We start from the raw sequence: 55457 nt of genomic DNA on the forward strand, positions 1-55457 counted from the left end.
AGGGCATCAAGTGGATAAATAAGAGATGGCAGTTCACGGGGAGGTCTGGGCTGGTGATTTAAACTTGAGGATCATCAGGGGAAAAGGTATTTAGGAGAGTGATAACAGTGAAAAGAAGAGATGTAGGGATTGAGATGGGGTGCCTCCAATATTTAGGGTTTGGGGAGAAACAGGAACCAGCAAAGAAAACCCTGAGGTAGAAGAGACTTGATCGATGTGGTATATTGCAAGCCAAGTGATGAAGCTAATTCAAGGAAAGTGTCTTAGTCAGTTCTGATTAATATAACAGAATACCACATATGGGTGGCTTATAAACAATACAAACTTATTCTCAAAGTTCTGGAGTCTAGAGGACCAAGATCAAGGAGCATCTTGGTCAGGTTCTGGTGAGAGCTCTTTTCTGGGGTACAGATTTCTCTTTGTAATCTCATGCGAGGAATCGACATGTATTCCTCATGTGAGGAAGCAGAGAAAGGAGGCAGGCTCTCTCATGACTCATTACAAGGACACTAATCCCATCCCTAAGGACATCATCCTCATGAGGGCATCTAATCCTAATTACTTCCTGAACGTCCCACCTCCTAATACCATCATATTGGGGATTAGAGTTTTAACATATAAATTTAGGGTAGGACATAAACATTCAGTCCCTAACAGTGAACATTTGCATTGATCAAAATATTATTGATAGGTCAAGTAAGATGAAGACTAAAAATAAAGAAAGAAGCCCAATAGTATTGCCCAAGGGACTTAGCAATATGGAGGTCTTTGGTGACGTTGAAAAAAAGAAGCCTAATTTGAGTAGCTTCTAGAGGTCATGGAGGAGAGAAACTGGAAAAAATGAATGTATCTCTGGTTTAGGCAGAGAAAGGGGACAGAAACATGGAATGGGATCTAAGAATGACCAATGGGATCAGGAGAGGAATATTTTTCTTAGGGGAAAAGCAATAACATGTTTATATGTTTTGGGGGATGATGCAGTCAATAGGGGAAAATTGACCATGCCAATGAGGTGAGAGTTGCCAACATCCTAAGGAAGGGGGAAGGAATTGAAGGTCGTGAATCTAATGGGATCTAATGTAAGGCTGGAGGGGCTGGCCTTGGGCAGGAGCATGGACACTTCCTCTCTAGGAGCAGCAAGATATACCTACTAACTAATTCTGCTTTTTCAGTGAAATAGAGAACAAAGCAATCAGCTGAGACGAATGATCAAGACTGATGTATTAGAGGGACACCTGGGTGGCTCAGTTGGTTAACCAACCCACTTTGGCTCAAGTCATGATCTCACGGTCCATGGGTTCAAGCCCTGTGTTGGGCTCTATGCTGATAGCCCAGAGCATGGAGCCTGCTTCAAATTCTGTGTCTTCCTCTGTCTTTGCCCCTCTTCTGCTTGCTCTCTCTCTCACTCTCTCTCAAAAATAATCAATAAACATTTAAAATTTTTAAAAAAGACTGATGTATTAGAGATTGGAGGAGGGAAGGAAGGCTATGGAGCAGTCATGTAGGTGGGTGGACCAGAGAAATGCAGTAGGATAGCAGGGCGGCCCCACCACCAGTTTAATATTAGCACTTAGGAATTTCAATGAGACCAAGCAGCTGGAAAAGATAGGGACAGAAGAGGCAAGAGTGAAGAGTTGGAAGATTTGTTAACAGTATAAAAACCCTATTAAGGATTTATCCTCCAACCTACAAGATAAAGGGAAGCTAATCCTGCTTGTCAAGCAGGGCAATGGCATAATTTAATTGGGCTTGCAAGAAAGAAAACTCTGGTCGGTAAGAACATGATGGGCTAAAAGTTTTTAGTGGAGATATGGGCTTTGTGGTATCTAAAACTCATGCTTATGACCAAAAAAATATATAGTTTGCTCTATAAACCTAACCAAGTAGGGGAGGAGCCAAGCTGGTGGAACAGCATGGAAGTTCTTTTCGTGTCTCGCATCCATGAAATACAGCCAGATCAACACTGAACCATCCTGAACACCTAGAAAACTTCTTTGAAGATTAACACAATGATCTGTATAACCTAAACAATAGAACTCTGCAGGTACACAGAGCAGATAGGTGAACGGGGAGAGAGAAGCCGCAGAGGGCTGGGAGCTGTTTTTGCTTGTGAAGAGAGGACAGAGATGGGGGGGGGGAGATTATGGGAAAAGCTGCCCTTTCAAAGCAGCCAGAGAGAAAGTTGAAAAGTGTCAACCATCACAGGGACTGTACTATAAAGGGAGAAAGGAGGAGGCTTAAATTCCATTAAGACTCTATAAACAGGGGGAGTGTAGAGTCTGAAACTCCACAGCTCAATAGCTGGTAACGTTCAGGAGGGAAGGGTGAATCCCCAGGAGCAGAGTGGGGTCTGGGAGGTCCTCAGGCCATCCATGGAGAAGCGGTTCCACTGCTGGAAGGACATTTGGTAGCGGCTGTGTGGCCACCTGGTCCCAGCAGACCCCAGTGAACAACCACATTCGCTGGTGCTGGAACAAGGTCATTGAGGGTGAAGTCTGGTGCCAGATGTGTGTTGTGATTTGCCATAATCCCTGAAATGCCACTGCTACAGGATCAGGTGAACATTTTCTGGGGCGGGCTGGCACCCAGCCACAGATCTGGGCATTGGCAGCAGCAAGGTCCTGGGTGCACCTGGAACCCAGCCATTGCTCAGTGAGACCCTCCCCCAGAGGATCTGGGCAGATAAAACCCACAGTGCCTCAGAAGTGAGGGGTCAGGAAACACAGCCACAACTGATGAAATTCAGGAGGAGTTGGTGCCTGGAAACTTACAGTCTTCATCATGGACAGTGTTAAAGTGGGGAGTAGAGAGAAACCAGAGACAAAGGATGGGTGTGCAATTGCTGGTCGGGGAGAACACAGAGTTCCGATACTAGAAACTGGGTAGCTGGGTGACACCATTTTCCCCATTCCCGTTCATGTGCATACACACCAACCAGCGCCACAACATTCCACCCCAGTAAGCTAAGCAGCACCATCTAGTGGAGAATAGATCCGTTACACTAAGCCCCGCTGGACTGGGCCAAACTCACTCTTCAGGAACACCTGAACAAATCTCTCCACCTGCTTAGTTTATGGACTACAAAGTGCTTCATCGTTTGACTTCTATGGGAAAGCAATGTAAATTCAATCGTATTTCAGTCTGTTCTCTGGTCCACCTATTCAATTTTCTTTTTTTTTAATTTCTTTTCTTTTTCTTGAATACAGAAAGAGAAAAATTTATTTCTATTGTCACTTTTTATTAAAAATATTTTTTCTGTATTTTTTCTGCTATACTTTTTAATTTTTTGTAGTTTTTCAAATTCTATTTTACATCCCTCATTTCATTTTATTTTATTTCAATGTATTCATTTTCTCGAATTTTCAAAGGTTTTCCTTTTTCCCCCCGTGTTTAATCTAATCTACCAAGTTACTTTTAATAGCCAGACAAAAACACACCTAGGATCTATTATCATCATTTATTTGATTTGTGTGTGTGTGTGTGTGTGTGTGTGTGTGTGTGTGTGTGCGTGCGTGGTGTTTTAAATTTTTTAATTTTAATTTTTTACCTTATTAATTCCTTTTCTTCTTTCAAAATGACAAAAAAGAATTCACCCCAAAAGAAACAGCAGGAACAAACGACAGTCAGGGACATAATCAACATAGAAACAAGCAAGATGTTTGACCCAGAATTTAGCAGCACGATAATAAGAATACTAGCTGGGGTCGAAAATAGGTTAGAATCCCTCTCTGCGGAGATAAAAGAAGTAAAATCTAGTTAGGATGAAATAAAAAATGCTATAACTGAGCTGCAATCTCGAATGGATGCCACTGCGGCAAGGATGGATAAGGCAGATCAGGAAATCAGTGTTAGAGAGGACAAACTTATGGAGAATACTGAAGCAGAAAAAAAGAGGGACACTAAGGCAAAAGAGCATGATTTAAGAATTAGAGAAATCAGTGACTCATTGAAAAGGAACAACATCAGAATCATAGGGGTCCCAGAAGATGAAGGGAGAGAAAAAGGGGTAGAAGGGTTACATCAGCAGATCATAGTGGATAACTTTCCTTACCTGGGGGAAGGCACAGACATCAAAATCCAGGAAGCACAGAGGACTCCTGTAAGATTCAACAAAAACTGACCATGAAAAGGCATATCATATTCAAATTCACAAAATACTCAGGCAAGGAAAGAATCAGGAAGGATGCAAGGGAAAAAAGTCCTTAACCTACAAGGAAAGACAGACCAGGTTTGCAGTGGACCTATCCACAGAAACTTGGCAGGCCAGAAAGGAGTGGCAAGATATATTCAATGTGCTGAATCAGAAAAATATGCAGCCAAGAATTCCTTATCCAGCAAAGTTGTCATTCAAAATAAAAGGAGAGATTAAAAGTTTCGCAGACAAACAAAACTTAAAGGAGTTCGTGACCACTAAACAAGCTCTCAAGAAATTTCGTGGGGACTCTCTGAGGGGTGAAAAAATGAAAAAAAGACAAAAAATACTAATAGCACCAAAGACTGGAAAGCACAAGAAAACACCACCACAAACTCCGACTCTATAAGAAACATAATGGCAATAAGCTCATATCTTTGAGTACTCACACTAAATGTCAATGAACTAAATGCTCCAATCAAAAGACACAGGTAACAGAGTGGGAAAAAAAAACAAGATCCATCTATATGCTGTTTACAAGAGACCCACATTAGACCTAAAGACACCTTCAGATTGAAAGTAAGGGGATGGAGAACCATCTATCATGCTAATGGTCACCAAAGAAAGTCAGAGTAGCCTTACTCATATCAGACAATCTAGACTTTAAAATAAAGACTGCAACAAGAGATGAAGAATGGTGTTGTATCATAATTAAGGGAGTCTATCCACCAAAATACTTAACATTTGTAAACATTTATGCTCCAAATGTGAAAACACCCAAATATATAAATGAACTAATCACAAATAATAGTATGGGACTCCAACACCCCACTTACAACAATGGAAAGATCATCTAAACAGAAAATCAACAAACAAACAATGGCTTTGAGTGAGACTCTGGACTTAACAGAGACCTACAGATCTACAGAATAGATCACATACTGGGACACAGATCAGCCTTCACCAAGTACAAAAGGGTCGAGATCATACTATGAATATTTTCAGACCACAACGCTATGAAACTTGAAATCAACCACAAGAAAAAATTTGGAAAGATAAATACTTGGAGAAAAAAGAACATCCTACTAAAGAATGAATGGTGGAAAGCAAGCTGGTGCAGCCTCTCTGGAAAAGTGTGGAGGTTCCTCAAAAAACTACAAAGAGAACTACCCACGACCCAGCAATTGCACTACTAGGCATTTATCCAAGGGATACAGCTGTGCTGTTTCAAAGGGACACATACACCCCCATGTTTATAGAAGTATTATCAACAATAGTCAAAGTATGGAAAGGGCCCAAATGACCATCGATGGATGAATGGATAAAGAAGATGTGGTGTATATATATATATATATATATATATATATATATACATATATATACATATATACACACATATATATATGTATATATATGTGTATATATGTATATATATATATATAATGAAATATTACTCAGCAATCAAAAAGAATGAAATCTTGCCATTTGCAACTACGTAGATGGAACTGGAGGGTATTATGCTAAGTGAAATTAGTCAGTCAGTGCAAGACAAAAATCATGTGACTTCACTCATATGAGAACTTTAAGAGACAAAACAGATAAACATAAGGGAAGAGAAACAAAAATAATATAAAAACAGGGAGGGGGACAAAACAGGAGAGACTCAAAAATATGGAAAACAAACAGAGAGTTACTGGAAGGGTTGTGGGAGGGGGGATGGGATAAATGGGTAACGGGTACTAAGGAATCTACTCCTGAAATCATTGTTGCACTATATGATAACTAATTTGGATATAAATTGCAAACAATTTTTTAAAAATTAAAAAAAAAATGAATGGGTGAACCAAGAAGTTAAAGAGTAAATTAAAAAGTACATGGAAGCCAATGAAAATGATAACACCATGGCCTAAAACCTCTGGGATCCAGCAAAGGTAGTCATAGGAGGAAGTGTATAGCAATCCAGGCCTTCCTAAAGAAGGAAGAAAGGTCTCAGATACACAACCTAAACTTATACCTTAAAGAGCTGGGAAAAGAACGACAAATAAAAACCAAAACCAGCAGAAGACAAGAAATGATAAAGATTAGAGCAAAAAACAATTCTATCAAAACTGAAACAAAAACAAGCAAACAAACAACAAAAAAACCCATATTAAACAACAACAGAAAAAAAACAGGAAAACAGATCGATGAAACCAGAAGCTGGTTCTTTGAAATAATTAATAAAGTTGATAAACCACTAGCAAGTTGGATCAAAATAAAAAGGAAAGGACCCAAATAAATAAAATCAAGAATGAAAGAGGAGAGATCACAACCAACACAGCAGAAATACAAACAATAATGAGACTATTATTAGCAAATATATGCCAATAAAATGGGCAATCTGGAAGAAATGGACAAATTTCTAGAAATATATAAACTACCAAAACTGAAAGAGGAAGAAATAGAAAATTTGAATAGACCCATAACCAGTAAAGAAATTGAATTAGTAATCAAAAATCTCCCAAAAAACAAGAGCCCAGGGCCAGATAGCTTTCAGGGGGAATTCTACCAAACATTTAAGGAAGAGTTAACACCTATTCTCTTGAAGCTGTCCCAAAAATAGAAATGGGAGGAAAACTTCCAAACTCTTCCTATAAAGCGAGCATTACCTTGATTCCAAAACCAGACAAATATCCCACTAAAAAGGAGAAGTATAGACCAATTTTCATGATGAACATGGACGCAAAAATCTTCCACAAGATATTAGCCAACCAGATCCAACAATACATTTAAACTTTATTTACCATGACCAAGTGGAATTTATACCTGGAATGCACGGCTGGGTCAATATCCACAAAAAAAAAAAAAAAAAAAAATCAATGTGATTCATCACATCAATAAAAGAATGGACAAGAACCACATGATCCTCTCAATAGATGCAGAGAAAGCATTTGACAAAATACAGCATACTTTCTTGATAAATGCCCTCAAGAAAGTAGGGATAGAAGGATCATACCTCGAGATCAAAAAAGCCATATATGAAAGACCTGACGCTAATATCATCCTCAATAGGGCAAAACTGAGGGCTTTCCTCCTAAGGTCAGGAACAAGACAAGGATGTCCACTCTCGCCACTGGTATTCAACATAATATTGGAAGTCTTAGCCTCAGCAATCAGACAACACAAAGACATAAAAGGGATCCAAATTAGCCAGGAGGAGCCCAAACTTTCACTCTTTGTAGATGGCATGAAACTCTATGTGGAAAACCAAAATAGTCCACGAAAAAACTGCTAGAAATGAACCATGAATTCAGCAAAGTGGCAGGATATAAAATCAATGCACAGAAATCAGTTGCATTCCTATACACCAAAAATGAAGCAACAGAAAGAAAAATCACGGAATCGATCCCATTTACAATTGCATCAAAATCCATAAAATACCGGGGCGCCTGGGTGGCTCAGTCGGTTAAGCGTCCGACTTCGGCTCAGGTCACGATCTCGCGGTCCGTGAGTTCGAGCCCCGCGTCAGGCTCTGGGCTGATGGCTCAGAGCCTGGAGCCTGTTTCTGATTCTGTGTCTCCCTCTCTCTCTGCCCCTCCCCCGCTCATGCTCTGTCTCTCTCTGTCTCAAAAATAAATAAACGTTAAAAAATTTTTTTTTAAAAATAATAAAAAAAACCCATAAAATACCTAGGAATAAATCTAACCAAAGAGGTGAAAAATCTATACACTTGAAAACTATAGAAAGCTTATGAAAATAATTGAAGATGACAAACACACAAAAAAGAAAAATATTCCATGCTCCTGAATACGAAGAACAAATATTGTTAAAATGTCAATAGTTCAAAGCAATCTACATATTGAATGCAATACCTATCAAATAACACCAGCATTCATCACAGAGCTACAACAAACAATCCTACAATTTGTATGGAACCAGAAAAGCCCCCAAATAGCCAAAGCAATCTTGAAAAAGAAAACCAAAGTAGGAGGCATCACAATCCCGGACTTCAAGCTATATTACAAAGCTGTAATCATCAAGACAGTATGGTACTGGCACACGAACAGACACTCAGATCAATGGAACAGAATAGGAACACAGAAATGGACCCACAGATGTATCACCAACTAACCTTTGACAAAGAAGGAGAGAATATCCAATGGAATAAAGACAGTCTCCTCAGCACGTGTGCTGGGAAAACTGGACAGTGATATGCAGAAGAATGAGCCTGGACCATTTTCTCACACAAAAATAAACTCAAAATGGATGAAACACCTAAATGTAAGATAGGAAGTCATCAAAATCCTCGAGGAGAAAGCAGGCAAAAACCTCTTTGATGTTGACCTGTACAACTTCTTACTCAACACGTCTCCGGAGGCAAGGGAAACAAAAGCAAAAATGAACTATTAGGACCTCATCAAAATAAAAAGCTTCTGCACAGCAAAGGAAACAAACAGCAAAACTAAAAGACAACCAACAGAAGTGGAGAAGAAATTTGCAAACGACACATCAGATAAAGGATTAGTACCCAAAATCTATAAAGAACTTATCCAACTAAACACACAAAAAACAAGTAATCCAGTGAAGAAATGGACAAAGACACGAGCAAACAGTTCTCCAAGGAAAACATCCAGATGGCCAACCGACACATCAAAAAATGCTCAACATCACTCATCATCAGAGAAATACAAATCAAAACCACAATGAGATACCCCCTCACCCCTGTGAGAATGCCTAACATTAACAACTCAGGCAAAAACAAATGTTGGCGAGGAGGTGGAGAGAGAGGAACTCTTGCACTGCTGGTAGGAACACAAACTGGTGCAGCCACTCGAAAACAGTAGGTAGGTTCCTCAAAAAATTAAAAAGAGGACTACCCTACAACCCAGAAGTTGCACTACTAGGTATTTATCCAAGGGATACGGATATGCTATTTTGAAGGGACACGTGAACCCCAAAGTTTATAGCAGCACTATCAACAGTAGCTCAAGTATGGAAAAATCCCAAATGTCCATCAATGGATGAATGGACAAAGAAGATGTGGTATATATACATACATACATATATATACATATATACATATATATACATGCATATATACATGGTATATATAAGTGTATGTATATATGTATGTGTATATATATGTGTGTGTGTGTGTGTGTACATATATATGTATGTATATATGCATCCACAATGGAGTATTACTCAGCAATCCAAAAAAATAAAATCTTGCCATTTGAAATTATGTGGATTGAACTAGAGGGTATTATGCTAAGCGAAATTAGTCAGAGAAAGACAAATATCATAGGACTTCACTCATATCAGGACTTTAAGATACAAAACAGATGAACATAAGAGAAGGGAAGCAAAAATAATATGAACACAGGGAGGGGAAAAACATAAGAAACTCTTAAATGTGGAGAATAAAAAGAGGGTTACTGGAGGGATTGTGGAAGGGATAATGTGCTAAATGGATAAGGGACATTAAGGAATCTACTCCTGAGATCATTCTTGCACATTATGCTAACTAAATTGGATGCGAATTTAAAAAATAAAAAAAGGAAAAATTAAAAAAAACTAACCCAGTAAATAAAAGACTTCCCAACAGAATATTTTTTGAAAACTCTGAGTCAATCATGCGTCCCCACTAACCTTGTAACTAAGTGGCTTTCTTAATTTCCCTAGTGTCTCATAAATATGGACAATGTGCTCTGACACAAATCTGCTCTTTCCCTGCCTCAATGTTAGCAGAAGGTAAATATTCTCCTATGACTTGGCTTGTTAAAAAGAAAAGAAAAGAGGAAAGAAGATTCATTGGAGATAAATCAACTATTTCTCATGATGGAAAATCTGCATGATTACTTTGGACATAATGTATTGCATTTGTTTCTGGCTGACTTTGCCTAAACTAGTGAAACTTTTTAAATGACCAAATATTGCACGTTTCACTTAGTCACACGCATACACACACGCACACACATAGCATGAAACAAAAGTGAAGAGGATATAACATAAATGCAATAAGGACATAAAAGATTAGTTTTCCTATAAAACGTAAAATAACTTCTTTGGGAACAGTTTTCCATTTGATAACTGCACAAGCAAATTTATGTTGACTTCCAATTTATTAACCAATTTTACAAATACTATTTTTAATGATAACTCTAAATACAAATGGTATTATGGTTCAGAAAGAGGGAAACTTTTTTTTCTTTTTAGTAAATTAATCATGTCAAAAACTGAAAGGATATCAGTTTTGCAAAAGACAATTCCAACAGACAACGTTGTTGGTATCTGAACCATTATGTCAGTAAAAGTACAGTCAGTGAGGCTGTATCCTTGACTCAAAATCATGTACCATTTGTGGAGGGAACCCCAGAAACTCTCCTCCAACATGATGATTGTCATCCGGGAGCTGTAATTTTTTTTTATTGACGAAATGGAATGTTCAAACTATCTTTATCATGACTCCAGTCTCTGGATTTTTAACTCCAGCTCATTTCTAAAATGGCCTTAATTTATTTGCCTCAGGTTACTTATCTTAATCCTGAATACCCAAATAAAAGAGACCTCAAATTAATTTTTTGATCATTAAAGAAAATAGGTCTACCACAATGATATATACCAAAACTTACTAGGTAAGATAGTATGCTTATCTTTTCCAAGTTACTAAAAGATTAATGATTTTATTAAGCTTAATGGTCAACCTGATATATGATGGTTTCCTAGGGAAACAAAAGTAATTTCTGCTTGGAGTTTCAGGCTATTTCTTTGTTTTAATCAGCAGTAATTATAAGGATGTTACTGTCTACAGATTTATTCTACACCCATTTTCTATGTTTCAATTTATATTTAAGAGAGAGAGAGAGAGAAAGAAAGAGCATGAGCCGGGGAGGGGAAGAGAGAGGGAGACACAGAATCTGAATCAGGCTTCAGGCTCCAGGTTCCCAGCCGCCAGCACAGAGACCAACACGGAGCTCCAAGTCATGAGCAGTGAGATCATGACCTGAGCCGAAGTCAGACACTTAACCAACTGTGCCACACAGATGCCCCTATTGTGTAAAAATGCAAATTTGGAATTCGCAAATTAATATCAGACTCCAAAAGTAGTGACTATTGTCTAAACCTTCAGCTCATTCACAAGGTGCATTTACTTTGAACAAAATTAATTTCGATAAGATGCGCTAGTCTTCTATTTTGTAGGAGCTACACAGACATAGAAGCAGAAAACCAGCAACTTCGTCATACACAACGTAAGAATCATCTCTATACCCCTGATATGAATTGAAAACAACAATTACATGGCCACTTGATCAACATCCATAAGCTCAGGGCAATGGTTTGGAAATGCCAAATGAAACCAGAGCTCACCACGTGTGAGGAGTCACACCATGACCTATAGTATTTCCATCTACATGTCCAAATGACAACTATTAACAGCTGCTTTCCTGTCAATTTAATGATTGCACAACTTGCATGAATGCAAATATAACATACCTTTTAAAACAAAGTTCATTCTGAAATATAAAATCTATGCAGAAAAATCCTAAGTTCTATTTTAAACAATCAGCTGCACCCAAAGAGAGAACAATACTCTCTTAATTATAAATAACTGACTTTCAAAGTCCACAACGGTTTTTAACCAATAGAGCTCAGGCATGTTATCAATAACACATGGTAAACTCTTACAACAAGGGCAATGACCTTTTCCTCTATATTTTAGGATAAAATAACAGCTATTGCCTTGACATTATGAATTCATTGTATAATTCCGACCTCTTACAAAGGAAACAAACTCTCTTAGTACTCTTAGTGGCTAAATTTTACCAAGGGAAGAATACATTTAGATAATCATTAAAGATAACAGAAATTGCAGCAGTGAAAAATAAAAGGATGTGAGATTCAAATTCAAACTGTGGGTATAATTACTCAGATTCTAAACTTAAACCCATTTTCTGAAATGTGACACCAGCTTTACACGTACCATTGCCTACAATATATCAGGCTGAAGTATGACTTTTCCCCGTTCATCTTGGGGACAGTGTGGTAGATGAAAGAAACTGGGCTTTGGAGCCCATTAGAATGAATTATCAAAAACACAGCACTTACTAGTACTATGACCTCAGAAACATGACCTACTCTCTTTGGAGCTTCAGATTGTTGATTTTAGAAATGAGAGTAATCATATTCACCTCACCTGGAGGTTATGATGCGCCTTCTAAGGATGTAATTCCAGTGCGAGCCAGGAACTTGGAGTATAGAGGTAGAGGGAAGATGCAAGCCTATACAAATAAATAAACAGATTTATAACTTGGGCTAAGGGCAAACTGGAATTAGCCCTGTGTGAGCAAATAATGGGGACAAGGGCATACAGGAAAAAAAAAACCCATGTAGGAGTGGCTAGGTACAACAGACAGAAACCTGTTATGGAATGGATTTGCTCCCAAAATCCATACGTTGAAGTCCTAACTACCACCATAAGTGGATACCAGATCTTGAAAGATAAAGTGGAGGTCAAATGAGCTGATTTGGGGGGTGGAACCCTACTCTGATAACTGGTGTCCTATAAAAAGAGAGTGGGCACCTACACACACAGAAGGAAGACCACATAAAGACAGTGGGAATGAGGTCTTCCACCAGTCACGGGGAGAGGAGACTGACCCTGGCCACACCTTGATCTAAAGTGTGAGAAAATAAATAAATCAATTTCTGTTGCTTAAGCCACCCAGTCTGTGGTAATTTGTGATGGCAGACCCAGAAAATTAATACGAAATCCCAACATTTACTCAGCGAATGGTGTTTCAGCCTTTGTAGGAGTTAGGCACTGTTCTAGGGCCCTAAGGAAACAGCCCTAAACAAAGCTAGTTTGGTCTTTGGACCCCATGGAGCCAACATTCTGGCAGGGACCAAAGCAGGTGACAGACAGCAAGCAAGTAAGAAAAACAGATGATGCCAAGGGCCGGGAAGAAAAAGAATGCAGGGAAGAGATATCGGGTCTTCAGGTCGGAGAAGGAGCAGTTTTCAGCTTTAGATAGAGAGCTAGCAGAGACTCCACTGAGCAGGTGATGTCAGAGCAAAGATATGATGGAAATGAGGGAGTATGTCATGTTGGCATGTGGGAGAACATTCCGGACAGAGAGAGGAAAAGTGAGTGCAAAGACCTGAAGCAGGAATATGTGCCTGACATGCTCAGGGAGCAGTGAGGGGTCAGTGTGACTGCAGCCTAGTAAACAACGGGAGGGAAAGAGGAGATGCCTTCAGGGAGGTAGCAGAGTCTGGGGAGGATAGCACCTGTGTGGTAGACAGTTGGAGTCAGGCGTCTGGAGACATGAAGAGCTGGAAGCAGGGCATAAAGGCTTGGAGGCCCCAGCTGCAGGTATATAGGAGCCTGAGGCTGGCTGATATCACCCCGGAGTAAGGACGGGCAGAAAGCAGATGGGGAGCAGGAAGAAGACGAGGACCAGCCAACACAGACACTGGTGAGCAGCGGCCCAGACGGTTGGAGGAGGAAGGAAGTAGTGTTTAAATAAAGGGAGTAATCAAATGTGTCTGTAAAATGGTGCCACGTAGTCCACATACTGGGGGTTGAGACTTCACTGTGAGCTTCAGCGATGTGAGTGTCGTTCATTAATGAGATGAGAACTAGGGACGAGTGGGAGAGGAAGCCCACTCAGACTCAGCTGACAGAGACAAGGGAAGGTCTGCAGGCGCTGGCACGTGCAATGCTAGGCATAGGAAGACAGAACAGGTGGTGCTGGATGGGAAGTGATTGCTCCCTGTGGGCTGGGAGAAACAGCTGCACGTGCACAGGATGGCCGGGTCCCGAGGAAACCCCCGGTGTGCAGGAGAGAGGGAAGCAGTGTGGGAGGTGTGTTAGCAAGAGATGGCTTCCTCCCTTAGGAACAGGACTCAACTGTGACAGCGGGACAACTGTGACAACGGGTCCCAGCCAGAGCCGTGGGGATAGATGTAGCAAAGTGGGCGGCTGTGAGATTGCTGGGACTGTGTGTGATTGGGAAACACAATAAAGATGCCCTATGTTCTCTCTGCCTGTAGAACGGGATCATGGCCAGCGTTTCAATACTGATGCACATGAGAAACAGAGCATCAAGCCCTCCATAGGGACTCCCAAGTTGTCTTCTTACAGGAGTCTAGGGAAGATGGCAGCGTAGGAGGACGCTGGGCTCACCGCGCGTCCTGCTGATCACTTAGATTCCACCTACACCTGCCTAAATAACCCAGAAAACCGCCAGAAGACTAGCAGAACGGAGTCTCCGGAGCCAAGTGCAGATGAGAGGCCCACGGAAGAGGGTAGAAAGGGCGGCGAGGCGGTGCGCACTCCACGGACTGGCGGGAGGGAGCCGGGGTGGTGGGGCAGCCTGCCGGCCAAGCAGAGCCCCCGAGTCTGGCTTGCAAAAGTGGAGGGGTCAGACGGAGTGTGTTCCGACAGCAAGCGGGACTTAGCATCTGGGAGGTCATAAGTTAACAGCTGTGCTCCGAAAGCGGGAAGGCTGGAGGACAACGGGAGGGAGAGTTGCTGAGTCCTGGGACCACAGAGCTCAGTTTGGCGGGGAACAAAGGCGCTCGCCAGCACCATCTCCCTCGCCCACCCCCTAGCCAAAATCCCAAATGGAACCAGTTCCTGCCAGGGAACTTGCTCACTCCGCGCAAACACCCAACGCTGTGCTTCTGCAGAGCCACCCCTCCGGCAGCATGTCTGACTCCCTCCCGCTGCCACAGGGCCCCTCCTGAAGTGGATCACCGAAGGAGAAGCGAGCTAAGCCTGCCCCTCCTGCCCCCGTGCACCTTGCCTACCCACCCCAGCTAATACGCCAGATCCCCAGCACCACAAGCCTGGCAGCGTGCAAGTAGCCCAGATGGGCCACGCCACCCCACAGTGAATCCCGCCCCTAGGAGAGGGGAAGAGAAGGCACACACCAGTCTGACTGTGGCCCCAGTGGTGGGCTGGGAGCAGACATCAGGTCTGACTGTGGCCCCGCCCACCAACTCCAGTTATACACCACAGCACAGGGGAAGTGCCCTGCAGGTCCTCACCACTCCAGGGACTATCCAAAATGACCAAACGGAAGAATTCCCCTCAGAAGAATCTCCAGGAAATAACAACAGCTAATGAACTGATCAAAAAGGATTTAAATAATATAACAGAAAGTGAATTTAGAATAATAGCCATAAAATTAATCGCTGGGCTTGAAAACAGTATAGAGGACAGCAGAGAATCTATTGCTACAGAGATCAAGGGACCAAGGAATAGTCAGGAGGAGCTGAAAAACGCTATAAACGATATGCAGAATAAAATGGAAACGACCATGGCTCGGATTGAAGAGGCAGAGAATAGGTGAACTAGAAGATAAAATTATGGAAAAAGAGGAAGCTGAGAAAAAGAGAGATAAAAAAATCCAGGAGTATGAGGGGAAATTTAGAGAACTAAGTGATACACTAAAAAGAAATAATATACGCATAATTGGTATCCCAGAGGAGGAAGAGAGAGGGAAAGGTGCTGAAGGTGTACTTGAAGAAATAATAGCTGAGAACTTCCCTGAACTGGGGAAGGAAAAAGGCATTGAAATCCAAGAGGCACAGAGAACTCCCTTCAGACGTAACTTGAATCGATCTTCTGCACGACATATCATAGTGAAACTGGCAAAATATAAGGATAAAGAGAAAATTCTGAAAGCAGCAAGGGATAAACATGCCCTAACATATAAAGGGAGACCTATAAGACTCGTGACTGATCTCTGTTCTGAAACTTGGCAGGCCAGAACGGATTGGCAGGAGATCTTCAATGTGATGAACAGAAAAAATATGCAGCCGAGAATCCTTTATCCAGCAAGTCTGTCATTCAGAATAGAAGGAGAGGTAAAGGTCTTCCCAAACAAAAACTGAAGGAATTCATCACCACTAAACCAGCCCTAAAAGAGATCCTAAGGGGGATCCTGTGAGACAAAGTACCAGAGACATCGCTACAAGCATGAAACCTACAGACATCACAATGACTCTAAACCTGTATCTTTCTATAATAACACTGAACGTAAATGGACTAAATGCACCAACCAAAAGACATAGGGTATCAGAATGGATAAAAAAAAACAAGACCCATCTATTTGCTGTCTACAAGAGACTCATTTTAGACCTGAGGACACCTTTAGATTGAGAGCGAGGGGATGGAGAACTATTTATCATGCTACTGGAAGCCAAAAGAAAGCTGGAGTAGCCATACTTATATCAGACAAACTAGAATTTAAATTAAAGGCTGTACCAAGTTGTCTTCTTACAGCATACATTCCCACCTCCTTCTTGCACCCATCACCTCTGTGATGCCAGGCAATCCCTGATCTGCTCTCCATTTTTATGATTTTGTCACATCAAGAATATTATACAAATGGAATAAAAAAGCATGTGACCTTTTTAGGATTCGCTTTTCCCCTCTGGGCATAATTCTCTGGAGACTCAGTCCTGCTGCAGTGTTTGTCAGCAGTGTGTGCCCTGGCACTGATCACCTGTGAGCACCCCACCACATGGGGATAGCAGGGTTTGGCTGTCTCCCTATGGAAGGACACGTTGTACTAGGCTGGGCAATGGCCCTCAAAGAAAGCAAATCCTAATAGCTGGAATCTAACTCCCATCGATGGGACCTAGTTAAGGATCTTGAGTCCTGGGTTGTCTGAGTGAGCCCTAGATGGCATCATGAGCATCCTTAGAGAGGCAAAGGGAGACTTGACAATAGAGGAAGCACTGTGTCCATAGAGACAGACTGGGGTGATGTGGTCCCAAGCCAAGGGAGGTTGGTGGCCACCGAGAGCTACCAGATTGAAGGGATACACTGTCCCCTGGAGCCCTGGGGTCTCCAGAGGGAGTACAGCCCTGCTGACACCTTAGTCTCAGTGAAGGAATTTTGGGTTCCTGGCCTCCAGAGCTGTGAGAGAACATGATTTTGGTCTCATAAGCCACCATGTTTGTGGTAACAGAGCAGGTGTGCACACAATAGGTCCCCATTCCCATCTCCCTCGGACTTTGGAGTCTTCTTTCCCTGAGAAAGTCAGGGAAGCTCTGGCATTTCAACCTAGTTGACTGCAGGCAGCTATTGAGTCATTATTATGACCATTCCCAGTTCTCCAGGCAACACATTAAATTACATTTCCTGCAGGAAGAACCGTGTATCCATGTCTGGCCTATCGTATGTCACCCTCTTTTGTGTAATACTCTTTGAACCCACTCCCATACTCGTCCCCCCATCTCCTACCAGTGCAAAGTAGTAATACCCTGAAATTTCCCTGCATTGGCACCTGACCATGCATGGACCTGATCCCACACCTCCGTTTGGAGTACATTGGAATCCCGCTATTTCCAGGAAGTAAACACGAATGGTAGACATGGAGCCTGAAGATCACTGCTCTCGGTGATGACAGTATTGTCTTAGGTGAAGCCATTGAAACCTTTTCTCTAGGGGTCCTGGGGGTGGTGTAAGACCATTGTCCTCAGACAGGGGGAGCAGCTTCTCCTGGCAACAAACGCAAGATACTCACCTCATGAGGCCATACGTTTTCTGATGTTTTTCCCTTGCTTTCGACTTATCTTATTTCCTGCATATACCCCAGACACCCAAAACTGACCCCGGGCAGGCTCTGTAACTGCCCCCCATGGCCACAGTGACAACTCCACCCACGATCCTCCAGCGTGCTGTCCTCCATCACCCCACACCAGCATTAGTGGTGACGTGAGCAAATGTGAAATCACCTCTTACCACCAATGACCAGTATCCACTCCTGCCATCAACGAAGCTACTTGTATGTCTTCTACTGGAAAAGCAGTCCAGTCCCAGAGTCCCTGTTCCAGGCGGTTTTCTGCAGCCACTCATGGTACAAATTACCATTGGTTCAGGACTGCGACAGGAGGCAGATAGCACACCCAAAAGCAGTGCGTGAAGAGCACTGCAAGGGTAAGGGAACTTCCAGGAGATGGTGGAGAGGGCAAAGCAGCCGTGCTAAGCAAAGGTAAGATGTTTCCACTGAGAAGAAAGTGCAAAGGAAAGTGGTTCCTGATCCTGTAACATTTATCTGGAGACAAGGGTCTTGTGGAGAGATGTAATGCAGAGGAACACAACTACAGAAGCTCCCCGTTTTCCATGGGGATATGTCTGGAGACCCCAGGTGGGTCCCTGAAACCACAGACAGTACAAATATTATAGTGGCCATGAAGGGGTGCTGGCGGCACACGCCTACAGGGCCCATGAAAGGTTGCAGGTGGCTCATGCCTACATAGCCCATGAAGGGGCACAGGTGGCTCGCCCCTACATGGCCCAGGAAGGGGCACAGGCGTGACATATCTACATGGCCATTGAAGGGGCACAGAAAGGCTGCAAGCGTCAGACCCCTGGTGTCAAGTGGAGTGGGGTGCATGTTTGAATGCCCTCCATTGCCAATGGGGATTCTGTGCATGCGTGAACACCCTTCCCCGCCAAGGTGAGTGGGGCCAAGTGCGAACTCTCCCTCGCTGAGGGAAGGTTGTGCGCCTGTACAAATGGTCTACCTCACAGAGCAGGGGTTGTAGGCATGCCTGACCACACTTACGCCAGGAGGGGAGGCTTTGCACATGCGTGAACACCATCCTGGCGAGGGGAGCGGGGAGTATATGTCAATGCCCTCCCTCGCCACACAGTTGTGGGGCGCATGTGTGAAAGCACCCACCTCACAGAGCGGGACTTGTTCTCATGTGTGAACACTCTGTTTTGACACAGGGGCAGGGTGCATATGAGAACCATCTCCCTTGCAGAGAGGGCTGGGTGCATGCACAAACACCATCGCACAATGAGAGGGTTTGTGCACACGTATGAACACCCTTCTGTCCCTAGGGACTGCAGTGCCCATGTGTGAATAGCCTCCCGCGATATGGGGGAGGGCGCATAGGTCAACACCCTCCTGTACCAAAGTGGGGTCCAGTGCATGGGTGAATACGCTCCCATGCCAAAGGGGGACATGCTAATGCTTGGAAATGCTTGCCCAGGGGGAGAGGAAGCTTGATCAAACCCTACCCCTACCCCTGATGGTAATGGTAACCCTAAACATTACCTTAAGAGACTCCTGTTTCTTCAGCTATGAAAGTGAAAAGAACCATTCATGAAACATCACATTTAATAGTGACATCACTACTTCCTCCCTGAGGGCTGGCACTGTGCATGGGTGACTGACTCACAAGCTGACAGGGGGCCAGGTGGAAGCCTGAACCACCTCCTGTGCTAAGCGGGGCAGGGCGCATGTGCAAAGGACCTCCCTTACGGAGGTGGGCGTTCTGCACATGCGTGAACCTCCTGCCACACCCAGGGGAGGGGGGCGCATGTGCAAATGCCTTCCCTCATTGAGGGGGCTGTGCGCATGTGTGTACAGCTTCCTGCAGTTGGGGGCAGGAAGCATGCATGAATGCGCTCCCTCGCTGAGGGGGTTTGTGCGCATGTAGAAAGGCGCTGCCTCTGGAGCGGGAGTTGTGTGGTGGGGGTGAAGAAGAAATGCTGCGCATCCCCGATGCTGGCTGGGGAAATGTCGTATATGCCGTCAGCTATGCCAAAGATAACAAAAGAACAATGGATGAGACAGACGCCTGCTTCTTCAGGAATGAAAGTGAAAAGAGGCATCCAGGAAATATCTGATTAAAAATGCTTTTAGGTACATTAATTTTTGAAAGAGACAAAGAACACAAGTGGGGCATGGGCAGAGAGAGAGAGAGACAGACAGTATCTGAAGCAGGCTCCAGATTCAGAGCCATCAGTACAGAGGCCACCCAGGGCTCAAAACCAGCAACCTAAAGACCACGACCCGAGACGAAATGGGACGCTTAACTCAATGAGCCACCCAGATGTCAAAGAAAACATCTGATTTAAAAGGAATATCACTGCTACATTGCAGATAAAGTGGAGCAGATGGGGCACATTAATGAAGCCCTTGCACACTAAGGGGGGATTGCGATCATGACCTAAACCTTACACGGACACCTATAATTAATTCTAACCATAACCCTTACCTTAATAGATGCCTGCTTCTTCAGCTGTGAAAGTGAAAAGAACCATTCAAGAAACATCAGTTTTAATACTGGCATCACTAATCCCAGTCTAAGGATTGGCGAGGACATGGGTGATGCCATCACATGCAGAAGGCTTGGAGGGTCACATGTGTGAACCCACCCCACGCACCAAAAAGGGATGGGGCAGTACATGAAATCCTACCATACCAAGAGAGGGCAGGGTGACGGTGTGAAACACTCCAGAACAAAGCTGGGATTGGGAGAGGTGAGAACGACCTCTGGTGCAGAGAGACTGGGACAATAGCAAGAACGCACTCCCTCACAGATAGAAAGCAGTGTCCACGCATGAACACCGTCCCACTCCAAGTGGGGGTGCAAGCATGACCTACTCCTTGCCCTATCCCTAACCCTATCACTAACCAAAATCACAACACCTAAACCTAACACCTAATCCTAACCATAAATAGGATATTTATGGGATAACCCCTAACACCAACCCTAACCATAACCCTAACCCCTAACACTAAACCCAATCCCAAACCCTAACCCAATGCCCACAACACACAGGAATGGTGTCACTTCGGCACTGGTGAAGTCCCAGGACAGAGCATTAACCCTAGTTAATGCTCTCTCTGGATAGGGACCCAATTCCTATCTCTAAGAACACCACAAAGGGCCCAAAGCGGTCCAGGATTACTTGGCACGGAGCGGGGAACATCATCATGACATTTCCAAGGTCTGCATGGAGCTTCACAAGGTGGTTGATGAGTCCCAACTGAAGATGGCACACACATGTGGCTGGCCCTGGCATGAAAAGGCTAAGCCTGAACAGCCCGCTCCGATGAGGCCTACACTCAATCCTCTGGGGAGACCACTACTGTGCTGAAGTTTCAGCACTTGGAGCTTCCTGGGACCTAACCCTAACCTTAACTGTGACACTCAACATACCGCTCAACCTAAACCTCACTCCAACTCTAAACCTAACCCTACACTTGACCCGCACTCGCTCACGGACCCTCATTCAGACCTCCAGGGTGATCACAGCACTGGTGTTGCTTCAGCCCTGGCAACGTCCTTGGACCAAACCATAACCTTGGCTAAAGCTCTCTCCCAATGGGGACCCAATTCCTAAGTCTGAGGACACGATGGACATGGGGCCCAGAAGCAGAGGAGGATTACTCGCCATGGAACCTGGAACATCACCATGTCATTTCCAAAGACCAGAAGGAGATTCACAGGGGACTTCTTGAGGACTAACCGAGGAGTGGCCCTGGCACCCAAAATTCAGCCTGACTGGGACTCTCCCTAGACCCCTCAACTCAGCCCTGCAGGGAGACCACTGCCCTACTGGGGGTATAGCGCCAGGAGCCTCCTGTGACCAAACCCTAATCTTAACAGTGACCCAGAGTATACACATGAACCTAAACCTCGCCTCATCTTTAACCCTCACCCTACACCTGACTCACACCGCACATGGGCCCTCACTTCATCGATCCAGGGAGATCACAGGACTGGTGTCACTTCAGCCCTTGAGATTTCCCTGGCCCAAACCCTAACTGTAGCTAAGGCTCTCCCTCACGAGACCCAATTCCAATGTCTGACAACAGCACGCACAAGGGTTCGAGAATAGGTGCAGAAATATTCAGCATGGAACATGGAACATGGAACATCACCATATCATTTCCAAATCATGGCTCCCGATGCACAAGAGGATTCCTGCAGCCTACCGAAGAGTGCCAGCCATAGATGTCTGGCCTTGGAATGCAAAGACTAATCCTGACCAGGAACCTCCCTTTTGCACTCCAGTCAGCCATTGGGAGGGAGACAACTGCACTGCTGTAGGTTCAGTGCCTGGAACGTCCTGGGACCTAATCCTAACCCTAACCAGAACCCTAACCCTAACACTAAACCTAAACCTAACCCTATCACTCACACTAACTCTACACCAGACCCACACCCGTGCATGTGCCCACATTTGAGCCCTCCATGGAATTCATGAGAATGGTGTCACTACGGCCCCATCACATCCTTGGACCGAACCCTCCCCTAGCTAAGCCTCTCTCCCCATGGGGGCCTAATTCCAAAGTCTGACAACATCACTCACATGGGGTCAAGAAGCGGTACAGGAACACTCGGGATAGACGTGGAACATCACCATGTCATTTCCAAGGCCTGGCTGCAGCTGCACGGGATATTCCTGAGGCCTATCTGATGAGTGAACCATGCATTTGTCTGCCTTGGAACACAAAGACTAATCCTGACCGGCACCCTCCCTTGTCCACTCCACAGCCTTTCGGGGAGACATTTGCACTTCTGTGGGTTCAGAGCCTGGAGCCTCCTGGGACCTAACCCTAACCCTAAAGGTACACCTAACCATATGTAAATCAACCAAATGTAACCAAATGTAAATCAACCAAACGCTACCCCTATCTCTAAATGTAACCCTACACTTCATCCACACCCTCTCATAGACCCTCATTACAGCCCTCGAGGAAGATCACAAGACTGGAGTTGTTTCAGCCCTGGTGACATCCCTGGACCAAACCCTAACCCTAGCTAAGGCTCTCTCCCCATGGGGACCGAATACCAAAGTCTGACAACACCACGCACATGGGGTCCAGAAGTGGTACAGTGTCACTCGGCATGGAACCTGGAAGCTCATCATGTCGTTTCCCAGGCCCGGCTGCAGCTGCCCGAGAGGATTCCAGAGGCCTCTTCGACTAGGGGCCGATCGACGTGTGTGGCCTTGGCAGCCAAAGACGGATCCTGACCGGCACCCTCCCTTGTGCCCTCAACTCAGGCCTTCGGGGAGACCACTGCCCTGCTGTGGGTTCGGCGCCTGGAGCCTCCTGGGACCTAACCCTAACCCTAACCCTAACCTAACCCTAACCCTAACCCTAACCCTAACCCTAACCCTAACCCTTGTGGCATGGGTCCTCACTTCAGCCCTCGAGGGAGATCACGAGACTGGAGTCGTTTTGGCCCTGGCGACATCCCTGGACCGAACCCTAACCTAGCTAAGGCTGTCTCCCCAAGGGGACCTAATTCCAATGTCTGACAACACCACGCGCCTGGGGTCGAGAAGCGGTGCAGGCTCACTAAGCATAGAACCTGGAAACTCACCATGTCATTTCCCAGGCCCGGCTGCCTCAGCCCAAGAGGATTCCTAAGGCCTACCCGACCAGTGGCCTATAGAGTTGTGTGGCCTTGGAACCCAAAGACTAATCCTGACCGGCACCCTCCCTTGTGCACTCCACTCAGCCCTTTGGGGAGACAACTGCACTCCTGTGGGTTCAGCGCTGGAACCTCCTGGGACCTAACACTAACTATAAACCTAACCATAACCCTCAACCAAAACTAACCCTATCTCTAACCCTAACCGTACACTTGAGCCGCACCCTTGCCTGGGCCCTCACTTCAGCCCTTGAGGGAGATAAGGAGACTGGAGTCACTTTGGTCTTGGCGACGTCCCTGGACCGAACACTAACCCGAGCTAAGGCTCTCTTCCCATAGGAACCCAATTTCAAAATTGGCCAACAAAACACACATGAGGTCCAGAAGCGGTGCAGAATCACTCAGCATAGAGCCTGGAAAATAACCATGTCATTTCCAAAGTCCACTGCAGCTGCACAAGAGGATTCCTGAGGCCTACCCTACTAGTGGCCCATACTCTTGTCTTGCTTTGGAAGAGAAAGAACAATCCTGACCGGCAACCCCCATGAGCACTCCACACCCATTGGGGAGACAACTGCACTGCTGTGAGTTCAGCGCCTGGAGCCCCCTTGAATCTAACCCTAACACTAAACATAACCTTCAACCAAACCCTAACCCGATCTCTAACCCTAACCCTACACATGACCCACAGCCTCTCATGCGCCCTGAATTCAGCCCTTAAAGGAGATCACGAGACTGAGGTCGCTTCACCCCTGGCGACGCACGGGAATCTAACCCTAAGCCAAGCTAACGCTCTCTCCCAATGGAGACCCATTTCCAAAGTCTGACAACACCACACACATGGGGTCGACTAGCTGAGCAGGATCACTTGGCATGGAATGTTGGACATCACCATGTCATTTGGAAAGCCCACTGCAGCTCCAGGAAAGGATTCCTGAGGTCAACCCAAAGAGTTGCCCATACAGTTTTCAGGCCTTGTAACCCAAACACTAATCCTGACAAGCACACTTCATTGTACACTCCAGTCAGCCCTTCACGGAGACAACTGCACTACTGTGGCTTCAGTGCCTCGAACTTCCTGCGACCTACCTAACCAAAACCCTAACCCTAACCCTAACCCTACACCTAAACAGAACCCTCAACCTAAACCTAACCGTATCTCGAAACCTAACCCTACACTTGACCCGCACCATCGCATGGGCCCTAACTTCAGCCATCGAGGGAGATCACAAGACTGGAGTCGCTTAAGCCCTGATGGTGACATCCCTGGACCGAACCCTAACCCTAGCTAAGGCTCTCTCCCTATGGGGAACCAATACAAAAGTCTGACAACACCACACGCCTGGGGTCCAGAAGCAATGCAGGATCACTTGGCATACAACATGCAACCTCACCATGTCGTTTCCCAGACCCGGGTACAGATGCCCAAGAGGATTCCTGAGGCTACCTGACCAGTGGCCCATTGAATTGTGTGCCTTTGGAAGCCAAAGACTAATCCTGGCCGGCACCCTCCCTTATGCCCTCAACACAGTCCTTTGGGGAGACCACTGCACTGCTGTGGGTTGAGCGCCTGGAGCCTCCTTGGACCTAACCCTAACCCTAACCCTACCCCTAACTAGAACCCTCAACCGAAACCTAACCCTATCTCGAACCCTAACCCTACACTTGACCCGCACTGTCGCATGGGCCCTCACTTCAGCCCTAGAGGGAGATCACGAGACTGGAGTCACTTTGGCCCTAGTGACGTCCCTGGACCGAACCCTAACCCTAGCTAAGGCTCTCTCCCCACAGAGACCCAATACCAAGTCTGACAACACCACGTGCCTGAGGTCCAGAAGCGGTGCAGATCACTCAACATAGAACATGGAACATCACCATAATATTTCGAAGTCCAGGATGTAGCTGCAGGAGAGCTTTCCTGAGGCCCACCCGAAGAGTGGCCCATAGAGTTGTCTCACCTTAGACCCCAAACACTAAGGCTGACCAGCACCCTCCCTAGTGAACTCCAATCAGCCCTCTGGGGAGACAACTGCATTGCTGTGGGTTCAGCGCCTGGAGCCTCCTAGGACCTAACCCTAACCATAACCATAACTCTAAAGATAACCCTCAAGTGAAACCTAATCCTATCTCTAACCCTAACCCTCCACTGGATCCACACCCTCACATGGGACCTCACTTCAGCCCTCGAGGGATATCACAAGACTGTCGTTGCTTCAGCCTTGGCGACGTCCCTGGACCAAACCCTAACATTAGATAAGACTCTCTCCCCATGGGGCCCCATTCCAAAGTCTGACAACACCACGCGCCTGGGGTCCAGAAGCAGTGCAGGATCACTCGACATAGAATGTGGAACATCACCATGTCATTTCCAAGGCCTGGTTACAGTTGCAAGAGAGGATTCCGGAAGCCACCCAAAGAGTGGCCCATACACATCTTTGACATTGAAATTCAAAGACTAATCCTGACCAGCACCCTTCCTTGTGGACTCCACTAAGCCCTTCAGGGAGACAACTTCACTGCTGTGTGTTCAGTGCCTGCAGCTTCCTGGGGCCTAACCATAACCCTAAACATAACCATCAACCAAAACCTAATCGTATCTCTAACCCTAACCCTACACTTAACCTGTGCCCTCGCATGAGCCCTCACTTCTTCCCTCGAGGAAGATCAGGAGACTGGAGACGCTTCGGCCCTGGCAATGTCCCTGGTCCAAAACCCTAACCCTAGCTAAGGCTCTATCCCCTTGGGGACCCAATTCCAAAGTCTGAAAATAGCACGTCGAAAGCACCACAACAGCTGCCTGATAGGATTCCTGAGGCCTACCTGAAGGGGGGCCCATACGTTTGTCAGACCTTGGAACCCAAAGACTAATCCTGACCGGCACCCTCCCTTGTGCACTCCACTCAGCCCTTCGGGAGACAACTACTCTGCTGTGGGGTCAGTGCCTGACGCCTCCTGGGACCTAACCCTAACCCTAATCATAACCCTAATCATAACCTTGACCCTACACCTAACACTAACTATCACACTAACTCTACACCCAACCCACACCCAAGCATGGGCCCTCACCTCAGGCATTGAGGGAGATCACGAGACTGGAGTCGCTTCAGCCCTGGCGACTTCCCTGATCTGAACCCTAACCCGAGCTAAGTCTCTCTCCCCTTGGGGACCCAATTCCAAAGTCTGACAACACCACGCATGGGGTCCAGAAGCAGTGCAGGAACTTCATCATGGAATGTGGAATAATACCATGTCATTTCCAAAGCGCGGCAGCAGCTGCACCAGAGAATTCCTGAGGCCTACCGGCAGGGTGGCCCATGCCTTTGTTTGCCTTGGAACCCAAAGACTAATCCTGATCAACACCCTCCCTTGTGTACTCCACTCAGCCCTTCAGGGAGACAACTGCTCTGCTGTGGGCCAGTGCCTGGAGATTCCTGGGACCTAACCCTAACGCTAACCCTAACCGTAAACCTAACCATAACCCTCAAACTAAAACTAACCCTATCTCTAACCCTAACCCTATCTTGACCTGCACCCTCCCATGGTCCCTAAATTCAGTCCTCAAGGGAGATCAGGAGAGTGGATTGCGTCGGCCCTGGCGATGTCCCTGGACAACCCTACCCCTAGCTAAGGCTCTCTCCCCATGGGGACACAATTCCAAAGACTGACAACAGCACGCACACGGGTTTGAGAATTGGTGCAGAAATACTCTGCATGGAACATGGAACATCACCATGTCATTTCCAAATCGCGACTGTAGCTACAAAGGAGGATTTCTGAGGCCTACCCGAAGAGCGTCCATACAATTGTCTGGCCTTGGAACCCAAAGACTAATCCTGATTGGCACACTCCCTTGTGCACTCCACTCAGCTTTTCGGGGAGACAACTGCAGTATTGTGGATTCAGTCCCTGGAGCCTACTGGGACCTGATGCTAACCCTAAACGAAACCCTGACCATAACCCTCAACCGAACCCTAACTCTATCTCTAACCCTACCTCTAACTTGACCCACACCGTCATATGGGCCCTCACTTCACCTTCGAGGAAGATCAAGACAGGAGTCGCGTCGGGCCTGGCTACGTACCTGGACTGAATCCTAACCCTAGCTAAGGCTCTCTCCCCATTGGGACCCAATACCAAAGTCTGACAACACCACATGCCTGGGGTCCAGAAGCAGTGCAGGATCACTCCGCATAGAATTTGGAACATCACATCAATTCCTAAGCCTGGCTGCAGTGGCAAGAGAGGTTCCTAAGGCCTACCCGAAAAGTGGCACATACGACTGTCTGGCCTTGGAACCCACACACTTATCTTGACCAGTACCCTGCCTTGTGCACCCACTAAGCCCTTTGAGGAGACAACTTCACTGCTGTGGGTCCACCCCCTGGGGTCTGCTGGGTCTTAACCCTAACCCTAACCCTGATCCTGACCCTGACCCTGACGCTGACCCTAACCCTAAGCCTACGCTAACCCCAAACCCTAAACCTGACACTAACCCTAACACTAACCCTAACCCTGACACTGACCCTAACCCCTAACCCCTGACACTAACCCTAACTCCTAACCCTAGCCCCTAACTCTAACACTAACCCACACGGTGAATCCGAACCCGAAGCCTAACTTGAGCCCTAATTCCTAACCCAAACACTAAACCCTCACCCTCACCATAAACCCTCACCCTCACCCTAAACCCTCACCCTAAGCCCAGTCCAGGTACTGGTCCCCAATGCCCCTCTCCAGACCCTGACCTGCCAAGTGCCACTCTTGGTCTCCACATACTGCTTCCAGTCCCTTCAGCCCCTTTCTCGGTCGCCCTGCAGCCCACTCCCAGCCCCCTCCAGGACCCCCGCCTTGAGAAAGGTGCAGAGATTTCCCATACACCCCCTGCCTCACTCATGCACAGCCTCCCCTGTTATCAACCAGATGGTACATCTGTTGGGTCCATGAACAGTGACACATCATTATCACCCACAGTTCACGGTTTACAGTAGAATTCACTCTTGGCATTGTATACTGTATGAGTTTTGACAAATTTAGACTGACATGTACAGAGTAGACATTTTTTATTTTATTAAAATCCGTGTAATCAATTTTTTTCTTACATGGCTTGGTTTTTGCTGTTGTAAATAAAAATATCACCAAACCCAAGGTCATGTAGCTTTTCTTCTGTGGTTTCCTCCAGAATTTTCAGTTTTGCATTTTAAATTTAAGTCTATTGACAACTTTGAATACATTTTTGTGTAGTTTGTAAGGCTGGTATAAAATGTTCACTTTTTCCCATATGGGTCTTTTGGGGGGGCTCCCATTGTTCCTGTTTGCTCTGTGATGAGGGAGCTTGGGGCAAGCTGAGGGCAAAATACATGCTGGGGCACACACACACACACACACACACGGAATACGTGGTATTCCAAGGACGCTCCTGCCTACCCAAGAACAAAGGAAAAGGGTTTAGGTGCTTGCCATAATGATGTGGGAAACTAAGGCAAATGAAAAATTAAATTCCCTAACTGCCTACAGCCCATTGACAAGTCCTTGGAACCAGCAGAGTGACCTCCCTCTAGGGGCTCACCTGCCTCCATGACGACACTTTGCTGGGGGCAAAAGAGAACCTTAGCTTAACATGATCCCAACCTCGAGGCTCCTGTAAGTCTATTTTCTTTATCTCAAGTCCCCCAAGATATATGCTGGCAATCATACTCCAAGCGTATGGCCCCCCCCATATACATCTGAAGGGTCTCATGACTGGGGTTTTATTAAACGGTAACAAATGGCATTTCCCTAGCAACAGCTAGCCCCTCAAGGCCCTGGAAACCTTGCTTCCAATATACCTTAGAGACTTACTCTATCCCTGCCCCCCTCCCAACCTGAGGGTATAGAATGAGTTACTCCTCACGACCCCAAACAGCTCTTCCTGCCCATGGGTCCTGTCCCCATGCTTTAACAAAATTGCCTTTTTGCACCAAAGACATCTTCAGGAATTCTTTCTTGGCCATCGGCTCTGGACCACCCCACCATCACCCAAAACTTCATCGTCTGCATCTAGTTCCTCGCCAAGATCACTCACTTCATTATGTATACTTATGTAAGTCTTGGAATGTGGGTGTGTGAGTTCTTTAGCTTTGTTCCTCAGTCCTATGTTGTGTATTCTAGCACATCCCTTTGCTCACATTTTGATTGGGACTTAGCTGAATCTGTACATCAAATTAGGAAGAATCGTCATTTTAAGAATATTGAGTCTGTGGATCATGAAAAACTAACATCTCCGCATTTCCGTTTTATTTGCGACCTTTCAGCAGGGTTATGATGCTTCTGAATGCAGATTTTTACATATGTCGTTCGGTTCATGCCAAAGGAACTTCAATTTGAAGGTTGCCAAATGGCTATTAAAAATGGCATTTTTAAATGTTCAAATTCCAACCGTTAATTATTAGTGGGTGGGAAAGCAGTTGGCCTCAATAAGCTGACTTTATGCTTTGATTCCTGGTCTGTGAGTGCATTGCAGTCAAAGCCAGGAGCGGCGGGTGCATTTCATTAACATCCACACCCACGAAGACCAGGAGGGGTGCCAGGCAGCACTAAACGGGAAGCTCTGAGCCCCTGCGCTGCTCCCTGCGGCCAGCAGGGGGCGCGTGCACTTTGCGCCAGCCGGGGGACCCTGGAGAGCGACCACCGGGGACACGCGCACTGACGGCTATGGGCTGGGGAGGGGCTGCGCCCCCCTCCTGGAGGCTCCTCTCAGGCAGGGAACGCAGAGCCTCGCTCCAGGGTGTCCCCGCGTGGGCCACTCTCCGCCTTCGCAGTGCCGCTTTAGGGGGACTCGGCGCCGGCGCTCAAAGGACAGCCACCGCGGGAGTCTGCGAGGCCAAAGTGGAACTTCCGGGGCAGTCTGAGCAGGTCCAGATGGACCCCAGCCTCCACCCAGAGGCAACTTTGCCTGAACACGCATTCCTTGCTAGTACACTTTTTCTTTTTAATCCCCTCCTTTGGCCTTTAAAAACCTTTTCCTGTTTCGCTCAGAGAAGCCCCCTCTCCTTGCCTGATGCGATGTGCCCCCCCACCCACAAACCATTTAACAAAGCCAATTAGATCTTCAAATTGACAGGGTTGGATGCAGTTTTTTTTAGAACACCAAGGGGAAATGGGGCCCCTATGTACATGCTTCCACTGGCTTTTAATGTTTTATTTCCTTATAACTCTATAAAGTAGCTGAAAAAAAACAGATGTACTAACATATTTGAAATTCCAAAATTTTATTTACACCCCAAACGGAAGTATTCCAGTACCTTACCTTTTTTTCCAAATTCAGAAAGTGTATTTCTAAGTTCTTTTAAAGTTTCACGTACATCTAACAGGCTTCCAAAGACACTTTCTCTCATTTGTTTTAAGCAAGGGGACAGGCCTTCTAATAGCACACAACTTCATATATTGCCAGTTTCTCCTTTGTTCAAAATAATGTATCACACTGATAATTTGCATTTTAAAAACGGTTTTGATTTCAGCTGTGTGCACTTCCTCTTTTGACATTATGTATATTAGTACTTGGTAAAATGTTAATTTGTGAGGAAATTGTTCCGGTAGCATTCAGACTTGGTGCCCCGTGTCTATCTGTGTGTCTACAGGTAGTCTTCTGAAAAGAAATGAGAATATCCCATGTGCTTGCTGAATTAGAAAAAAAATGGATTTATACTTTGTACCCTATTTTAAAAGGTTATTCTATTTATATTTATAGAAACGGAAGTTTTAAATACTTGAGATCGTGAGCTGAACACAGATTGGCACAATGATTTTGCGAAGGGGACATAATAACTTCTCCCTTTATCTAGGTTGCCAAAATTGACCATTATCGTATCTCTGGCCAAAAGCAGTTTTATATCAGTATCATGTTGCCAATTAATAATTACCTAACCTAGTCCATTTCCATTTTTTTAAAGCAAAATGATGTAATACAGGTTCAGTGCAAGGTAAAAAGTGAACTAGGAAAACCTCCTGCACGTCGTTACTCTCTACATTGTAGAAGTGTGTTTCTCTTCTAAAGAGTAAACCAGGTCTCTGTAAAATGTTATTTAGTCCTATCTCATATTTTATTTAACATGATGGCTGATATTCTGTGTTTAACTTTCCCTCATGTAAAATATTTTAGGTAAGTAATTTAACTTTACATTGCTCAAGACAAAAACACATGACAACCTATGTCCTAACACGGCTTTGCATTTCTTTCTTACCTTGCAAGAAACTGTATAGCTGAAGCAAAAAACAAAAACAAAAAACAAAAAACAAAAAACAAAAAAAAAAGGAGGGGTGTAAAAAGTTTAATGCTAATTTCTGTTGCACCTGCATTCATTTTTTTAATGTTTATTTACTTTTGAGAGAGAGAAACTGAACATGAGTTGGGGAGGGGTAGAGAGAGAGGAAGACACAGATCTGAAATAGGCTCCAGACTCTGAGCTGTCAGCACAGAGCTGGACATGGGGCTCAAACTCGGGAACAGCAAGATCATGACCTAGGCTGAAGTCAGACACTTAACCAACTGAGCCACCCAGGCGCCCCACTGTATTCACTTTCCTAATCTAGACTCTGGGAAACTGCGTTGTACAGAATGCGAGAGGAGTTACACTGAGCAGACAAGCTACAAACATCCCCCAGTTAGGGTGGGATGTGTAGACTCTTCCTCAGGTACTGGTGACTGCCTGAGAACAGAGGCAGGGAGAAAAGAAATAGTTAGTTGATGTGGAAAACAAAAGCAAAAAGAAATGCAGATAACATCATTTACAGTCATGTTGGGTATGAAACTTCCACTAGGGTTTGTAACTGTCTTTTTTGTTTGTTTGTTTTTTAAGAAAGAGAGCGTGAGCAGAGGACAGGGGCAGAGGGAGAGAGAATCTTAAGCAGGCTCCATGCTCAGCCAGCACCCCGAGGCAGGGATCAATCCCATGACCCTGGCATCACGACCTGAGCCAAAATCAAGAGCCAGGCACTCAAACAACTGAGCCACCCAGGCGCCCAGTTTCTAACTGTCTTAATGATTTACAAGAAAAACACCATGTTAACAATAGACCTCCAGGAACCTATAGGCTCAATTTCCTGGAGCCTTAAGGTCACCCTCCCCTCTACAGGATGGAAAACCTTCTAGTAGTCAGTCTTCATAATCTCAGTGCAGTGCTTTCTGCCCACAGGTTCTGTTCCCATGCTTTAACAAAACCACTTTTTTTTTGCACCAAAAACATCTCAAGAATTCCTTCTTGGCCGTCAGCTTGGAAAGAATTCATTTCAACATCGGTGCCTACCTGCTGCTGCCTGTGCAGAATTTTCTAAGTACGTGTCAGAACTGGGATGCCATCCCAAGTCATCCTCTAGTGCCTGGGAAACACTGAAAGGATACCCAGGGACCTCCTGGTGGTCCATCAACAGCCCCAGACAAAGAACACAAACCCAGAAGTCCAGACATGAGGGTGGCTGGCAGGAAGTGCAGAAAGGCAGTCAGCACGGAGACAGGGCTGTGGCCTGATGTTTGGTATAGGCAGGGCTTTGGAGACAGGCAGAAATGGATCCTAAGTCCAGCTTCCCTGGAAAACACATGCACAAACCAAAATAAGAATTGTCTCTGAATGACAGATTGTTTTCAGACGAATTTTCATGCCCTATCCTAGTCTGTGAATTTCTATTTTCAGCATTTTGGAAAAATGAACACATATAAATAGTAATCTGGTATTTTTAGAAGAGAGAAGAAAAATGAATATTGCTCCTAGGATATGAATTGGATTATATAAGAAATAAGGATGACAATCTATTCTAGGACCTTATGCTAAACATACAATGTGCCATTTGGAAACCACATCATAAGGAAATAAAACCCATGAGTACTTTTTTTACATTAAGTTTCATAGTTTCCATGCATCACTTGACCTAGTGATGACAAAAACCATGAGCTCTATGAAAGTGAGTTCTTGCTGCCCCTAAGTAACTGTTTCTAATGAATGATGCTAAATAAGGTATAAGTATTATCTAATAAGGTTTCCACGACACATGACACATTATGTGTAACATAAAAACTTTGTCCTGACTGTTGGCCTGTTGGTCTTTCATATCTCACACATGGTACACACTTCATAGATATCACTTCTTGAAAAGAAGCCTCATAAATTTCATATTTGTATTTCCATTCTAAAAATACTGAAACAAGCTCCCTGCAGTCGTACCATATGAAAAACACATCTGAAGAAAAAAATGGATATTGTATGTGTGGTACCATAGCAAAAACTGAATACCAAAATAGGATATTCATCACTCCCTTTCACTTACTCCGTCTTTCCAGGTCCATTAGACAACCTACATCCTGTATTTCAGCTTCTTTTTCCAGTGGGCCACGGGAACAGTGAAAACAGCAGCCAGGGCATTTTGACCCATCAGAGCCACGGGGGAAGGGGGGAGGATCTAAGTCAAGCCAGGAACCACTTTCTGTGGTTACTGTGGACCCCCGCGAACTTCACCTATGCTCTGCCTGACTCTGGAAATATTCTAAGTGGCCATGAGGACCCAAGAGCCACTAGTGTCTGCCTGGAAAGGTGGGAGACGGTGTCTATGCTACTGAATTCCTATCCAGAACTTCCTAGGTTACTTCAGGAGCACGGGAAATGCCACTGCCCCAAATGGGACTCTCAAGGGAAGCTTTCTAGGCCTGCCTGGAAAGGCTGCTGCAGGACTAGAAGCCGCTGAGAAGGTGGTGAGCACACTGAAAAACGACAATAAATTTTCTAAGTCCTGAGGGGAGGGAGGGGGAGGCAGGGAACAACTTGTACCATCCCTGAACATTTGTACAAAAAGGACACAGGAAACTTGAAAATACAGTTGGAAACCTTAGCTCACGGCCAGCTCAGTCAAAAGATGACAAGAACGACGGGAAGCTGTTAGACTAGTTCTGTTAATGTAACAAATGATCAGTATCCTCACGGAGTGCACATGAATTGGTGTAAAATTACTTAGGACCCAACAATATTTTCAAAATGTAACGAAGGCTGGGAAAGCACGGAGACCTCTAGCATGACCCTCACACAATACGGTTAAAAGGGAATGCATTTGGGATGTGCCCCCTGCTACCCACCCCACCCCACCCCCGCCCCTCCGCCAGCCCTCCGCTGCTCCCGCTGGGTCGAGCCCGGGCACTCCCGTCCACTAGGACCGTTTCCCGCAGTGCACAGGACCCCCCACGTGGCATCCTCTAGGCTGCTCATTTTACTCACTCTCCCTTCGCGGTCGCCCGGCGTCTCCCTCCCGGTCTTTCTTCCCTCAAGTCGCCGCCCACTCGGCACTCGGCGACGGAACGGATGCCGTCTACGTCCTAGCAGCTCACTTTCCAGTGGGATATCGGGAATGTAGGCACACTCTGGCAGGTACGGCCGGGGGAACAGGTTTGGGGACAGAACAGCACGAGGTGTCACACAACGGGGTCGTCCCCTCCCCCAGCCCGGGGCCCAGGGGCCTCGCCCACAAGGTGACCGCGAATGGAAGGCCTGGCCACGGCAGGGCCTCACTGCAGGAGGATGAGAATGGCTCGGAGGTGGGTCTGGGAGAGGAATGGGGTCAGGCCAATATCAGGGCCAGGGGCGGAGGCGGCGGCCCCGGGGGTAGCAGGGCGTGGGGGGAACGTGAAGAGCAAGAACCCAGGTCCGAGGGAGGACATGGCGTGGGCGGGGACTAGGGAGGGTGAGCAGAGACCAGGAGGAGACGTCAGCGGAGGGGCGGGGCCGGTCAGGGCGTAACCAGCGTGTCGCGTGATTTAAGAACGGGGGCAAAGACCAGAATGGGCGTCAGCTAAAGGAAGGGGCCATCTTGGGGCGTGGCTAGCGCGGGCCAGGGCCTAAGGAGGTGAGCAGAGGGAGGGGACGGAGTCGTCCACTGAGGGGCGGGGCTGCCGTACGACGTGACGAACGTGGGGCGGGGCATAGGGAGGGTGAGCGGGAACGGGACAAAAGCCGAGGGGTAGGGCCGGGGAGGACGTGAGCAGCGTGAGGCGGGGACTAAGGAGGTTGAACAGAGACCAGAAGGGGACCTAAGCGGAGGGGCGGAGCCAATGCAAGAGGTGGGGCAGAGCGAGGAGGGGCCTAAGGGAGGGTTAGGGGGAACGGGGCGTCAGCGGAGGGGCGGAGCCGGTGGGAGGTGTAACCAGTGTGGGGCGCGGCTTAGGGAAGGTGAGCAGAGACCAGGACTGAACGTCAGCTGAAGGACAGGGCCGGCTTGGGGCGTGGCTAGAGCGGGACTGGGCCTAGGGAGAGTGAGCGGATTTTGGGGCCGGGACGTCCGCTGAGGAGCGGGGTTGGTATAGGACGTCGCGAACGTGGGGAGGGGCCTAGGGAGGGTGAGCGGGAACCGCACAAAAGCCGAGGGGCAGGGCCGGTGTAGGACGTGGCCAGCCATGTGGCGCGGCCTAGGGAGGATGAGCGGGGAGTGGGTGTCAGGCGAGGGGCGGGACGGGCGTAATACGTGGTCACCGTGAGGCGGAGCCTAAGGAAGGTGAGCAGAGCGCCCAGACGTGGAATCAACGACCGGCGGGTCGAGGGAAGGTGAGTGTAGACCGGGAACGACTTGTCACCTGAGGCGGGGAGCCAGACTGGACGTCGCCACGGAGGGGCGGGGCCTAGGAGGACGAGCGGGGGCGGGCCGGTTTGCGGCGCGGGCCACGCCCCCTTCCGCCCCCGCCTTTCCGGTCCCGCTCCTCCTTGCGTCCCACGCGCCAGCGGACTGGCCGCTCTTAGTGGGTTTGGGGGTGCTTGGTGTCTGGGGAGCTGGCTGTTGCTTCCCTAGCTGCCGTGACTGTTTCAGGGAATTCCAGGTGAGACTCAGAGCCCTGGGCCTTTTGCCCTGAACGCGCCGATGTGCCCCGGTTAGGGTGACAGGTGTGTGCACAGCCCCATTGGCTGGACACGCCGGGCTGGGGTTGCGGATCTCGCGGGACCCCAGCGGCTGCCCTTGGCGCGCGGGTTAGTTGACCGGGCAGGGCAGGCGGGATCTGTGCTAGTGGCGGAGAGCCGGAGGGATCGGCGGGACGTGGCCCAGAGCAGGGGGTGCTCACAGGGAGGCTGAGTGTCTGGGACTTGGGGGAGAAGCATGGGTGCCACCGAAAATCGCTTTGTGTCGTTAGGTCCTCGGTGTTGCAGCTTTACGTTTTCCTGGGGCGACTCCCAGAGCTATCTGAAGATTTTTTTTTTTTTTGAGAAGCATGGGATATTCTTTTATTTGTTTTCTTTTATGTATTTAGAGAGAGGGCTAGCGGCGGAGGGGCAGAGGGAGGGACAGAATCCAAGGCAGGCTGCAACCCTGAGCCAAGCCAATACAGCGCTGGATCCCAGACCCTGGGACGATCTGAGTGAAAATCGAGAGTCTGATGCTCAACCGTCTGAGCCACCCACGCCCCCGATAAGTGTGGGATATTGTTTTTTGTGGGGGTTTTTTTGCCTTTAATTTTTTTTGTGCTTATTCATTTTTTGAGAGACGGAGAAAGAGTGCTAGCGGGGGAGGGGCAGAGAGAAAACACAGAATCAGAAGCAAGCTCCTGGCCCCGAAAGCCCCTTGCGGCTCGAACCCACAGATCGTGAGATCAAGACCTGAGCGAAGTCGGACTCAACCGACTGAACCACCCAGGTGCCCCAAGTGTGGGATATTATGATCATTGCTTTTGTTTTCTATTTCTTAATGTTTTATGTCAAGTTGGGACAATGAATGAGGTTTGTAAAATGGATACCATTTGGGAATATGTGGATTTTGCTTTTAATTGATGAAAAATTGATTTTTCAATATCTGGGAACATTTGATAGGGATGTTTCTTGTTTGCCATTGTTAACCTTAAAAACAAAACTGCCAGGGGGCCCCAAACCGGACACCAAGCTGAGCATGGAGACTGCTTGGTTGCTGTCTCTCCCTGTGTCCCTCTTCCCTCCCCTGTGTGAAAGCACGTTCTCTCTCTCTCTCTCTTAAAAAAAAAAAAAAGTAGAACTGCCTGTTATTTTAGCAACAACAGACGATGGGGTTATTTGGGAATGTGTAAAAGAGAATAGCAATCCGGGACAACAAGCTTTAGAAAAACTGTAGGGAAGCATGGGAACAAGGGAAGGCTTGCTTTTTTAAGGAGAAAAGGGGTAATTTGGGAAGGTTGCTGGGAGCTAAAAGTCCACGGGAGTGAACTGAGAGTTTGAAGTGTGGTGGCTTCTCACTGGCTGAACTGTTGTTCTGGGGGCTGAGGAAAAGGTCTCTTCCTCCTGCTGGAGTTGTTGAGTAGTATCCACGTGCAAGGCCAAGTCCCCAAAGGGTGCAGTCCCTCTTCCTGTTGGGTCTACAACTGACTGTGTGTTCTAGGGTGTGAAAGTTTTCCCTGCCACATCTCCCCACTCCATTTTAGGGAGGTTTCCTATTACTAAGTTTCACACCATAAACATTAAAAATTAGCTGTCAAATTTCAGTGGCTTCATTTATACCTTTTTCAAAGTTTTATTTATTTATTTTGAGAGCATGAACAGGGAAGGGACAGAGAGAGAGGGAGACAGAAAATCCCAGGCAGGCTCCGCACCGTCAGCACAGACCCAGATATGGTGCTCAAACTCCTGAACTGTGAGATCATGACCTGAACCAAAATCAGGAGTCAGACACTCAACCCACCGAAACCCCAGGTGCCCCAATATACCCTTAATAAACCTTAACATGAAAACGTAAGTTAACATCTCTTTTTTATATTTCCTTTGGAAAATCTAATCCCGGTTGGAATTTGGCAATACCTGATTCCAGCCACTCATGCTGCATAACTTCTCAAGGATTGTTTACAAGAGAAGACATGCTTCTGGCTTTCTTACAACTTTTTTTTAATGGTTTTTCTGTTTAATGTTTATTTATTTTTGAGAGAGAGTGAGCCACAGGGGAGGAACAGAGAGAGGGAGACACGGGTCCAAAGTGGGCTCCATGCTGACAGCAGAGAGGCCAAAATGGGGCTCAAACTCATGAAACCTGAGATCGTGACCTGACCCAAAGCACGCTTAACCAACTGAGTTAGCCAGGTGCCCTCTTTCTCAAAACTTCGAGTTGATTTAATATTTGAACTCAAATCACCTCAGAAATTGGAAGATATGTTTCTGTTAGGCAACAGAACAGTAACCACTATGGAGTTCCTATAAAGAAGAGGTCCCAGTACTCCTCCAAGTCTCTGAATCTCCATTGCCCTGAGCTCACCTTACTCCACAAAGACCTTCCTAGCACCTAGACATAACAGCTGTCTCTCAATCGTCTTGAGCTTCCATCAAGGAATCTTGCATTTTCTAAGCTTGTTAGAAATCAGAGATGCATAAAAATTTACAACATAAGGACTAGGATACCCTGGGAAATCTTTGGGAATTATGTATCAACAGGGAAGAGCCTAGGGATTTGATATGCTCTTATTTTCTGGAATAAAGACTGCTTATGTTCTGTCTGATAAACTAATTTTCTTGTGCTCCTAAGTTAAAGGGTAGTAGGAACCAGGGGCTCCTAGGCGGCTCAGTCGATTGAGCATCTAACTTTGGCTCCGGTCATGATCTCACCGTTCATGGCTTCAAACCCCACGTCAGGCTCTGTGCTGACAGCTTGGACCCTGGAGCCTGTTTCAGGTTCTGTGTATCCCCTCTCTCTCTCTGCCCGTACCCCAGTCCCACTCTCTCTCTCAAAATAAGCACATACATGAAAGATTAAATAATATTAATACTAAAAAGGATAGAAGGAACCAGCACTAGGAAGCCAACTATCTCAGACCCAATTTAAGTATCTCTATCTTATTCCTTTGAGGTCTGTGTCTGCCTTCTCCACTCTGCATCAGATATCACTGTATTGGGATAAATATAAGGAGCTCTGTCTCAGTAATTGTATATTAATGCTTCTATCCATTTTCCTTTCAAAAAAGCTTCCATATTGTCTTTTGTTTTCCTAAAAATTACAAATTGATTCTCATACTTTTTGCCAGCGATGAAAACAGCACAAATGATATTTAATAAATATTAAAACTTAGCTTTTAGCTGTCACCCAAGGGGTGTTACTATGACTCTCTAACCCAGTGCCTACACCCACTTGCTAATTCACAGTCCTGTTTGGCTTGTCCCACCTCGGGCATTTGCACTTGTCTGTTTTTCTCTGTATGACTCTTCCTCTGATCTCCTCATGAATAATTGCCACTATCATTTCTCTACTTTCTCAGAACCACATTCTCTGAACGCATGTTTTTAAAACAACTTCTGTTTTCTAACAACAAATATTTTCAGGATTTATTCAACTATGCCATATTTACAACTGTGCCCCGGGGCCCCTGGGTGGCTAAGCCAGTTAAGTGTCTGACTTCAGCTCAGGTCATGATCTCACAGTCTGTGAGTTCAAACCCCATGTTGGGCTGTGTGCTGACCGCTCAGAGCCTGGAGCCTCTTCCAATTCTGTGTCTCCCTCTCTCCCTGCCCGCCCTCTCTCTTTCTCTTTCTTTCACAAATAAATACACATTAAAAAAAAAAAAAAGAACTGTGCCTACAAGTTAAAGAGGGGAAAATCTTCTATCTGTTTTTGGATTTATTTTCTTATAGAAATCTTTGTAAGTTTTTATTCCTGTATAATTTATCAACATTCAGGGTCTTGAATCCATATGTCTGACCCCACTGCCCCTGCCATTCTGCAGAATGGATGTCGTGTTAGCAGGCATGAAAACTACAGTAATCTTATTGTCCATTTCCATCAGAGCTCTTGGGTGACCAAATGCATTGTCAATGAGCAGTGATATTTTGAAAAGGATTTTTTTTCTGAGCAGTAGGTCTCAACAGTGGGCTTAAAATACTCAGCAAACCACATTGTAATGAGATGCGCTATCATCCAGCCTTTGTTGTCTGTTGATGGAGTTCAGCCAGGGTAGATTTAGTATAATTCTTAAGGGCTCCAGGATTTCAGGATGGTACATGGGCATTAGATTCAACTTAGTCACCAGCCGCATTAGCTCCTAACAAGAGAGTCAGTCTGTCCTTTGCACCTTTGAAGCCAGCCACTGACTTCTTTCTGGCTATGAAAGTCCTGGATGGCATCTTCTTCCAACAGAAGGCTTCCAGTAGATTTTCCAACTTAAAAGCTGTTGGTCGGTGCAGCCACCAGCATGAATTGTCTCAGCCAGATCCTCTGGATAACTGGCTGCAGCTTCTGTATCAACACTCACTGCCTCACCTTGCAGTTTTACGTTATGGAGACGACTTCTTTTCCTTACTCCCACCAACCATCCTCTGCTCGCATCAGATGTTTTTCTGAAGTTTCTTCACCTGCCTCATCCTTCAGAGAATTAATTGAAGAGAGTCAGGGCCTTGCTCTGGATTAGGCTTTGGCTTCAGGGAATGGTGACCTTCTATACAGACCACACAAACCTTCTCCATATCTACAATAGGTCTGTTTCAGTTCACTTTCTTTTTTTTAATGTGTATTTATTTTTGAGATAGAGACAGAGCATGAGCAGAGGAGGGGCAGAGAGAGAGACACAAACAAAATCCTAAGCAGGCTCCAGACTCTGAGCTGTCAGCACAGAGCCCGACACGGGGCCGGATCCCACGAACCGTGAGATCGTGACCTGAGCCGAAGTCGGACGCTTAACCGACTGAGCCACCCAGGCTCCCCTCACTTCACATTCTTATCACCCATGTGTTCACTGGAGTTGCACTTTTAATTTCCTTCAAGGACTCTTCCTTTGCATTCACAGCTTGGCTGACTTTTTGGCACAAGACACCTAGCTTTCAGCCTGTCTCTGCTTTCAGCGTGCCTTTCTCACGAAGCTCATTCATTTCTAGCTCTTGATTTAACGTGACAGACCTTGAACACTTAGGAGGCCGGTGTAGGGCTGTCTCATGGAAAAGAGGCCCCAGGAGAGGAGGAGGGGGACAGCTGGTAGGTGGAGCAGTCAGAATACACACAACACTTACTGATTAAGGTAGCCCACACTTATGGGCACGGCTCGTGGCACCCCAAAACAATTGCAATAGTAACATCAAAGATCACTGAGCACAGACCACAGTAACAAATATGATAATGAAAATGTTTTAAATATTGTGAGAATTCCCAAACTGTGACACAGAGATAATGTGAGCAATTGCCCTTGGAAAAATGGCACCGAGCAACATGGCGTTGCCACACACCTTTGTGAAAAGCAGTATCTGTAAAGCACAATACAACAAAGTGTGCCTGCCTGTAGTTAAGACCTGGAGGAGAAGAGGTTCTCTATTCTTCTGGGCCCAGGCCACCACCTTCAGCAGCCCCCTCCTCTTCATCTCCAGGCAAGCAAATGAAATCCTAGAGCAGACCCTTCCTCTTCTCCAAGTCAGATTTAGTTGACATGCTACCGACTGCCATGCTCTACACGCACAAAATATGATAGGTTCCATGAATAAATTATACCTTCAATGTTCATTTCCCCATACATAGGATGTGTTTCAACTATTTTTGAATAATACGAAAAAGTATATACGTCTTAGGATCTGTCTTCATATATAAAAGAATAAATTACTTGTGAAGGAAAATCAGGCAATGTATTTTCATTTCAGGCACAGGCATTTGGTTCCCAAAAGAACAGTTTGTCCTTTTTTTCTTCTTAATGTGTTTGTATCAAATATAAAAGTGAACCTATAGTAACTCTCAAAAGGGAGCATAATTTTTACAGCGGGAATTTAAGGTAATCAGGTTCTCGTTTCCCTGGTTCTCTGACACGTTCCTGTCTTGCCAGCCTCGTCAACTGCACCATCCTTGAGGCAATGAGGGCTTCTGCTCATCAGAAAGGAGTGTCTGCGGTAGGAGACTGTGGACCAGGCTTGTGCCACACAGAGAGTGGAGCTCTATTAGAGAGTAAAAAGGATACGTGGTCAGATCCTGCATTGTTTAAAGGCTCATTTAGAAGAGATCATTTAAAGAAATTTTTAAAAAACAAGGAAACTTTGTGTACAGAATCTCAAAGGATATATCTTTTAGGAAAACTTGTAGTAGAAAATACAGATGTTTTAGTCAGTTTCCTAAAAACTTATTTGAGCAAAGCCTTAGGACTCCCCCTGGAGGTAGGCAGGAGCACTATTAGAGACTTTCCCCCCTCCCCTGGTAACAGAACTTGTGTAAAATTGCTGAGAGAAGCCAAACCATTTGTGTCCCAGGGGCTGAGAGCAAACTACAGTCGGGTGAGTTGGGTGGACTGGACGGGGAGGCAGGCTAGTGGATTTCTGAAGATGATGGCAGGTCTAAAGGTCCTACTTGTAAGGCCAGTGAGAAAGCAGGGAAGAAGTTAAAGCTGGAGAGTGTTAGGAATGAAATGTGTGCTTGTAAGTGATATTAGCCCCACCCAGCAGCCTCTGGAGAGGGGAGTGGTTGCTGGAGGTTGAGCTCTAGAAACACTCTTGAACACCGGAGACCAACCTGCAGGCTGGTGAGAGCTTCCATCTGCTGGAGGGTAATCCTGCCCACCTCCATGGGGACTGATGGATCCTGCCCTGGGGACCCTTCTGGACCTCACCCGTGTACCTCTTCATCTGACTGTTCATCCTTGTAATAAACCAGTAAAACTGAGTAAAGTGTTTTCCTAAATTCTAGGAGTCATTCTAGAAAATTGCCAAGCCTAATTTGAGGGATTGTGGGAACCCTTGAATCCACAATGCTCTCGGCAGAAAATGTGGGCGGTCTGGGCACTACATTTATGGTTGGCATCTGAAGTAGAGGAAGTCTCATGGGGCTAAGACTTTGAACTTGCGGGATCTGATGCTGACTCCAGGAAGATGGTATCCAGAATGAACTGAATCCTTGGACACCCAGGCAATGTCAGAACATTAGTTGTTGGGGTGAAGAAAACTATTTATACGAATTTTTAGATTTTGAGCAATCCATGACTGTTGTCTGTCACAGGGTGTTGGTCGGTAAGTGGGTGGAAGAAATGGACGTATAAGGGAGGTAAGAAGGCAGAACTAACAAAACAGGCTTTTTTGTCTCAGATGTTATTGAGCACGAGCCATGTAACCAGGCATTGGGATAGGTCCCGTGTATGCAGTTGGAATAAAGTTGCTTTTTTTTTTTTTTTTTTTGGTCCTGCATGCATGCAGAAAAGAGTGCATGGGGATTGAGGTGGGTAGTAAAAGGGATGGAATTAGGGGCTGATAGACTTTAAGTGGTGTCAGTGGATGAGCTGGAAAGAGAGAGGCTCTGATTGCTGGAGGGATCTCCGGTTCTTCATCTGACAGGGCATTCCTGGTAAGACCTGGCAGGGGGCTATACCTCTTAAGAGGACCATGTTTAGAAATCTGAGTTTGGGAAACACAACTGAAATCCTAGCTGTATCATTCGTTAGCCATGTACTTTCCTCATCTTGCTAAAGTTTCCTGAAACTGTGTCACGTGTCCATGTCATTCTGGGCTGCAATAATAAAATACCACACATTGGTGGCTTAAACAACCGACATTTGTTTTTCACAGTTCTGGAGCCTGGGAACTCCCAAGACCAAGGTGTCAGCAGATTCAGTATCCTTGCTGTGCCTGCCTTCTCACTGGGTCCTAACTTGGTAGAGAGAGAGAGAGAGAGAGCTGTGGTGTGTTCCTCTAAGAATTACTCCAGTCCCTTCATCGGGGACCTCCTCTCAAGACCTCATCTAAACCTAATTACCTCTCAGAACGCCCCACCTCCAGGTACCATCACATGGGGAGTTAGGGCTTTGACATACGGACTTGGGTGAGGCTGGAGGGGACACTGCCATCCGGTCCATAACAGTGACTGTACTGAAAACAGCAGGATCTATTCTGAGGATTAGTTAAGTGAATGTTCTTAAGTTTCCAAGCAGAGAGTCCTATTGTTAAACTTTGAATTTGTCTTCCTTATTTTTTGGACTCCGGGTGTAAGGAGGTGAGTTTTGTCTACTTTTGTTTGTGATACAATATCATTTTTCCGTGAAATACATTTAAGTACAAACAAAATTTTGGTAAGAATTCAGACTTTACCAATATGTTTAAATATACGATTTATGAAATGCTGGGGTCTCATTTGTGGTGATGACTGATATACGACAATATTCCAGTGACAACTTTACTAAAATGTCAGATTGAACAAATATATTCCCTCATAAAACAAAACCTCTGCATTGTACGTTTTCTAAGTCAGGCACTTTTAGGTTTGGGGTTCAGGGAGGGAATTAAATATCCCTATGAAAAGTTGGCAGTTAACTTAGAAATAATGATTTTCATTGCCTCGTCTGAAAATAAAAAAGAATATTCCTATCTTATTGACGAGCAGCAGTAGCCAAAGCCTTGTCACTCTGACCCAAGCAGAAGTGAGAGCTCCCGCAATTGTCTCAGGGCATGTGGCGTGTTCTTGTAGGGGGAGCTGGGGGGTTGCATGCAGGCGCATCAGGGATTCATGACCAGGGGGTCTGGGCATTGTGGGTAAGACTGGAGTCTCTTGGCTTCTCTCTCCTTGCCCAGCTTTTCCTGCATACGGTTTGCATTCTCTGTGAGTGGAAATCCAGAGGAAGAGACGTGGTGGCCGAACCCTTGATGATGCACCTGCAGGTGGGTGGATACGCGATCCTTCTCCTGAATGATGCCTCTGTTGCCTGTGGCTGGGAAGGCTTCTCTTGGCCCAAGTCTTCGAAGTGCATCCAGGCAGCTTTCAAGGGTCTGGGTTCTAGTTCATTGTTGCCAGGACGCGCAGATACTTTTTGTTGGTCAGGGATGGATCAGGAAGAAGTCTCCTTTCCAGCATTTACACCAGTGCATCTCATGCTCCTTAAGGATGTCCTTGCAGAAAAGAAATATGTAGAGTTTTCCTTCCTCATGCAGTGTATGGGCTTGGTTGGGGGGTGATTTACCCGTGGGCCATGGTAGTGGCTGCGGTGACCTCGGCACGTGGTGACAGGTGCTAGAGATGAGCAGGACCAGCAGTTTACACTCCACTGAGGAGGCGGGCCTTTGAGCAGGTCAGCTCTGCAGTTTTCCAGAGAGTACAAGAAACTTTTGTGTGAGAGAGGAAATCAGCCATCATTTCTTTTCCCCTCAGTTTTAAGCTTACTAAAGGTTTGGTAACATACACTTGACTAATCTGGAAACTTCCAAAGATGACTAAATCCTCTTTACTACCCTTATCCCTTTTCACCCATTTTCCCCGTTATAATTAAACTTTTTAAAATTGGAAATCTGAAAACAGTGCCTAGGGAGTATTTTTCAAAAAATTAACTCTGTATTTGGCAGAATGTGGATAAAACTAGAGTCAAATTTAGAATCCTGTTGCAATTTTAGAAGGATTAGAGAGGCTACAAGTAATCGAGAGGATTCTATTGCCTTTCAACAGAAAAAACAGGATTACCATACGGAGGATTGATGCAGTCATCATTGTTGTTAAGAATGGAGAGCTCACTGCAGGAGAGATCACTGTGGGGCCATCCTTCGGACGAGCCATCTCAGGAGCCCCTAACCGGTCCGCAGGACCTGTCTGCCCTGATACCTTATAAAGAACAAGTGAGTTTTTAAGATGAGAGGTGTGACTTGTTGACCCCAAATTCTGCATGAGAGTTGTTCATCCTGCAGAATGCTGGGCATTGCTTCATAGGTGTCTACCTTTAATGTTTATATACCTACACTTGTACGTATGAAGTGTTTGCTGTAAAAGACGCATCTGCACATTAGCTCATTGGAACTCTCAGTACCACGATTCATATATATGTGTATATATATATATATTTTCTTTTTTAAGTAATTTCTACAGCAAGCATGGGGCTTAAACTCATGACCGTGAGGCCAAGAGTCACATGCTCTTCCAACTGAGCCAGCCAGGCACTTCTCAATAGTACTATTTAACCTAGGTTATAATTACCACCCAGAAAGTCAAAATTGCCAGCTTATTAGAATGTTGCCAGGTTATTTCCTATTGAGATTCCTTTATGATGAAGTAATTGTGTCTTTTTTTAATGTGTCTGAAAGGCAAAAAGCAGATCAGCATGGGAGAATATTTGACATGAATCACAAATGGAATGAGGTTTCTATACATACAGTTCCTCACTCTGCTATCACTATCATGTTGACAGCTGTCCCCTAGGGATTGTTCAGCCTGGCCCTACTGAAACAATATCTGATATTTTAGGAATCTGTGACCCTCAAAGATATAGCTGTAGACTTTACCCAGGAAGAGTGGGCCCTGATGGACACATCCCAGAGAACGCTGTACAGAGATGTGATGCTGGAGAACATTAGTCATCTGGTCTCTGTGGGTGAGTCTGTCGCCATCTATTCATTCTTCCATCCATCCATCTTTTTGTTTATTAACCTTGTATCCAGGAGAGCTTCCACATATTCTAATATAGCTGTCTGCCCTAATTCATATACTTTTGTAGCATTTCTGAATACTAGATGGAATTTGTAACTTTCTTTACTTTCATCATGTGTGTTACATGATAATTTGAATACAGACTTCTTGGCCACGAGTGTGTATCTACTGCACTTTCTCCAAGACCCAGAACAATGCTGGGAATACAGTGCATATTTTTTGAATGAATACATAAACATCCTAAATATTTTTCTGTCCTAAGCAGTGTGGGAATGGTGAGCACGGTAGAAAATATAACATCTTGTATCACTTTCCACATAAAACTCCACAGAATATTCTGGTGGAGCTTATGTGTATTGTATCCCTTTGAAAATAGTAATCCCCTTGTGAGAACATTTAATTCCTTCTGGCTGCAAACACTAAGCCTTCTGCTCTCTCAGCTTGGGCAGGAGCATCAGCAACCAGAGATCATACTGTCTTTGGGTGCAGTGTCAGGCTGAGAGCCTTTATCAATGTTTTTAGTGTTCAAGGTGTTATTCTCTGGGCTGTTCTTCCACACTCATGTTCTTCCTCAGCTGCCTGTACAGTAGAATATCAGGTGCTGTTCTCGACACGGAACTGCAAATTCACACACCATTCTCCATTGATATAGGGTGTCATTTCTTCAGATCAGATGTGATCTCCCCGTGGGAGCAAAGAGGGGAGCTGTGGAGGGAAGAAAGAGGACCTCCCCAAGGCTGGAGTCCAGGTGAGCTGCAGACATGCGCTCAGTGTGAGAAGGCTAGTGAGTAAGCAGGGTCTTATTGATGTCAGTGTGGATTTCCTTGAGTGAACGACAGCTTCAGAAACTGTGAGTGGCCAGTGAGACAGCATTCCTCAGATTGTGTTATTATTTCTCCCACATCAGTTTCTCTTCATATACCTGTACTTAACATTTCACCTCAGGCAAGCAATGTTCCTGTCCTCGTTGGAGGTGAAATTTCACATTGTGTTCTGTGTCATGATTTCTAGTGTCCTTCTTTTAGGATTTCCACTCTGATATTCTCTGCAACAGCCCATCATTATTTTATTTTTCTTTCACTTAAACATTGAGTTTTGTTCTAACTGATACTGTTCTAAAATGTATGTCTATTCACCAGTATTTTCCTCAATTTCACATTATTTGGTCATGTGTGCTTACCTGGTCTTGTGAGCTTGTCAACACTTTAATTCCCCTAGTCTACTCAAGGTGTTTCTCAGGTTTATTTCTTTTTTTCCTCGATTATTTTAGGCATGAAAAAAAGCCATAACAAGCAAGAAATAATATCTATGCAAGATATCTACCTGAAGGACCCACCTAACTGCTGGACAATAGTAAGTGTCATGAGGAGGAACCTTGCCTATTCATGTTCAAAGACCTGGGTGGAGCCTAAGTCATCAGTTGTAGAATCACATAACAATTAGTATAAGTACCTTCTCACAGAATGTGATTGACAGTTTAAATCTGGGGAAGAAATTAGCCTGGATTTAAGCTATAATTGTTCTGAGAAATGGATAATTGCATAACCATGGTTTATTGGCATGACACATAATGATATCTTCAAAAACACTCAGCCCTCCAATAAAGATGCTACCAAGGGTAAAAATGTTTGTGCATGTCAGTGATGAACACCCCGTGTGCATGTAAGTGATCTGGGGAAGGTTTTAGTTGGAGATTACCACTGAATGGCCAGCCTGGAATTCGTAGGTAGAGAACTGGGTGTATTCATGTTTGGGAGAAGTCCTATAACAGTCTCTCATCTCTTTCCCAACAGCAGAAACGTCATGCAGGAGAAGACCTCTCTGTATATAGTGGGTATGAAGTTTTCATTCACACCTACACATTGACACAACATGTCTTAACTCACACTAGACAGAAACTCTATAGATGCAATGAATGTGGAAAACACTTCACCCGAAACGCCAACCTTCATACCCATAAAATAAGTCACACAGGAGAGAATCCATTTGCTTGTAATCAGTGTGGGAGGCGCTTCAGGTATTTTTCATCTTTAACTAGACATAAGCGAATTCATACTGGAGAGAAGCCTTATGAATGTCATCTATGTGGGAAAGCCTTTGTTCGTAGTTCCCTTAAACAACATCAGAGAATTCACACTGGCGAGAAACCATATACATGTCCTCTATGTGGAAAAGGCTTCGTTACAAGGTCTAATCTTCGAGAACATGAGAGAACTCACAGTGGAGAGAAACCATATAAATGTCATCTATGTGGAAAAGCTTTTGTTCAAAGCTCTTGTCTTAGAAAACATGAGAGAACTCATACTGGAGAGAAACCATATAAATGTCATCTATGTGGAAAATCCTTTGTTCAAAGTTCTTGTCTTAGAAAACACGAGAAAACTCACACTGGAGAGAAACCATATAAATGTCATCAGTGTGGAAAAGCCTTTGTTACAAGTTCTGATCTTGGAAAACACGAGAAAACTCACACTGGAGGAGAATCATATACAGGTTATCTGTTTGGAAAATCTTTTGTTCAAAGCTCTTGTCTTAGAAAACACGAGGAAACTCAGCCTGGTGAGAAACCATGTACGTGTCATCAGTGTGGGAAAGCCTTTGTTACAAGCTCTGATCTTAGAAAACACGAGAAAACTCACACTGGAGGGGAATCCTATACATGTCATCTATGTGGAAAAGCCTGTGTTGAATGCTCTTGTCTTAGAAAACACGAGAAAACTCTCCCTGACGAGAAACCATATACATGTCATCAGTGTGGAAAAGCATTTGTTACAAGCTCTAATCTTAGAAAACATGAGAAAACTCACACTGGAGAGAAACCATATACATGTCATCTTTGTGGAAAAGCCTTTACTCAAAGCTCTAATCTTCGGGAACATGAGAGAACTCACACCGGTGAGAAACCATATATATGTCATCTATGTGGAAAAGCCTTTGTTCAAAGCTCTTGTCTTAGAAAACATGAGAAAACTCACACTGGGGAGAAACCATATACATGTCACCTATGTGGAAAAGGCTTTGTCACAAGATCGAATCTTCGACAACATGAGAGAATTCACACTGGAGAGAAACCGTATAAATGTCACCTGTGTGGGAAAGCCTTTCTTCAAAGCTGTAATCTTCGAGAACATGAGAGAACTCACAGTGGAGAAAAACCTTATACATGTCATCTATGTGGAAAAGACTTTGTTCAAAGCTCTTATCTCCGAGAACATGAGAGAACGCACACTGGTGAGGAACCATATACATGTCATCTATGTGGAAAAGCATTTGTTACAAGCTCTAATCTTAGAAAACATGAGAAAACTCACACTGGTGAGAAGCCATTTACATGTCATCTATGTGGAAAAGGCTTCGTTATAAGGTCCAGTCTTCGAGAACATGAAAGAATCCACACTGGGGAGAAACCATATACCTGTCATCTATGTGGAAAAGCCTTTCTTCAAAACTCTTACCTTCGAGAACATGAGAGAACTCACACCGGTGAGAAACCATATAAATGTCTTCTATGTGGAAAAGCCTTTGTTCGACGGTCTTGTCTTAAAAGACACGAGAAAACTCACACTGGAGAGAAACCATATACATGTCATCAGTGTGGAAAAGCCTTTGTTACAAGCTCTCATCTTAGAAAACACGAGAAAACTCACACTGGCAAGAAACCATATATATGTCATCTATGTGGAAAAGGCTTTGTTACAACGTCTGATCTTCTAGAACATGAAAGAATTCACATTGGAGAGAAACCATATGCATGTCATCTATGTGGAAAAGCATTTGTTACAAGCTCTGATCTGAGAGACCATGAGGGAACTCACACTGCAGAGAAACCATATACATGTCTTCTATGTGGAAAAGCCTTTGTTACAAACTCTGATCTTAGACACCATGAGGGAACTCACTCTAATTCTAGTGAATGAACATGGAAGTGCCTTCAGCCACAGCGCTAATGTGAAACCAGCCAGAGGACTCAGGTGGGGGAAGTTCCATGGTCATATTCATTATGGAAATGCCTTCATTTCTAACTTCTCCTTACACAACGTGAGTGAACTGCATTTGGAGGAACCCTATATGTACAAAGGGGAAGAGACATTAGCTGGCCTCTGGTCATAGGGTGCACAAGAAAATCCAGTGAATAACAGTCTAATCTCCTTAAATGGGAAATGACAAGAAAATCTTTACAGAAAGAGGTCACTGTAGGAGAATAACAGAAAAATTAATGCTGGAGAAGTTATTCATTGTTACATGCATGGAAAAAAACTTGACTAGTAGAAAAACCATTGTAGGCATGTGAAGTTTCACACTCTGTATAATAGTGAACGAATGGCAGTCTAAAGTGATTTTTAATTCCTTAGTCAACATGTAGTTTCTCACACTGTACATATAGCATTGCTAAAATCAGATAAAAGGTTAGACTTTGCATTAGAAATCCCTGACTAGGAAAAACATTTATCAAGAAAGTCTTAACACACAATTTAGATATTAATTTATAATTTTGCCTAATGGCCTATTATAAAAATATAAGAAAGGTAGGATTGTGACATCATCTGGGAATTCTAAATTCAGAATTTCGTAACTTTTGTTTTTTAGAATAGTTCTTGGAACTGCATATGAAGCAAAGTTGTTGCTGAAAAATCCATTGTGTTGGTCAGGGCCTATTTTTCATGCATCAATAGTAGTTATGATGACTGGATTCAACTAGAAAGTGTCTTTGAATATTAACCGAAAAACAACACAAGATGATGCGTCATGACTACATATTGTCAACCATGTATGTGGGTCGTAGTGATGAACTAAAGATTGTTACATAGATAACTTGTGACTGAATTCTGTATAAATTTTCATTTTAAAATGCCATTATTGAGGGACATCTGGGTGGCTCAGTCGGTTAAGCATTCGACTTTGATTCAGGTCATGATCTCACAGCTGAATTCGAGCCCCACGTTTGGGCTCTGTGCTGACAGCTCAGAGCCTGGAGCCTGCTTGAGATTCTGTCTCATTCTTTCTCTGCCCCTCCCCCACTGTCTCTCAAAAATAAACGAATGTAAAGATTAAAAAGAATAAAATGCCATTATTGAGACAAAGAAGGGTATTACCTAACAATAAGGGGTCCATTCAACAATAGGATATAGTGTGTAAATATTTATTCACTCAACATAAGAGCACCTACATGTATAAAACAAATATGAACAGATGTTAAGGGAGAGAGAGTTATGTAATAGAAGGGGGGCGTTAATACACCCTTCCAACAATGAATGAAACATTCAGACAAAATCAGAAAACATCAACCGTGAGTGACACGTTAGATGAGATGGACTTCAGAGAGGTACACTGCACACGCATACTTCATCCAAAAGCAGCAGAAAAACACTCTTTGCAAGTGCCCATGAGATATTCTCCAGAATTGGTCATAGTTACTGCCTGTTAGTACCAGTGGGTATTTTCTTCCTATTTTATCCAAGCCATGTAATTGCCCCTCTTCCTCTCCTGAAAACCCCTTGCTTTCACCCCACAGATGGGACACTTTTCTGGTTACTGCTGGAATTGGTGCTCCCCAAACTGCAATTCTTTAATCCCAAATAAACACTTACCTGCCTTTCATTGTAGCTCGTTTTCAGGTTGGCAGAGGGGACAAGAAATGTTTCTTTTCCTTTCTTGGCCAGGCACTATCTGGGAGAGATGACTTTGGAAGGAAGTCTTACTCTATTCTGGCTCTCCCAGTTTTCAGGATCCCACCCGCAGCTCCAGAGTGAGTGTGCTCACTCTGCCACTGCCTCAAAAGGTGCCACCATAGACCACCAAACTATTGAAGGAAAATAATTGTTAAAATCTTTTAATATTTTTGAGGGAGGGAGAGAATCCTAGCCGGCTCTGCCGTGTCCTCACAAAGCCCATTTTGGGGCCTGAGCCCATTAACCATGAGATCAGGACGTGAGGTGAATTCAGATGCTCAATGGACTGTGCCCACCCAGGTGCCCCGAAGAAAAATAATTTTCCTTTAACCCTTCTAGGTTCTTGGCTTTGACGTCCCACCCCAGCTGGGGTGCCAGACAACACTAAACGGGAGGCTCTGAGCCCCTGCGCTGCTCCCGGCGGCCAGCAGGTGGCGCGCAAACCTGCCCTTTCTGGGGGGAGAGGGGCGCGTGAGCTTTCCACCATGGTTGGGGTGGGGGGGACGGGGGAGACACGCGCACTGACGGCTATGGGCTGGGGAGGGGCTGCGCCCCCCTCCTGGAGGCTCCTCTCAGGCAGGGAACGCAGAGCCTCGCTCCAGGGTGTCCCCGCGTGGGCCACTCTCCGCCTTCGCAGTGCCGCTTTAGGGGGACTCTCAAAGGACAGCCACCACGGGAGTCTGCGAGGCCAAAGTGGAACTTCCGGGGCAGTCTGAGCAGGTCAGATGGACGCCAGCCTCCACCCAGAGGCAACTTTGCCTGAACACGCATTCCTTGCTAGTACACTTTTTCTTTTTAATCCCCGCCTTTGGCCTTTAAAAACCTTTTCCTATTTCACTCAGAGGAGCCTCTCTTGCCGGATGCAATGTACCCCCACCCACAAACCGTTTAATAAAGCCAATTGGATCTTCAAATTGACAGGGTTGAATGCAGTTTTTTTAGCACACCAAGGGGAAATGGGGCCCCTATGTACATGCTTCTACTGCTTTTTAATGTTTCATTTCCTTATAACTCTATATAAAGTAGTTGAAAAAACAGGTGTACTAACATATTTGAAATTCCAAAATTTTATTTACACCCCAAACAGAAGTATTCCAGTACCTTACCTTTTTTTCCAAATTCAGAAAGTGTATTTCTAAGTTCTTTTAAAGCTTCACATATATCTAACCAGCTTTCAAAGTCACTTTCTCTCATTTGTTTTAAGCAAGGGGACAGGCCTTCTAATAGCACACAACTTCATATGTTGCCAGTTTCTCCTTTGTTCAAAATAATGTATCACATTGATAATTTGCGTTTAAAAATGGTTTTGATTTCAGCACTGTACTTCCTCTTCAGAGATTATGTATGTTAGTACTTGGTAAAATGGTAATTTATGAGGAAATTGTTCTAGTAGCATTCAATCTCGGTGCCCTGTGTGAGAAGGAAAGCTGGTAAACACAAGTAAAAAGGGCCAGCCCGATGTCCAAGGTTGGATACTCCCCTTGAATGTTTTTGGCCTCTGTAATCTTGCTTGCCTCTTCCATCAGCCAGAAACCAGGAACCAGAAGCTTGACTAGTAGTCCCATTCAACCCGGAAGCACATAGGCATGAAAGATCAGTAAAACCCATGCTAAGCCAGATGCTCAGCCTTTGGAGGTGACTCTGCTGGGCCAGCACCGGTGATAAATACAGTTTTTGGTTCCCCGAGGGTGTGCCACTTGTCTCTTCCTGGGCGCTGAGCATTTGCTGTAACATGTGTGTATCTATGTGTTTATAGGTAGTTTATAGAACAGAAATGAGAATATTCCATGTGTTTGCTGAGTTAGAAAAAAAATGTATACCTTGTACCCTATTTTTAAAGGTTATTCTATTTATATTTATAGAAATGGAAGTTTTAAAGACTTGAAATTGTGAGCTGAACACAGATTTGGCACAGTGATTTTGGGAAAGGGACATAACTTCTCCCTTTATCTATGGTTGTCATAATTGTCCATTATTGTATCTGGCCAAGAGCAGTTTTATATCAATATCATGTTGCCAATTGATAATTACCTAACCTAGACCATATCCATTTTTTTAAACAAAATGATGTAATACAGGTTTACTGCCAGGTAAAAGGTGAACAACAAGGAAAACCTCCTGCATGTCATCATCCTCTACATTGTAGAAGTGTGTTTTTCTAGTAAAGAGTAAACCAGGTCTCTGTAAAATGTTACTTAGTCCCATCTCATATTTTATTCAACATGATGGCTGATATTTTGAGTTTAACTTTCCCTCATGTAAAATATTTTAGGAAAGTAAGTTTACATTGCTCAAAACAAAAACACATGACAATCCATATCTTCACATGGCTTTGCATTTCTTACCTTGCAAGAAACTGTACAGCTGAAGAAAAAAAAAAACGGGGTGTCTAAATTAAACATGAATTTGTTGCACCCTGCATTCATTTTTCTAATCTAGACTCTGGGAGACTTGGGAGACTACATTGTACAGAATGTGTGAGTTACACTGAGCAGACACCCTCCAAATGTCCCCCAGTTAAGGTGGGATGAGTAAAACATTCCTCAGGTACTGGTGACTGCCTGAGAACATAGGCAGGGAGAAAAGAAACGGTTAGCTGATGTGGAAAACAAAGGCAAAAGGAAATGTAGATAACATTAAATCTCCTTATAACTTGCAGCCCATTGACAAATACTTGAGATCTGCAGAGTATGACATTCCTCCAGGAACTCCCAATCTTAATGCTTTGCTAGAGGCAAAAAAACCACCTTATCTTGACAATAATAGCCAGGGCTCCTGGATCCTATGTCATCTTTAACATGTGAATATCCCTTTGGAAACTGATTTGTACATTCCTCCACTTAAAAGCATATAACCAATCACAACCCCAGTGCAGCTCTTTCTGCCCAAGAGTCCTGTCCTTGTGCTTTAATAAAAACACCTTCTTCTTGCACCAAAAACATCTCAAGAATTCCTTCCCAGACCCCAGATCAAGTCACATCAATTACAGTCATGCTGGACATGAAACCACTAGAGTTTGTAACTGTCCTTTTTTTTTTTTAAGAGACAGTGTGAGCAAGGCAGAGGGGCAGAGAGAGACAGAATCTTAAGCAGGCTCTGCGCTCAGCCAGGATCCCGACACATGGTTCCATCTCATGACCCTGGCACCATGACATGAGCCAAAATCAAGAGCC

At 45.1% G+C, this 55457-nt stretch overlaps 1 protein-coding gene across 16 annotated transcripts; it reads left to right on the forward strand.

The window, feature by feature from the left end:
- The first annotated feature begins 34630 nt into the window (after positions 1-34630).
- On the forward strand, positions 34631-53665 carry LOC122237806 (zinc finger protein 14-like). 16 transcript variants are annotated; one of them, XM_042982777.1, is made up of 8 exons: positions 35126-35176; positions 43780-43989; positions 44779-44865; positions 45644-45810; positions 46433-46559; positions 47268-47363; positions 47886-47968; positions 48409-51518. In XM_042982777.1, exons 4-8 carry the CDS (start codon positions 45673-45675, stop codon positions 50530-50532), a joined length of 2568 nt encoding a protein of 855 aa, XP_042838711.1. In that variant the 5' UTR covers positions 35126-35176; positions 43780-43989; positions 44779-44865; positions 45644-45672; the 3' UTR covers positions 50533-51518. The 16 variants fall into 16 exon arrangements, with proteins under 16 accessions (XP_042838718.1, XP_042838715.1, XP_042838711.1 ...); XM_042982778.1 differs by lacking the exon at positions 35126-35176 and adding an exon at positions 35370-35390; XM_042982774.1 differs by lacking the exon at positions 35126-35176 and adding an exon at positions 35721-35871.
- The last annotated feature ends 1792 nt before the right edge of the window (positions 53666-55457 follow it).

Source organism: Panthera tigris, chromosome B1, assembly GCF_018350195.1.
Source record: "Panthera tigris isolate Pti1 chromosome B1, P.tigris_Pti1_mat1.1, whole genome shotgun sequence".
Taxonomy (NCBI): Eukaryota; Metazoa; Chordata; class Mammalia; order Carnivora; family Felidae; genus Panthera; species Panthera tigris.

Coding starts and splice junctions, on each gene's coding strand:
- LOC122237806 (XM_042982784.1), top strand. CDS start 45,673: ATGCAGTCATCATTGTTGTTAAGAATGGAGAGCTCACTGCAGGAGAGA. Junction 46,560..47,267: donor TAGTCATCTGGTCTCTGTGG/GTGAGTCTGTCG, acceptor CCATTGATATAG/GGTGTCATTTCTTCAGATCA. Junction 47,364..47,885: donor TCCCCAAGGCTGGAGTCCAG/GTGAGCTGCAGA, acceptor CGATTATTTTAG/GCATGAAAAAAAGCCATAAC.